The 72,089-nt window shown below is 45.3% G+C and overlaps 1 long non-coding RNA gene across 3 annotated transcripts; it reads left to right on the top strand.

Annotated features, from left to right (window-relative positions):
* Positions 1-27,935: 27,935 nt before the first annotated feature.
* Positions 27,936-44,206, top strand: LOC144149044 (uncharacterized). Of its 3 annotated transcripts, XR_013318147.1 has the most exons (4): positions 27,936-28,185; positions 34,771-34,890; positions 36,377-36,543; positions 43,997-44,206. It is a non-coding gene; the product is annotated as an uncharacterized LOC144149044 (long non-coding RNA). The 3 variants fall into 3 exon arrangements; XR_013318145.1 differs by lacking the exon at positions 43,997-44,206 and having other exon boundaries at positions 36,377-36,679; XR_013318146.1 differs by lacking the exon at positions 43,997-44,206 and having other exon boundaries at positions 34,771-34,930; positions 36,377-36,679.
* Positions 44,207-72,089: the final 27,883 nt, after the last annotated feature.

Here is a 72,089-nt window from a genome sequence, read left to right as displayed (position 1 = left end):
TGCCCCGTAGAGTCCACAGTGTTGATCCACCAGACAGAGTGGCGGGTTTTTACGCGCAACCTTCGCGCCAGGCCACTGACCTCATAAGTAGACCTTAAAACTGCCCCCTTTAAGGGGGTTACTGGACCTTTTGGTTAAGTCAATCCGAAAAGAATTTAAAAGGGCCACTCGTTTCATCTCTCCTTCAGCAATAACAGTGGAACAAAAACAATACGTTGAAGAAGCTAGGTATCACCACAAATGAGCCCCCTACCATTTCGGTCATTCAGCTGATCCGAACTCTCTTTCACCTAAACTACCAACACAAACTATTCACTAGCCGTTCAACAGGGACGGAATACTCTAGCAAACTGGAAACACCCCAACAAATGCTAAAAAGACTAAGTGCGAGTAAAAAGAAAGCGGGTCGTGTCTCCGGGCGCGTAACCGCCACGAACAACGAGACAACTCAACCCATAACACTAATGCGCAATATAACTGCAAACACGCACAATCATTCCGGCATTCGACAACAAGATCAAAAGGAATTGGGATTGGCAAAAAACACGGGCAATACTGCAGTGAAGAAAAAAACAACGCTCAGAAAGTTTGCATCGCCACTATGCGCACGCACGGAAATGTCCCACTTGACGGCGTAGCACGATAACGTTCCTTCACGAATATTCGGCTGTGGTTTCGCTCACTTGCGGTGCACAGAAAATTCAGTTCGGTGCGCGGATTGATCAATTCGGTGCACGGATCGAGCACCCAAGGCATGTCGTCATGCACAACCACGGCGCACACACAAACACACACACACACACACACACACTACTGACGAAAAAGGACGGGTGAACGGGAACGTCCACGTCCGTCGTGGCGGTGTTAAGGCTGGCTGGCAATGCAATGGTGCCCCCCCCCCCCAAGCAACATTGTGAACACAGGGTAGCGCATTCGAGTATTTCCAACACCTCTGCACATGATGCGGACCGTGTAGCGCTGCAGTGTTAACGCAAGTCTCGACAATTTAGCCCTATGAGGTGGACACTACTTCAGGGAAGACGGAGTGGTATCGCAAAATGCGACTTCGCTTTCTGTCCCATATGCCAAGTGGCCATGCCTCTCCAATGCCCCAACGTGAGGCAATGCTGCGTGCTGGCAGAGTGACGGAAGGGTTGTTGTTGGAGCGGAATGGCGCCCCACGAACGCGATGACCTTCTCGGCATCATTGTTTCCCTTACGCACCGACTGCCCCACATCAACAACCTCACAAACATCGGTTATTACCAAAAACCGCTCGTGCACGCTATGTTCATTCTGAGCGGCGGCCTGAACAAGACAGTTTTTCGGCTGTCCCATTACGCACTCATCCTGCCACAACTCATAACTCGGGCCTGTGACACACAGCCTGGTCACAGAACTTAGTGCGTCAACCCTTCCAGCACGGCTCCCGACTAAATCTCGGTAATAGCCGCGACCAACACTAAACCTACGAAGCTCTATCTCAGACACCGGTTTTGCGAGACCGCTGATTGCGTGTCGTTCTCCGGTCTCCTCGGCATTTGTCTCCTCACATGGTTTTTCTCTCTCTTTCCTAACCTCATCGGGAGCTCTCATGCTTTGTTTAGCAGTCGCCAGGCATGCGTTTTGGTGTTATTCACCAGCCTCCTCGGGTACACTCTCACCATCAAGACTACCTACACCCCTCGACATTTCCGTATCGTTCCTAACCTCGTCAAATGCTTTCTAGTATTCTATCTCCTTTGTCTTCTGGGCGAGCTCCTTAACGCACGATACGGAGTTCACTTTCTGGTGCAAATTTTGAGCGGAAATTGAAGCGCGGCAGGAGCTAAGACTTTCCTGCGCGACTCCAGTCCGGCCCAACTCCGGCCCACCGATTAGAATTTGGGTACTGCCAGTTCTAGCAAGTACAGCATGCATTAGCTCAGTCTCTGGTGTAAACGTAACTTGAGGCCCTACACTCGCAACAAAAAGGCTACCCATTGACTCTGCTCTTACACCGGACGCGCTCGCTGGAACACTCGTCATTATCGCTTCCCTTTCCGTGCAGGTTTTCCCGGGTGAGCCGCTCGCATTCTGTGCGCAGCCGAGACCGCTTATCTCGTTCTCGCGCTGCTTCAAATTGAAAAACGGGCTGCCGCCATTCAACATTGCTGTCAGTGGACAATTGGGCCTGCTCGAAGGTTTCTGCCTTATGCGCTGCAGCTCCATCCCAAAACTTTGCCTGCGAGGCTGCTCGTCATGTTCAAGCATCGCCTCATTACACCGCTCTACGGTATCACCGGACGCGCTTACCTCGTCACGCCTCATCCCAATTTCAATCACCTCACGTCCGACACCGGCGGAAATGCTAGCCTCGTATAGGGAGTCACGGCTGCTTACTTTGTCATCGCAATGTTCAACATCCAAACACTGGCCGGAACCATTCAACTTCGCTGTCGCAATACAACTAGCTGGTTCTATGCCCCATTGATGGAACCATGTGCTTTGGAACCATGTGCAGCGGGAATGCGTAAGGCTCGACGACGGTCGAATAATTCCGAGCTCAAGCATGTGTTCGAACTCGTCACGTGCGATCTTGTAGCGATCAGGCTGTAAGCGTCGAGCTCGAGCGTGCATGGGTGGGACCGTAGTGACAATGTGTGGGTGACGAAATGTAAGACGGGGAGGAGGAAGTTGACCGACATAGACCGACTTCGACGATGTGCTGGCGACCGCAGGAGCGGTTCCTTCGATGCCATACCAAGCACAGAGAGGTGCGTTGTATCATCAATGAGGCGCTCGCGGTGCATGTCAACTAACTAGTTGTAGTGACCCAAAAAGTCTGCGCCAAGAATGAGGTAGGTCACATCACCGATACGGAAAATCTATCGAAATGTTCTCCACAGGTTAATGTTGAGTGACAGCGATTGTTCTCCGTAGGTTGCAATGGGAGTCTTGTTGGCGGCTTGTAAGCTGCTTGTGGTTTGCCTCCTGCGCTTGCGAAACACGGATGAGGACGGTATTACGCTGACCTCAGCGCCTGTGTCGACAAGAAAACCCAGTCCGGTGGTTTTGTCAATCACAAAAAGTAAGCGGCTTACTCACCGCTTCTAGTGGTGCGCCGGGGAGTTTTCCTGAAACGTACAAGGGGTTGTGCACTTCCGTGCTGATTTTCCAAAGTTGCGATGGTACCAGCCTACGCCTTGCCTTGAAGGCGACGGCAAATGGCGGCTCGAGAAGGAGCGGCAGCGCGAGGGAGAGTGTTGGCGCTGAGCTGAGAGAGCGGCGATCTGATCTGATAGCTTGGTGATCTCCCCACGGAATTCCTCACGCAGGCTCTGCATCGCAGGTGCAGACGGCGTTGTGGGTGGTGTTAAGTGAGCCCGGAACGTTCCGGGAGTGATAAGTTGAACACGGGACGTTCGAAAGGAGTGCAAACGTTCATGACGGAGTCGGCAAGTTGGCCCAGCTGCAAAATAGATAAACATCTCGCGGTGGCCAGCACCATGCGGACGGAGGTGGGCAGGCGTTGAAGAAAGAGATATCCAAGCAAAGCCTGATCAAACGTGGCTTCTTTTTCTTCAAGGAGCTGTTGAAGGCGACGCAGTAGCTTCGAGGGTTTGCGATCACCGAGTTCTTCAGATTATAGAAGCTGCAACCGTCGCTGTTCCGACATTGTCGTCCGCTGGATGAGTTCACTCGTCAGGATGTCAAACGGGGCGGTCGCCGGCGGTGAAACAATCAGGTAGCGAAGCTCGGTTGCGATCTCAGGAGGCAGTGCAGACACGAGGTGATGCAGCCATGTCCCCCCGAGCAGCCATGTGCAGCCAAGTGCAGCCATGTCCCCCCGAGCGGCGGATGATGTTCGATGACTGTCATCTGCAGCAGTGGCACCGAGCTGGGCATCCAAAGCGGTTTGATTGTGGGCTGTCATGTCCGATGTCCGTGGTCACCAATTCTGTGGCAACACGAGGAAATAAAAACGCCAAACCACTGAACTTATATATTAGGAACACGTCAGCAGCTGATGGCACAGTAAAAACTATGCCTGGACGAACGCTCAGAGTTCCCGGGAGCACTGACTGGTCGCGCCACGAGGCGCGCGCAGTGAGCCCCAGAGTGGTGCTACGTCGTCTTCGCGGCGTTGATGCTGCTACAATATAATAAATTATTACAGAGTCAATACGTCTACGTTAGGGAGTACACCGCACACAATTGGCCGGTATAGACGACGATTTTTTATTACAGAGCAGGCTTAAGAGCTTCTCATGCATGGTCCCTATAGTACGCGTCTTTGCGCAAGGTTAGTTGGTGGAGAGTGGAGAGAGGCCACTCGTGGCGGCAAGTACACGCGATTCGTTACCGCCGCTGACGGTTGAGAAGTAGGAGTAGTGGGACTTAACTACACTTCTTAAGAATATGGCCATCGTTTATTGTTCACCATACAATGCGGGAAAGCCATCTACCTTCGACAAAGCTTACAACATTCTCCTGAAAGTACTGTGCACTTCTAAGCCGAATTGCAGTCTTGCAACGACATTTTTGGTGGTCAGTGTTAGCCGTCTTGGGTTAAAGTAGGAGGGCTTTGCACCTTTTGTCTTTATGTTGAATTTACGAATACCACAACACGGCGCAAGTAACTTTCTGCTGCCTGCTGGAGTCCTTTGGAGGATAGAAAATCCAGCTTCACCGTGATGGGCCCAGGTCAGCGCTTTATGGAACAAGAGCTGGTATCTTTAGGTACAAAAGAGTATTGCCTAATTTGGTCAAAGCTACAGCAATGCAGTTCCGTTTAAACTCTGCCCCGGCTCTCAGTCTTGGTGAACCTGAATATCAGTTTTGGTAATTTTTTCATAAGACTGGTAAACGCTAACTGTGACCGTCGAAAAGGATAATGTTCCCTGAACGGTACTCAATGAAGGGTGTTCTTTTAAAAAAGGAGAGCGCTCATCGCTACTCACCAATGCTCTCGTCGATGATAAACGTGTTGACTGACGGTTTTGTTTGAGAGTATGACTTACTGAAACAGCAGTTGCTAAAGTACTTCGACACAGTCTAAACAACCTGTATTGTGGAGGATAGACTGTCAACATGTTCCATATTCCTCTACGCAAAATTGAGAATTTTGCTAAAGTGAAGAGAAGGAATCTAACACTTATTGCCAGCATTGTGTATATGCTTGTAATGTTTAAGATATTTTAATTCTAGTTGTAAATTAGGCACAAATACAACACGAGTCTTTTTGTCGAATATTTTCAACAAAGGCTAGCGTGTGTGTTCCTTAGCATTAAAATAAAAGTTCCATAAAAGTTAACCTATGAAATTTAAATGCTCATTCTTTGTTTCAAATATATACCACATGACTTCTTGAAACGAGTAAACACAACAAATAAACATTTGTTGTGTTTTTTGTTGTGTCGTTATTTATGTGTGTCGTTATCTATGTTTCATCAATTAAAACTTTTTTGGGTGTTACTTAAAAGATCAATTTTTTACTCCTAAGCAAGCATCACACATATGGTACACATTCTGATACTTTGTTTAAATATCCTTTTTATTTTGCGCCTGGGGCAATATTTTGGTCTATAATTAAGAAAATATACCTTTTCACCCTCGAAGCTGGGAACACCACATTTCTACGAGCACGACTGAACAAAAATACTGCTGAAACTTATAAAAGCACTTGAAAAAATTATATTTAACCGACGGCTTAGAAAAAAATAAATGCGTAGTTCATGCCTTTAACGCAAAGTTTCTGAGAAAGCTGTATAACTTGCCTTAGTAGCCGTATGGCTGCATTAAGGTGGATGGCAAATTTTCCTTCACAGACACGCCACCTTGGGGCTTTCCCCTAAATGTGGTCGAATAGAGGTTATGTTTCTCATTTGGAATCTTCTGGGTAACAATATCGGTAAGGCAAGCTAAAACCAGCGCTAAGATTACGACAAGATCTGAATGCGATTTGGTCCTAAGCAGCCAAACACACCAATATTTCAGTTAGGCTTCTAAATCAGCTGCATAAGAATTCGCATATAAAATTTGCGATAAAGTGACTAGACCTCCAAATACTCAATGTATTCTGCTTATTATCTCCTGAAGCGGCTTACTACCGCGAAATTGTAAAGCCCCGTGTTGAACCCGTAGAAGGCGCAACATGAATTGCACAGTTTTTCCGGCTTTCAAACATTCGTGTACCGGGAACACTTTTGGATGCCATGCCCTATGCAGGTTATTTTTAGAGGATACGTTCTACTGAAATATGGGCGAAGCGAGACTGACATGTAGTGTCATGTGCAAGCTCAAATATACCAGACCTATTTGTGTTGTCTGAAAGGCGGAAAATATTCGGAAGAAGAACGAGAATGGCCGACTCGCACACAAGCCCTGCTACAATTGCTCATATTGTAAAAAAAATATGCTAATGCCGCGGTTGTTCAGTATCTCACCATTAGAATTTCAACACATCTAGGCAGCTTTGACCAGTCTCAAACAATCGTTATCTATGTTTTAAGCATTCAAAAAACTGAGACAATTCACAATTTTCCCACAATCACCCACTAAGTCCATTGTTATTTTGGGAACAACTAAAATAAACATTGCGATAAAACCACCTGCCTTTTTTGTTGCCGGCCTTAAACATCAAATTATGACAAGGAAATCGAGGCGAGGGTGCGGATTTGCACATGTTTCTTCGTGATCATTTTTAATGGCATCTTCGCATCTTGGAAAGCAGCTTTGGCAAATGCAGAATGGTTATTTAGTACGCCAGCGTACCAAAAGGTATCGCTGGCGTATTAACATTTCGTTTTCCACCTTCAAGTAGAACTGCTAGGTTTGGAAAAATATTTAGGCTGCACTTAAATTATTCCGGGTCCTTGATCAATTATCTGTGGCAGGTGACATGAATCATAACATACTGTTACGCCGAAAATTCGCTACAGTGTTATTATGGAGTTATGTAGACATTGAATCTGCAGTCTTTGTAGATTTTATTACTTTTGAAGAGCCACTTGTCGGGAAACTACGGGGGTTCTCCTGAGGTCTCATCTCATTTTCACAATATTGTCAGATCAGTCGCAGGCATGAAAGCGTGACGACGGCATGCCATGTTTCGACCACCGCAAAAGCATGCAGGCAATTTTATTAAAGTGAACAATTTGAGTGTACTGTTCATTATTTTTCCTGCTTCCCGAATGCGTGGGGTGTTTCCTACGTCGATAATCTTCCTAATTCGCTTGACTGGGCATACCGCAGGTGTTCGTGCTTTGTGAAGATTTCTTTTAAAGCAACGTTTTTCAGCTAGAACCCCAAGGATTCTGTCGTGACCGTTGGTATCAACAGAAACTTCCGCGAAGAAATAAAATGTACTGGAACCTAAAAGAAGGCGAATCGAACCTGGAACAAATACAGAATTGGAGCTAGAGCCTTACCGATTGAGCTAGGAGCCCAAGCAGAGACGAAGAGACGGCCGGTGCACTGACCCGGCCCATCTGCGGGATTAGCCCCTGCATTGTCGCTGAATGCTATGTGATAGCGTAACACCACCCTTCGAACACCGTTGCGCTGCGACCACTGCATGTGTAGCGACAGTGTGGCGCGTTGCAAATGCGTTATGAGTTAGTAAAAATTTACAGGAAGCTAACACCATTGCATTTATATCACTTCTGTTCCGTCTCTACTGCTCTGTCGGAGCCGGCAGTGACACACCAGAACTGAGATTGTCTAGCGCTGGGTTTGAGCTTCGTTTCATTTGATAAAAAAAAAGAGTTCTACTCAACTACCAATCAACTAACCACCATTCACTGATAAAGCGTTGATTTACCCATACAAAAGAATAATTATTGAAGTAATTTCACTGGTTTCTGGTTCCACTCTCTAGAGGCACGTGTGTGAACACAACAGACGTGGCATGCGTAATCGTTGTGGGTGTCGCTTACAACTTCGCTTTCCCACCACCCCACAGGGGTGATTGGATCACATTTTTTTTAATAATGCTAGTCATGGACGTGGCGGGAATTAGAGTCGCGAGGAAATTTACACGATCGTCATTTTATTTTAAGATTAATAATATTAACACTGGCTTTTGGTGGCCCCACGTATCGGGCGTTACGGCAGTTCCCGGAAGCGTTGATAACTGGAATCATTCTTGCTAACGGTGGCGCCTTCCTGAGAACAGTCCGCTTCTTTTGTTTGTGCCTGGCTCCTGTTAAACATTTGCTCTTCACAAAATTGATTCGTTTAGCTTTACCGACGTTACCATAAAATGCCACCTGTACTGAACAACGGACGTGGTTGCGAAACGATATCGCTTGGACAAGGCGCCACTGCGCAGAAGCCCTCTGGTATTGAATTCAAAGAATCGAAGACACCACATAATTTTTATCGTAAGCAACATTGCTTGTACAATAAGTATCCTGCTTCTTGATCTGCCGCGAAAACGCCTACTTTAGCTTGAGTACTTCTAATAGTGCATGCCATATATCTCTTTACGTTTACGTGATACTTTGTGGAGCCAGATGTTGAAGGTTTGGTTGTGAAACACTTTTACAGAGTAATAAAAGTATTTACTATACACCGTATGATAAAAACAAAAGAAGGATGGTTCCCGTTAGCTCTGTAAAGCTAATAAGTTTGGAAGGTATTTGCTGCACGTAAACTTCTACTTAACATTTATTAGGAAATATTAGAATAAAACGGTAGCTGAAGCTACAGAAAATAACAACTCAAGAAAAATTTGAAAATCACTATTTTTTTCGGCAATGAAACTGGCTACTCTGATTTATTTTTGTAGGCTCTAAAATACCATTATCATTTTGTAAGATTTGAAGTTTGCATCCACAAACCGAACCAAAGCTATTGCAGAGAACAAAACTTAATATTGAGACTTTGTTCTACTTCGACTGCGCCAACAGCAGCACAAAAAGCCAAGAGAAATTTGCTGCACTGTTACCCCGAATCTTTTTGAATAGTTAATGCACCGTAAGTCAGATTTCCCGTGCTGCTTGCAAACAAATGTAATTGAATTGACGACAGCCGAATACCAGGCTAGCTTTCTACCGTAACTCGCCGGATTTGTATGAAAGCGTGGCACGTTGGCTACCCAGGCCGAGTTTTTCGGTCAAAAACATTGTAGCGAAAGGTACGTCCCCCCTTTAAAATCCCTTGTGGCGCAGATATTTCTAATCATTTTACGTATTTTGGGTACATATTCGCCCCTAGAGTTTCAAAAACTGTTCTCTGTGGTCTAGGCATGTCTCTGAGGTCCCAAGCTGGACAAATACATCAATAACGCTGATACATCACTAGAGCTTACAATGCAGCCTTGGAATAAATTTTTGCAAAGGAGGCGTACGTGGCATTGAAACTTCAAAATTAATTCGCGGACAAAAGCTTCGGCAACTTGAATAGGAGAGGAATGCAATTTCTATAGGCTCTACATACATCCGAAATTTGACATACGAACTTGACATACGAGAAGTCTACTTTCTAGAACTAGACTGCTCCAGCCATGTTTGATGAAAGTATTACTGCACATCATCCGTGGGCTACCACAAGGCGTCTTCCTTGGAGAGCTGTCTTATGCGCGCGCGGATGCCAAAGAGACGCGTTTTGAGCAGCATTAACTCTCTACAGAGTGGGGGCGGGATAGGTATTCGCATAGGGGCTTGTCATATTTCCCTAGCCCAGAAATTGCTTTTTCCATAACTTAGGGTTATCGCGTATTGTAAAGGATTTTGCAGTGCGTGCACGCATCGTGTGGCACAGGTACTCTGGAGAGCAAGGCCCTACCCTTGGCTAGTTGGCACAGCTGGAATTGCAGCACGCCTTTGGGTTGTGTGCGATTAAATCTAAGATCTTCTCGCCAGCGCCATTAGGTACAGCGGCAATTGGCGCGTGTTTTAGTTCTTTTGTAAATGATGGAGGAAGGGGTAATTTCTGTTTGCTTAAATGCACTTTTGGTACTAGCGCTAAAAGGAAGACGAGCGGCCGGTTAGGCACAGCGATTGATTGTAAGAATCGGTGCGTCATAACTAAGCCTCACGTTTTTATTTCGACTCCATTTGTGAGTGGTTGGTCTTAAGTGAAAAGTGGTAAAAAACTAGCATTCGCCTGGTTAGTTGTTCATGGACTTTAAACTGCGCTTAAGCTAATAACCATCTGCAGAATGGGTGCTAGATAATAACGCGTGAGTCTCAATTACAGGTCTCCAATTAAGGACTCTCTGGTGATTTGGTGAGGAGTGAAATGTGGATGGCGGCTATGAAGTGTAAGGAATTGCCGGTTTTTTGGTCTGACATGCTTGTTATGTCTCCTGCCATTAGTTCCTTTACACTGACTGCTCAAACCGTGGCCAGTAGTCACTGGTAGCTGCATGACTCCTGTGTCCCATCTCAATTTTTTTATCCTCCCGAAATTCAGCAATGAGATCCCGCAAAAGACAGGCGAATGCGCTCCCGCTTAAAAAACAAAAGGGATCAGGAACATCATAGCACGAACGCCGCAGGAAGCGAAACTGCTGCGAAAAGCACAATGCGCCGGCCTCACAAAACCGAGTGCGTAGGCATCCCTTAACTAGCGACATGGAGGAACAAGTTGAGACGTGAACCTTCACTGCGTATGGTACTTTCGGGAGCAAGTGGTTTTGTAAAACCGTCAACTTCGAGAAAGTAATCCAACGTACGAGGAAGATCAGCAATAACAATAGCGGTTACAGATACACCTCCATTCGCCAGAGACAGAAAATACCATGTTAGTGTCGAGATTTTGCAATCACAAAATTGCGTATATCAATTGGAGGCGTCTGGTCTCTTCTTATAAGGAAGTTCAAATAAAGAGAGGATGACGTTGTGTTTTATACAAGTCTTCCAAGTTTTAGTCACTTCTGTTGGCTGAGGGACTTTCCCAACCAAAGAGACACTGGATAAAATAGCCGGCGAACGTAGAGTGCTACCAGCAGCATCTCAAACAGCAGACAGGCGCTGGAACGATCTAACAGCGTCAGTGAAAATGACACGTATTGTTTGTCTTTGTCAAGCTATGTCAGGGGCTGCTTCCTCGGCACCACGGTTCCTCTTCTGTTTTAGTTAGCTCTATCGCGAGATTTTTTTGTCATTCGGTCGAATTTTTGTACCTTCCTGCAGCTTGGAGGATTTTAATTTACGAAAAGCACTGGATGAGGGTATACCTGCTTCGTTTTATAAAGACGTATCACTTAACGCATGTGGACTTTGATGTAACTGAGTTCCGAAGCGATGTTCCTTGGTCATTTGAGACCGATTTGTAATTTGTACTAGCAAAACAAAGCTACTCATATATTTATTTTGCTTGTCACACCAAGTACTTCTACGAATTTTACACCGTTTCCCCCCATCCCAATAATAACGAAAAAGAAACTCGGAAAAAATACCCAGCAGACCAAGCTATGATATATTTAAAGCTAATTAAAAATAAACAAACCATGGTAATACCCCAATCATTCTTCTTACTGACAATACCAAGCACTAAAACGCAAAAATAAATACTGAAACTTGTCGTTTTGCTTTCTTGAAGCTCATAAAAATCCAGAAGATCATACACTTTCCCACATCAACCTACAACATACCACTATAGAATATAGCAGATTGCAAGAACACCATTGGCCAACGATGCGACCATGCCTCAGGTAAACACGTAAACAACACTTTTGAAGCAGGAACTAAAGGCACTGCTTCACTACGTGGCAGCACGAGCACACAACTGAGGAGCAGCACCTGAAAGAAACAAGCAGCGGCTCTCGGCAGAGACTCAACAATCTACAGACACCCACAAAAATCGCGAATGAACGTATGGTCTAGCACTGATCGACTCATTCAGTTCCTCTACACATCGCTCAAGGGTTGTAGTTGATGAAAGCTGTCATGCTCAGGACAAACGGACAAAGTCTACGTAGACCATATACACAGATGGGAAACGTCGTGCATACTATTACCAAACATTTCTACAGTGTATTAGAGGATTTCCCTTCTTTAGCTTTAAAGAGTGCCTGAAGCCAATGAGTATTTTCTATAGGGAGGCAAATGATGCGTCATACAGGACACGAGAGGAACTGTTTTTGTACAATTAAGGAGGTAGTGGCTGACAAAACGAGCGGTGTGACAGCAGAATCACCTCTAGTTGTGTAGCAGTTAGGCACCGTGGTTACAGGGGGGGGGGGGGGAGCAGACCGTTTTTTTAATTTGGGAAAGTCATTGGGGTGGAGGAAAGTATGGGGAAATAGAGACATTACTTGGGACTCATCGACGCAATTCGGCATCTGTGTTGCTGCATCCCCACATGCGCTACACACCCGGTGAAATAGCCTCGTTATCTGCGCTCACATGATTTACTTTAAAGCACGCGCCTCTACTCAGTCAAACCTGGTTACGGCACTTGTTGGGACGAGGTCGCTGTGTTCGTTGCCGCACACACCGGAATAGTCAGGAACTGAAAGAAGTCTGTATCGGAAGCAGCGATTTATCCATACCTGACCTGAATTTTATGGGTTGTTTCAGACCTGTCCTCAATCAAAACGTAGCGATAGGCCGTAGTGAATGATAATGGGAAAAGAGGACTAGCTGGCGTAAAGTAGAGAAAAATTCGGTGTGGCAATTTATGCGTCCCTTCAGGCGGTCGTCAGAGGCGAATTTGCAAATGTTTGCTTCGCTAATACCGCACCGGTTGATCTTACTCCAACGAAGGCGGCGCCGGCCCCCATCCTGGTGACACCGCCATCTCTGTAAACATATAAGAACTTGCCATTATCAGCGAACGGGTCGAGGACACTATCATAGGGTGTCGAATCACCGTACACTAATCGGGACGGCAGATGGCTCAAACAGAAGTCATTCCACCTTTGCCGGGAAAATGCAAAGGGAAACTGTATCAATCATAGCCGGTAAAATAAGTCGGAAAGGTATGTTTTCTTGGTCAAGATTGTCGACAGAGGACGGGTGTTTGCCGATACGATTCTCGTTGTGGTGTACTCTTCGGTGAGTACAAAATGTGAACAACAGGTCAAGGAGTGACTTGTGGACTTCAAAAAAGACATTAATGGTCCAACACCGCGCCGTTTCGGTAAGTTTCCGTCGGCTGAATAACTCGTTGTAAAGAAGGCCAAGAAGCCTACAACCAAGAAAGGAGTAAAACCGAAAAAAAACCGATGGGGGCCTCGAAGAGCTTTGAAATGTGGTTCCGTAAATGGTTCGAGTGGCAAACAAAGTGGAGATGGCCACCGGGCACGTATTCCAACAGCTTCACCTCAGTGACTCACCGCAGTCGTTCGGAACTACTTAATTATCAGTTTTTCTGTGAACCTCTCTGCCATTATACACGATCAGGCATGAAAATTTGTTCGGGTTCAAGATTAACGTCACCCGATGTGTCTATTTTGATATGCTCTCTACAGTCACATTTGCATATTTTGTATCTAACGGCCACTTGTTCATTGCCTTCAATTCGACAGAGTAGTGGCCAGCGTAGGCCTGAATATTCACATCATGTTGTACCAGAAGCACAGTAGGTAATGAAATGTAATGGTTCACATTAGTGGCCTCAGCGGTGAATCTTCCCGACAGCCTATTCTTGTCTGAAAATGCACAATCTCAGCCTAGCCTTGTAATGCACCTACGTTCCATGTGAGAATGATTCAAGCAACCATAAATGTTATTACGGCAGCGACGTGTGCACAGGCTAATGTTCTTGTTGCGCCCGAGACATGTACGGGTGCTCGATAGGGACAAACGCTCTCCTAAAACCCAATCGAACCATTAGAGTCAACGGTCTCTTTGTATGGCAGGCCTGGAGACGATAGGGCAAGGTGTGCACCGTCGAAGTAGCACCCTGCCACTGAATGAAATCATGGTTATGTTGGAACAGATGACTGAGGGCGTGCAGGAAAATTAAATTCATCAAAATTCAACATGGGTTGAGCCAACGTAGCGAGCAGCGATAAAATGCAAATGGTGCATTACGACGACGATCCTTGTGGTAGGCTGTTAGGTGATAGTGTAAAAATCATAAGTGCGTCTTTCCACACCGTTTTTTAGTGGCCACTAGATAGGCAGGCAATAAAAACTAGGAAGAGAAGTGAGAAAGCCTGGCCCTCCGTGAGGCTAACAAATTGGCCATAATTTTTAGCAGCCATACGGAATTAACGCGGAAAAGTTGCGATACCTATTAATTTGGTAGTATGTTTTCAGACAGATCAGCGTCGTCATAGCACGATGGACGAGAGCATCACCTTAGGGATTGTCGCTAGGCAGTGGAGTCTGGAGCAGTAACGCTGACAATTATAAAGTGGAGGAATTGGATGAAAAATCACTGTAATGAAGCTGGGCAGAACAGAAGAGAAGCAAGCTTTTGTAAAGCAATTTTAAAAGGAATGTCGAAACAACTCTTTCGAGAGGCTCTTATGCATCTGCTCCTGGCGTCTGGCTATTTTACTGCCTTATTGTGCTTTTTTTACACATCAAGTAACATGATAAAATAGGAGTATGGAAATGATCGGGAGTTCACAACTCCCCCGAAAGAATTCTCATAGAGTGTATTGGCAGCCGCTCCAGGCGTGTACGGACGCAGTCGACGTTTGCATAAAACAACACGGACGATCTCGTCGAGACTCTTTGGAGGTGGCCTAAATGAGAGGCCAATACCTTTCACCTTTGCTATTAAAAGCACTTCAAGCAATCAAAGCGAGTAACGATGGCTTGTGCGACTTCACTGGATATACCGCGACTCATGTAAAAGCCACTTCTTCCAGTTGGTTTCCAACTTGAGGGTGGCTGTTCGGGTGACAATTTTTCTGGTCGGCTATCTCACAGTTCTGGGCCACTTGACAAATTATTAACTGATCAATGTGTTGGTGACGCGCCTGTTAGGAAAAATTCTGAAAGCGTTAATAAATCCGCTGTCGATGGCGTTCCAAAGGGTTATGAAAGAAGTCAAAACAAGAATTAATTGTGCGACCTCTGCGCCCCCAAAAGTTTGGGGCGCAGCCAAAGCACTGTTAGAGATGTTTGTGATGTTATAACTTACTTGGCAACATTTGATATCTCTTTAGAGACTTTATTGTTGATCTTACGTCTGAAAAAGAGTCCTCATATTAAACGGTAAAATTCCCCCCCTTTGTTCCCACCACTTCGAGGGAACCAATGAGGGCATTACCAGTAATTTAAACGTACTCGCATGTCACTAGTAATGGCAAGTACAATTATAGGTCCGCATTCACTACACATCACTTATTCGGTGACAGATAAGTTTTTCGGAAATTTGTGTAAGCCCATGCATAATTTTTGCACCTAAATAAAAATGTCACTAAAACTTACTAATGAACAAGCAACTTTGTTCAATATATTGCAAAGTTTGTTTTCCGTGGCTAAATGACTGCAACAATGTATGACTGCAGTAATGACTAAAAGACTGCAGTGGCTAAATGACTTCAACACTGTATTATATTTCACATGTATTTAAAGAATAAATCAAATGTTTACGTTAACGCTTCTTGTTAAATTTAAGCCGTTTGACGATTTCCGAATTTCATTGTTTTTGCTACAGGGTATACAAAGAGCGTGTAAATGCATTTAGAATGAGTTATACCAATGGGTGGAAGACAGAGGGCCCAGAACTAGCCCGTTTTATTTCCAAAGGGTAAATACTAACTAAGGTGAGTGTATCGTATGCGGTGTACATTGCATGCGTGGAAAGTGATTGTATTGGTTATAGATACAGATGTGCATCTGGAGAGCGCTTGACCCCTCTCCCGCTATCTGTATAAATAACCCACGCGCAATAAACTTGTTATTTTCTCTCCTGCACCCGGCTTGTCATGAATCTGATACATAGTGTGAGAAGTGGCCTGCGTTACGTCTACATGTCGGAACGCTGAAAACGACGACAGAGACCTCGGAATGAATTCACTGCGGCCACCGGATCCACTACGCCTCAAGGGGGACCTCGGAAATAACTGACAGCTCTTCAAGCAGAATTTCCAGCTGTTCTTGGCGGCCACACGGACAGCCCCGATTCCACGGTCAGATGCTTCGAAGACAGCGCTACTGCTGACAGCCGCATAGAAGAAAGGGATTGAGGTACTTGACACTTTCTCTTTTGCTGAAGGGGAGTGTGATACCCACTACTGGATGGTGCTGAAAAAAATTTGACCAGTACAAAAAGACGCCAAGCAACAAAATTTGCGAACGGTACTTATTCAGGAAGCGGGTGGAGGAGCAGGGTGAAGAGTTCGAGCATTTTTGCGTCACCTGACACAAGCACGCCTATGTAAATTTGGCGGGCTACTTGAATCAAAGATTTGAGGCCAGATTTCGTTTGGTACGAATGATGAACAAGTCAGGGAAAAGTTATAAAGAGATAATTAGCTGACTCTTGCGAAAGCCGTAAAAATTTCCAAGGCAGCCGAAGGAATAGCGGCACACAAAGAAGAGTGGGAGTGAGACCACAAACAAGTTGACCGGATCCTTAAGATCAGCTGAGTCCCTCACTTGGAACAGCCAAACTACAGCTGCCAGTGATGCTACCGGCGGCACGCACCGCGAAGCTGTCCGCCATTTGGGTGCACCTGTCGCAGATGTCAGCGAAAAAAAATCAGTTTGCTGTCTGCTGTGGATCCGATAGGCGGGTCAATGAGCTCACTAGGGCAGAAGAATTTGACACATTGAATGTATCTGCCAAGAGCAACGTGGTCGAGCGCGACTGGGTTGAGCAAGCAAAAGTGGAAAACCCATCAGTACGACTCAAAATTGACACTAGATTGCAAGCTACCATCCTCCCCTTCGGTATCTTCAACAAAACGCAGCCGAAACCACCACGAAGGCAAACGCGTGCAACCTTGCAGTCCGTCAGCGGGAGCGAAATTGAACACTTTGATAACAAACAGCATAGGTAAAACTCAACATTCACAGCGCTATTATGTAATTGTTTATCGTTAGGAAAGAACAGGCTATACTCGGACTGCAAGCATGCGAGCACCTCAAGCGTTTCTCTCCGCACGTGAACACCGTTGCGGAGGCTCTTCAGAGTGTGGGGTAGAGGAATTTCTTCATCTTTTTACTGGTACGGGGTGCGTCCAGTGTCCGTATCATAGGTTCTCCGGGATTGTGCCGTTCCGGTCGTCACACACGCGAGACATGTTGCTCTAGTCCTGCATAGGCCATTACGACGAGAGGAGCTGCAACGTATGAAACAGGGAGGCATTATCGTCAAAGTCATGGAGCCCACCGATTGGGTAAACCCTGCTGTCACAGTGCATAAGGATGGGAAACTTAGGATATGCACGGGTCCAAGAAAAATCAATGGATGCATCAAAAGGGAGTACTATCAAATGCCTACGCGCAAAGACATCGATTCGGAGCTTGCTGAAGCAACCGTTTTTACACGCCTCGATGCAAATGCTGGCTTCCATGAAATGCCCCTGGATGACGTAACTTCTAAAAGTTGCACCTTTCCAACACCGTTCGGGTGATACCGCTTTTGGGGATTACCGTTCGGCAGTTCGTTGACATCAGAGGTGTTTCAAAAGATTCTAAACGAAATCTTCGAAGATGAGCCCGGTGTTAGAGCGTATGTTCACGACGTCCTTATCTGGAGCAGAGCGAAAGAAGAACACGAAGGACGGCTAAGGTCCGTCCTAGAAGCTGCAGAACGCGCCGAGCTAACTTTCAATGAAGCGAGTTGCGGGATTGGCGTAGATAACATTGAGTTCTTAGCGGATGTAATCAGCAGTGAAAGCGTAAGGCCAAGCCCCTCCCTCATACAATGTATAACGCAACTACCAGAGCCGAAAAACAAGCATGCAGTAAAGCGAATGCTTGGCGTGGCAAATCACAGCAACACTTTTTTGCCCGCTGTAGCGCTGAAAACGCAGTTACTGCGAACTCTGCTCAAGCAGGACACTGAATTTGAGTGGATGGCTAACCATACAAAGAATAGCGGCAGTTATACGATAGCATGACCAACCAACCGCTACTATAACGTTTCGATCCGAAAAAGGACACCAAAATATCGTGTGATGCTTCAAAAAAACGGATTGCGTGGTGCTAAATACTAAATTGGCTGGTGGTACTAAATAAATGGGTGAATTGGATTTACATATTCTTTCATGGTTATTGCTGCAAAAGTAATCACTATGAGAAAACTTAATTCCGAATAGCGCCGAGATATTTTAAGTCGCATAGGCCCTATCAAGAAGCTCATCAGGGTTTCTCTTCGAGGTGCTACATCGTCGAATAAAATTTTTACAGAGGTGGAGGCGGCCATGCTTTTTGACGTTTAGAGGACACATGTTTTTGGCCTGTCTTGTTCGTTCGTCGCACAAACAAATCTCGAAGCCACAATCAAAAAATGGGGTAAGGGAGGTCCTGGGAATCGAACCCCGCACTTTTGCGTGGTGTAATCGGCAACCTAACCAAAGGGCGACCATAAAAACCCGATGGGTACGGTGTTAGAACAGGGGGGTAACAATTACTTTGCAGCCGATTGGAAAATAAAGAGACGCTCCCGTGGTTGGCATCGAAGCGGGGTTCCTCGCATTGTAAAACCAACGTCTGTCTGGTTGAAGTGCTTTGGCACCCCGGGTGCAGATCATTATCTTTGCTTTCGTAGCGCGGGTGTTGGTTTCAGCTTGGCAGCACGTTCTAACACATAATAAACCGGCCCACCTTGGCGGAGATGTGAAACCATGCTCAAGACACGATCCGCGCCTGTCAGCCATTGGAAACTTTCAGATATTAATGTGAGGGTCATTAGCCCGGTTTCAGGTGCAGTGAGAGGGGCCGCAGCAATGGTGTTTCAACAGCTCTGTATCACTAATGCGAACACATCTTTTTGGAAAATACCCTTTCTTCGAAAATCACGCCCTGAGCAAGCTGACGTCCAGTGACGGCATGACTCGTGGGTATTTAGGGGTGTCCTTTTTTATATTTGTGTCATTTTAGAGGTTTACACGGGCCAAGAATAAGAAAAATACTTCGCCGCTTTAGTGATTATGCGACAATGAACAAAGCACCCAGAGTGGTTTACCGCTTCCGTGCGCCGTGTGCCCCTCGTCTTATAGTTGTGAAACTAGAAATATACCTCAAAGGGTTAGGCTGCAAAAAATGTCGGCAGTAAAAAGAACTTAGAACCCCACGCAGTCTCCGAGCACTGCGAGGTGGCAGAATAGAAATTGGTCTTCGCCGGCACGGCCATTGTACGGAAGGAAACCAACTTGAAAAAGAGGAGTAGTCGCATATCCAGGAAAATGCACAATGCCTTAATCGCTCGCGTTGAACATGTCCGTCGGTGTGCACGGGCTGCGTTGCGCAGTGAAGGGCTTTGTAATTGATTAACCGTGCTGAAAGTATAAATGACGCCGCTGCACTGCGGCCCCCGTCAGTCGTGTAGACGAAACCATACCGGTATCGAAACCTCAGGCTCTCCATTGTCTGTACGATTGGTTTTATATAATTAGTTTTTCATTTGAAAGTTGTCTAGATATAACTGAGCAGCCACGAAAAAATCGTTACAATAACAAAGTTTACAATGGAGTAGGCAAAATTTGCCTGGATTAACCTGGAGAAAATATTTGTCGCCCACAGAAGCTATGACCGTCAAATTATCCACTAAGTTGAGATCTACACAAGAGGATTTATGAATGAGCAAGTTGCGCCGGTTTTCCTTTAATCGAGTTGAATGGACGACATCAGGAATGAAATGGGACAATAAAGAAATCGTTTGCTGGCTGTGCTATGCTATCTCAACGGCATGCGAAAAAAACTACAGAGGACCAGCTGAACACACAGTAATCGGAAAAAAAGTTACACACAGTTTTCCGATCAGCTGAGGTCAACAATAGACTGTATGCGACCCGTAAGAGAGGAAAACTCAATAATATCAGCAAGACTTCTGTTTCAAACAATCCCAAAAATATGAAAAATGCTATCCAGTATAATTTTTGGGTGTTTCAATTTCGTTTAGGAACTTTCGTTGTAAAAACAACAAGGACAAATAATATGGTGAACGCAAGCGGTTTAATACTGGAAGACTTGCATTCATTGAACGCCAGCATTTGCAGGTTATAGGGTTATCTAATTTAACAGTGTTAGAATTGTGAATCCAAATACCACGATTCAGTTCCCTGCGCCTTTGACGGGTTACTGGAGTTTTGTTAAGAACAAATTATAGAAACAGACTGCACAGGCCAGCTTATCAGCAGTACCTACTTCCGAGGTATAAAGGTATTACATTATTCCACTCCTTTTGACTTGAGCACGTCACACCACGTAATAGACAATGTTTCGGACCTCTCGGCTGAGGCTTTTCACCTTGACTGTTTGTTGGAAAGATTTCAGAACAACCATTTCATCCTGGGGTTCATAAAAGCACTCCAGCGAATGCTTTAAAACTTCTATTTCGGCGTGTTTTTTCCGTTTTGTATGCTTTGGTGCGTTTTTCCCCAGCAGTAACCACCGAAAGATTTCTAGTACTGACAATAAAAGAAACTTTCACTTTACTCTGTAGTTGTGGATTTACTAGAAATAAACTCAACTCACCAAAGAAGTTCGAACAAATTGTCAACTACAAATAATCCCTCCGAGGTCGCTGGGCTGGGGTCGTTTTTTCTACGTGGTGGTATGGTACATCCTCTATTTGGAATATTAAGTAATCATAGAGTCAAAACATCTACATTAGGGAGAACAACACACACAATGTACGTTTAGATACAATGATGTTTTCGAATTTCGAACCTCGAATTTCAAAACAAACTGAGGAAGCATTGCTATGACAGGAATGTAAATATAACGGGCAGCGTTTGCTATGCACTTCCGAAAATTCATCTGATTGAGATTTTCTAGAGCAAAAATATAAAAACCTTATGTATTCTTTTTTGCTATTGCCCATTCCCACCGCGTGGTTGATTTTGCCAACATTGCCAGTTAATTATAATCCAAACCGATTGCTAAGCACATGGAGTCCATCCTAATAGTCAAGTTTTGCCGTGCGAGACGAGCCTATATGCGAATGGTCACTTCCTGTATGAAATTCAATTCGTGAGCGTTGGCTGTCGATAAACAAGGCTTCTTTTCTGCTTTTCTACCCTCAAATTTTTGTACCGCAGTTTTCGAACAATACATTAGCAAGCTCCACAACTTTGGCTACACATAACGGCCATTGCAAGAATCATTGGCCCATCTTTCATGGTAAACGGTCCGCTCCAAACAGTTCTGACTCGAAGCTCTCATCGAAAAAAGTGGTGCACATGATGCACAATACTGCTTTGGTTCAGATATGATAACGAATCTCAATAAGGTTGTTTTATGATAGAACATTTGAAAACACAACTTCTTTATTCTACTTAAAGACACGGCGATTTATTTAACCAAACAACGCTACTTTATGCTCATCCCGGAGTAGCCGAGGTGATGTTGTGGTGTTTGAACACATTCCAAAGCTTCATGAGTGGCCCAGCCATCCGCCGCCTTCGGCCTGTTTGGGCCCATGCCTTTTGCACACGTTAGCTACAAATAATATTGGATTACGATAAGAAAACAAAACTAGGTGACTGTGTGGGCGCGGACTACGTTATTAAATATTTTATCTGCGGGGTACAACAAGCCCCTAAATTGTCAGTGGCTATGCCATTGATTCCAAAAAAATATTTCTGCTGCTCTGCAATTGCTACGTTAGGGTAATGAAATTTTGTGGGTTGTTTAGTGTTAATAAAACCAATTTTTGCACCCTTATTGAAATTATATGTTCTGCCAAACAACAATTTTTGTTATTCCAAAGTGTTTTTTTGTAAATAAAAAAGGGGCTTTATGGTGCTTTTAATAAATAAATAAGATTGCGGTACTTTTATTGCGCAGTTTGAAGCCACAATTTTTTAACTTTCCGTTATGTGAAATGGTAGGCATTTGTGAGCAAGTTTAACATACGCAAGTTTTCTTATTTACCTGCTATAATTTGGATGTGGGGATTCTCTAAGGCGTTATTTTGTTATCATAGCATTACGAGTGATGCAATGTGAGAATCAATCAGGGTAAGTGAAGGAAAATTATTTTTCAAGTTTTCTGTATGAACCTACATTAGCCCGCTAGGTGGTTGATTTAGATAACGGAGTTTTTGTGCTTACACCGACATGTAATTCATGGTTACCGTATCGAACTCTGTAGCCAGGTTAATGTTATGCACCACCTGGAAGAGTGTTAGGATGCAACATCTTATACGAGTGCCAGGGAACTGGTTTTGAAGACTCCTTGGTATGGCGCGCTGCCTCAGTGTCAGGGATATTTACCTTCCTGCCTAAAGAAACCCGCGTTCACCGAGGTTACCCGCTGCTCATGCGTTCGGCTTCGTGCTCATTGCAGTAATTTAGTTATCATTATATATAGGCTCCGAAACCTTCCTATACACAAATTTGCCCCAAACACAGTCGAAATAGTGTCTACTGCTGAGAGAGTGTATCGCCATCAAGATGGTCTTGGTGCAACAGCACACGACCGTAACGTAGGTAATGTACCAAGGCAAAAGGTAATGTTAGCTGTGAAGCGATATTTACGCTCTTCAATTTAACCTTCCTGCTATATTTTCGCATTGTTGATACCATGGCCCAACGGTTGCAAGATTTATTTTTCATGTTCTACAAGATGGTTTTTCAAGTGAAAATTAATCTATCTCGCAATTAGGTATCCTATACCTCATGAAGAGTTCTAAAATCGTCCTACCGAAGCAAGATGCGCACTTGACTTGTGGTCCGATCCTACCTTGACTATGCGCTTGCCGCCGCAGTGGCTAATGTAACCCTTTGTACCAAGTGTTTTCTTTTCACAAAGATATTTCAAACGAAAGGGCGCATTTTGCCGCGTACAGAGAATTAAAACATGACGGGGCTCCTGAAGGAACGCTCATCAAGCTCCGCCGGACACTGAGTGTGGTTGTAAGCTCTCCGAAGAGCAGCGGCCGTTTGGAGAACGGTTGGCAATAGTAGCAACGGTTCCTAAGAAGAACTAGCCGCAGCGGCGGCGCCCATTGACCTAATACTGTTCCACATTTGGTGCTGGCTGTCAGACTCTTGGAACTAAAAAAGGCACCAACCTTACTAGCCCACCAACGTACCGACAACGAAATTCAAGGACAGCTAGTGGCTGGATCACGAATTCGATGGAAAGATGTGTGCGCACACAGACAGACAAACGAATTTATTTATTTATTTATTTCATATACCGTTATGGCCAAGTGGGCATTATTGAGGGGAGTGGTACAAAACAAATACATCCATAAAAATAGAAAAACGCACGGAAACATTGGCGAGGAATTGCAAAAGAAAGTTGGCACATTTAAAACGTTCAGGGCATATGATTCGCAAGTATAAGACGTAACACTTTGGTACAAACAAAAATTGACTTCATTAAACAATCTTAACAAAATGCACAATATTTCGAACAAAAGAGAAAGCAAAAAATTTGAAACTTAGCAAGGCATGTAGACGTTAGTCAGTTGTTTCTTAAACTGTTCAACCTTGGTCGCAAGCATGAAGGAAGACGGCGGTTGGTTCCACTTTGCTGATGTTTAAGAATGAATGAATTGAAGTAGGAAGCAGTACGACATTGATTAACGCCAAGTTTTCGCAAATGATCTATGCGGGATGAGATACAACTTGGTGGCATGAATAATGCGTTTTTAAGTGAAGTATTAATCTCATATGTTTTAACGAAAAGGCATATACGCCAAATCTTTCTGCGCAATGAACGGGGCGGAAGTGATAAGGACTTTTTTATGAGCGTTATGCTGCAAGACCGGTCGTAGGTTGAAAGAATGAAACGGGCTGACCGGTTTTGCACTGCTTCAAGGGTGTCGATCAGGGATTGAGAAAAAGGGTGCCAAACTGAAGCAGCGTATTGGAGTTTAGTACGTATTAGTGACGTATACAAAAAAAGTTTAATGAATGCAGAAGTTTTGGAACATTTTCTTTTGATATACCCAAGCAAGCGGTTAGGGTTAGCCGTGATAGAAGTGACGTGCATATTCTATGACAAGTTTGATGTGAGAATGACGCCAAGGTGTTATACGACGTTACCGATGGTAAAATTTTTAATACTATATGAAGAACGGCAGGATGATTCACGGCGAGAAAAGGGCATTACTTTACAGTTACTCAAATTTAGGGTCATTTGCCACTGCGAGCACTTGTTAGACATGGCGTTAAGTTCTTTCTGCAGCAACGGAACATCGTTAGGGCCTTTTATTTCAGGGTATAGTACACAATCATCCGCAAATAGTGTTATGGGAGATGCTAGATTTGTAGGCAGATTATTAATGAAGATAATATTGAAGATAATAAAGAGCAAAGGGCCACGCACAGAGCCTTGGGGAACACCGGAGGTAACACGAACTGTTGATCAGTTATGGCCGTTAACATGCACATATTGGAAACGATTAGTAAAAACACACTAAACCCATATTAATACATTAGACTCAATATTAAGAGAACTGAATTTATACACAAGCAATTGGTGAGACACTTTGTCGAATGCTTTGCAAAAATCTAAAAATATACAATCAATTTCAGAAGCCCAATCAAGCACACAATGAATGTCATTTGTAAATGTTACGAGTCGAGTTTCGCAGGAAAGGCCTTTTAGAAAACCATGTTGAACAGGAGTGAAAAAACAGACTGATTCAAGAAAGTTTGCTAAGTGTGAAAATATGACATCTTCCAATATCTTACAACAGATGCTCTGTAATAAAATTGGGCGGTAATTGCCTAATGAATGATGGTCACCGGATTTGTGGAGTGTAATCACCTTACCGATCCTCCAGTCGTCAGGAAGATTTCCGTGTTCCAATGATTGGTTAAATATTTTAGTTAATATAATAGCTGAATGGGCCTTCGTGTTTTTAAGAATTTTCGCATTATTATTGTCCGGACCACTCGAAGAGGATAATTTTAGGTCATCAATATTACGTACTATGCCATCAAAGTCAAAACTAATAGGATCCATTGGAGATCTTGCACCACTGCCGTACTTGGGGAATGATCGGTTAGAAACGCTGGAAAAGGCCTTCGTAATTACATCGTTCAGCGCTTCAGCACAAGGATTTTCAGCGATTGGGTTAGATCGAGTATCAAAAAGAGATACACTTGAGCGGTCCGTCTCGTTCACACTGTTCCAAAATGTTTTGGGATCGTTTGATAAAAGCCACGGTAACGCGACATTCATGAATTTTTTTCTGCGCATCTTTTAAGCCATTTTTGTACGACTCACTGGCCGTCCGTAGGGCTAACCAGTGCTCGGATCTTCCAGAAAACTTGGCTGTTTTAAATAGTCGTCTTTTCTTTTGGGCAAGCCGTTTTAAAGCGCGAGTATACCAAGGAAACTGGCGGTAGTCGTAATAAATTTGCGTGGAACATGGGATTCAATTAGTCTGTGAAGGACATTTCGATACATGCACCAATTATCATTAACCTACCGTTTATCGAAGTTAACAAGAAAAGTAACCAGAAACAGTTCTAAGCCGTCCTTAATGGCGCGAAAATTTGCTTTCGCATAATTATAGATAACCATAGTCTTATTAGGGAACTTACGGCATGGTAAGTTCAGTGAAATATTAAGTAGGCTGTGATCGCTGATACCCGGAAGATAAGTTACTTCTGAAACAAAATCTGGTGCGGTAGTTAGAAGCAAGTCTAAAATATTGGACGAAGAAGATGTTACACTTGTTGGCTTGTAATAACTTGCGTTAAAAAATCGAGCAAAGTTCTGGGAAATTAGTCCATTGACAGGATTTGTCGCTAGTGATGGAGGGGCCGGACCAAATATTATCAGGGAAGTTTAATTCTCCGAAAAGAAAGCTGGGGTTAAGGGGGAATTTGGCATGAATGGCGCTTAAAGTGTCCTGGAGGTCAGTACAAAATCCCACTTGTGTGGAACGTGCGCGATAGCAAACACAGAAGATAAGCTTCCTGAATTTAACTGTTATTTCAACGCAAATCAACTCTAGAGTACTCACAATATTAACTTGAAAACAAGGTAGCCCATCTGCTACAGCAATCAAAACGCCACCACCGCGCCTTGATGACCGGTCATGGTTGAATATGCGGTAGGTGTTTTGTGAAGAAAAGATTTCATGATTATGCACAGAGTCGTTGAGCCATGTTTCAGTTAGAACTATTATATAAGCTGCCGTAGTATCGGCGGCGCTACACATGGAATCACTTTTGCGGACGAGACTGCGTATATTAGTAAAAAGAATTGATATATTATCGCATGCCTGAGCGAAGCAGTGACCACGCCCGGATACCTATGGCGACGATGAAAGGCCAGCGTCATGTGGGCCAGTAACAGTTTTTGATTGGAATTGATGCGACGAAGAGTTAGTTACGGGTTTTGACTTTGTTTGTTCATAAGTAGCATCAGTCACCGGACAATACATGTAACATTTCTTTTGAGGATGAGTTTATTGTAACGAAGGCTGAACTGTTCGTCCGGCGCGGTTAGTTTTGCGAATACGACCAGTTTCCTACGTGCATGCCTGGTAGATAATAAAAAATCTTCACTGACGAATATGTCTGATTTCTTAAGTTCCGATACGGCATGCACAACCTTTTCTTTAGTTTTGAAATAGGAAAGCTTCACAAATATAGGCCTTGTTTTTCCCACGTTTGCTGCGCCTATCCTATGAGTACGTGCAATATCCACGCCCAAAATGGCTAACGCCATTTTCCCGAGAAAAACGTTCGAAACCTTTTCTTCTGATTGTTCCCATTTCTCGTTTGGTGAGTCAGCAAAGTTAAAAAAAGAAGAATATCACTGCGAGTTCTATCCTCAAGATCGCTCAAGTGGGCTCGGATGGTTCCGTTTTCTTTTATTATACTTCCAGTTTTGTCATTTTCTAAGGCCACGTAATCACGAAGTGATTCCAGAAATTCGACCTCAGTTTCAACACTGACAAGGCGTTCAGATATGCTAAAACCTTTTTCATTTAGTTTTTTTCCAGGGTAACGCTGAGGCTTTCAATCGAATTCAGGATGCGGAGTTGACCTTCTTCAATTTTCGGAGAGCGTTCGTTTAAGTCCCAAAGTATTGCCATTACAGCCTCGCTATCGTAATTTCCTGGTATCTCCTCCCTGTCTGCGGTTTGGGTCTGCGAGTTGTTGCATGTTGTAGGAGGCACTGGATTTAGTTCAACGTCTTCTGACAACAGCACTTTAAAAACGCTCATACACTCATGGACAGTTTTCAAGAGCAGTTGTGGGCATGGGAACACAACAAGAAAGAAGCCATCTGAGCTTTTTGAATGTGCGTAACTCAACTCAAATACGCAGAAGTCGAACAAGTTCGTCAGCTTCATTCTGGCGATGTTCCCGTGCCCACTAAGCCCCTGTGGACGATGTTCAGCCATTATAAAGCGCAGTTGCGTTGACGTCGATGACGATGCGGGGCGTCGTTGAATCAGAAACACCAGGACATGCGGCAGTGTGGCTTCCGAAGGGGCGATGGGGCGTGTGAGGTTCCTGGCTTGAACGACCTCGTGTTTGCACAAGATAGGATACCGCAGGAACGAAGATAAGGAACCCCGTTGGCGCATGCGCTGAACAAGGCGAAGAACTGAAATACGAAGAAGTCGAAGAAGTTTGTCAGCTTCATTCTGGCGATGTTCCCATGCCCACACACAAAACAACACTTCCACGCTAGGTAGCCCTAAAGATTGTCGTCGTTATGAAAATCCACGATACAGCCCGGCTGCGCTTTTATTACCTTTAGGATTGTAAAGAATGAATGTGAAAAATATAAAATAATAATTAAGTCAGTGGGAGCTGCTATAGACGGTATTCATTCAAAAGTTTAGCAGGCGATTTTCTTCGCTTGGCCACACTGAAAGCCGCCATGTCTGTGGCCACTGTGCCAGCGCATGCGCTGTGCGCCCACATCTCGAGAAAAAAAAACACCGGTGTCCCGTTTGTCGTCTGCCGCGTTTCAACCCAATTATCGGTAGTGGCGTCAAGAGATATATTATTAATCGCATTCACATTACGTGGTGGCGCTCTACCTGCCATCGATAACTTCGCATCACCGGAGGATGAAACCGCGGCAGCGAACGGCCGGAACGGCGCGCAAAAGTCCGACACTGCTGTTGGCTGCCGCCGTGGATGCCGACGCAAGTGCACCCGCACCGTATCCACGACTTTGTCTGGTAAGTTCCCTCTAATACATGGTTGATTACAAAAGCCGAATAATTTCTTTGGAGAGCTGTTTCACGCGTACGCCGAGTTAGCGATGGTAGCGAATGCGAGGCCGCTTCCCGAGCCGTGCTGTAACCCGAGCGCTGACGGATCGCAAGCGCCCTTTGAACATAGGACGATGCTATATGTACTACGTAGTGGAGCCCCACCGGAAATTGCTATACGCACTACCCATACAGCGCCATCTACGAGGCTTTGTCAGAAACACTCCCGAGCCCCCGAGCTTGCTTGGTGGCGGGCTGAGGGGCTGACGCGACCTTCGTACGAACGGCAAAGTACCTGCGTACCTGGTTTCGGCCACAGCAAAGTTTGCGCTGTAGTCATGGGCGTGAAATAGATTATGGCTGCCCACAGGGCCGTTTACGAAACGTTTGAGCATTTAATCGAGGCAGGAACAGAAATTACGCGGGCAGCCGGAGCATAACATACGGTGTTGATCAACATATCGTATGTTGTGTCGGGCCGCCCGCGTCGATCATTTTTTTATTTTACTTTTGAGTTTTGTGTAATCAAGTATATATCTATAGTAGCCTCAAGCTGTCTATTCCTGGGTATCGCCAACTCTCTAAATAATATCCCACGGCGGCTTTATTCGCCCTAATAAGATTCTGAGATCCCTGAGTGAGATGTCTAATACGCTGCCCCGTGCCTCTTAGCGCGATGTGGTTTCGGCGGCGCACAAAATACCAGTTTTAATTGACTACGCAGCCGTTAACTAAAGCACGTTCTACAGGAACTCCTGAGTACAAACGGGGAACGCGCACCTGTGCTTTTAGCTCGTATGTGTTCGTACACCTTGCCTCGAGCTGTTAAAGTTGGCTTTTACGCATGGCTGTTAAGCTGTGCAAGAAAGTCGTCGGGGCTAAACGTGATGGTAAGAAACGCTTCTGATGTAAAGCAGCTAATCCATAGTGTTTACGAAACTCTTAAGACACATTCTTTTGCAGTGTGACCTTTAAACGTTTCACATCTCTCCTCCCACTCAGCCTTATTTTGTCAAATAAAGGCGCTTTCAACATGCAGACACAGGAAAAGGAAACCGGAAGATGTATAGAACTTTTATACTGCATTCTTAATCCCTCGAGTTTGGCTTCCGTACGGCAACATTTTCTGCATATTCCTTCGGGCGATCGCTTTTCCGCGAGCATACGCGTGACTTATCGCGACGCAGTCGCACGCACACGTGGACTCTAACGTTTTTATTGCTCTACCTACTCGTGCACGCCCCCGTGTGCCAGCGTGTTTTCAAATAATTTGGAATGAAAACTTAGGCAGGCAGCAATGCGCCACCATCAGCTTCGCAGTCACCAGTCGCGGTCGCACGCTGGATGCCTTGTCGGTTGTTCGTACGAGTGATAAAAACAGGCGCGCTCAATCACTGACACTGACAATCACTGATATCACTGAGATTTTCTTCAGACTCCAATTCCAGAGAAAATCTGCTGTTGCAGTGACCAACCCGTTCCACTGGTGCCGTGTAGATTCAATGCGCAAGTCTTGACGCAGAAAAATTACTAGAACCCAGATTTCGGAAGTGTAGTGGACGCGCTTGTCACGGCGCGCTGAAGGTGCGTTTCTCACGCTCGCTCGGGCGGCGGTTCGCGTTACCGGACCCGCCGGATGTGTGACGCGTGAGCTATCGTGTTCCACGCTTGCGCCGCCGCGCCATCGGGGACCGGGGGGGTTAATATTTCTTCGCTTAATAAGGCACTTGAGTTCCAGCAACCGGTCGGTGTGGTCACTTTCATCGTCGCTCGTCAGCCGACGAGACATGGTGTCAGAAGTGGGATAAAGTTAGCCACACATCGATCAATTATTAATAGCAATCATTCTAAGGTGCGTAGCCTGCAAAACACGCTATGGCGGATGGAGATCCTTCTATCCAGTTCAGCGGCACCGGGCTTCAACCGCCACCGAAATTCGATTTTGGGAACCCAAGTTCTTGGAAAGAATGGGTCTACCAGTTCGACGACTATTGCTATGCATCTGGGCTCTACCGAGCGCAGGGAGAAGTACGGGTCAGAACGCTTCTTTACGACATGGGCTCCCAAGACGCCTGCCGCGTTCTCGACACTCTAGCACTGTCCAGCGAAGACTGGAGCTCGCTAGAAGTTCACCGATCACTTCATCCACCCGGTCAACGAGGTCTACGAAAGTGTCCGCTTCCACCGTCGAACCCAGGGCGAAGGCGAGACCGTAGACGAGTTCTACACTGCGCTGCGTACACTTGTCAAAAAGTGCAACTACGCCTCAGCGGAAGTGGAAGAACGACTCCTTCGAGACAGGTTCGTCGTGGGTCTCCGGGACTCTAACCTTGTGGACAAACTGTGCCGAACACAAAAGCTTACCCTTGAAGAAGCAAGACTACAGGCTCGCATCAACGAAGATGCCGTGAAAGCCCGTGCAGCAGTGTTCCAAAAAGAGCCGAACCCTGCTCACGTTGTGGCCGAGGCCAAAGTTCAAAAGCGCTTGCAAAAGCCGCGACATGGCTCGAATTCTCAAGGGAGCTCCGGCAAGCGTGTTACGAAGTCCAACACAAGCGACGCTACCACGAGCTGCAGATACTGCGGTCGACCAACGCATCCTCGAGCAGATTGCCCAGCTAGGCAGGCCAAGTGCAAAGGGTGTAATCGGATTGGACACTTCGAAGCAGTCTGCGAAAAGAAAAGCAAGAAGAACATGGGAGCTCTCTAACTGCACTCCGTAGCAGCCATCACCAGAGCCAAGTTCGTAAAAGTGGCCGTCAACGGACTACGCTAACTTCAAGGTCGACTCGGGTGCGGAGGTGACAGTGGTACCGGACTCGTTTCCAGGCATACCGAAACAGCTGCAAAAACCAGAAGGTGAGCTTACGGGCCCAGGAAATTACTCCCTCACCGTTCTCGGAACATTCCAAGCGAAACTGAGCTGGAAAGGCAGGTCTACAGTGCAAACAGTGTATGTTGTGCCTTCGCAAGACCCGCCGCTTCTTGGATTCCCTGCGATACAGGCTCTCGGAGTTATACGGTTCGTGGACAGTGTAACGGATTCTACCGCCACTTTGAAGGACAGTCTCTTCGATGGCTTGGGCGAGCTGCAAGACGAAGACGTGATACGTCTCCAACCAGGCGCCAAACCGTTCTCACTCAGCGTGCCGAGAAGAGTACCGATTCCGCTTCACAAACCAGTTCGAGAGGAGCTCACCAAGCTCGAATCCCAGGGAGTCATCCAAAGGGTGGACCGGCCCCCACCATGGTGTTCCGGTATGGTGGCTGTTTCAAAAGCAGGAGGAGGCTACCGAATATGCGTTGACCTCACCCGACTCAACAAAGTCGTGCTTCGAGAGCGTCACATACTACCCTCAGTCGAGAACATCCTGGGACGCCTCGGATCAGCAAAGGTATTCTCTAAGCTCGATGCTACCGCTAGCTTTCACCAGGTGAAGCTTTCAGAAGAAAGTCAAGAACTCACTACGTTCATAACACCAATGAGAAGATTCTGTTTCCAAAGGCTACCTTTTGGAATCTGCTCAGCGCCAGAATATTTTGAGCGACAGATGAGCAGAATTCTGGAAGGCCTCGAAGGAGTTGTGAGCATGATTGACGACATTCTTGTCTTCGGAGCACCGCAGCAAGAGCATGACCAACGTCTCAAGCAGGTGTTATAGCGCTTGGAAGAAGCGGGAATCAAGCTGAACCGCAAGAAATGCACGTTCTCTGCAAACCAAGTTTCTTGTAGTCGTGGTTAGCGCACAAGGAATCAGTCCCGATCCAGAAAAGGTCGAGGCCTTGGCCAAGCTACCAACCCCATCGGATGTCAGCGGTGTCCGAAGACTGCTGGGAATGGTGAACCATGTGGGCCGCTTCATTCCTCATCTTTCCGACATCACAGCACCGATCAGGGCATTGCTTCAAAAGAGAAACTCATGGCTTTGGGGACCGTGCCAGCAAGCTGCTTTCGACAAGCTCAAAAGCTTGCTCAGTTCAGAGGTCTGCATGGCTAAATATGACCCATCGTACCCCACGGTTGTGTCAGCTGACGCAAGCTCATACGATCTCGGAGCTGTATTGCTTCAAGATCAACCATTGGGAGAACGACGAGCGGTTGCTTACGCCTCACGATCCCTAACGGACACTGAAAGCCGCTACAGTCAAACAGAAAAAGCAGCTTTGGCTGTGACGTGGGCTGTCAAGAGGTTCGACCAGTTTCTGAGGGGCATCGCATTTCAAGTCGAAACGGATCATCGTCCTTTAGTCACGCTCCTGGGATCAGCAGAACTCGACATGATTCCGCCCGGAATCCAGCGCTTGCGAATCCGTCTTATGCGCTATCAGTTCACTGTTCTCTACGTCCCTGGCAAGCTGATTGCCACGGCCGACACGCTGTCAAGGGCTCCTATTCAGGGACACGATCCTGAGAGAAGTCAATGGCAGACAGACTCCATCGAGTTATTCATCGGGGAAGTCGTTACAGCAGCTGCCAACCTCATGTCCTCCCGCATGGATGCCTTACGCAAGCACCAAGCGGAAGACTGCATCTGTTCTGGGCTACACTGCTTCTGTGAGAAAGGATGGCCAGAAAACGTCTAAAAGGTTCCAGTTCATCTAAGGGAGTACTGGAAGAAAAGAGGCAACATCACAGTGTGCGATGGCTTCTTGCTCAAAGATCGCCGCATCAATATTCCAAGCCTGATGCGCCGTGAGGTACTTCAGCAAATCCACGAAGGCCACCAGGGCATTGGACGGTGCAAGGCAAGGGCAAGGGACGCAGTATGGTGGCCTACCCTTAACAGCGAAATTGAGCAGCTCGTAACATCCTGTGAGAAATGCGCTCAGACGAGAGTTCAGCGTTCGGAGCCACTAATCGCAACACCGACTCCAAATCGGCCATGGCAGCGTATAGGCGCCGACTTGTTTGAACTTCATGGAACTCACTACATAATCGTGGTGGACTACTACTCTCGTTTTCCGGAAGTAATCAGCTTGTCGTCGACCACCGCCACAGCTGTCATTGCGGCTGTCAAGAGCACGTTCGCGCGACATGGAATACCTGATGTGTTCGTGTCCGACAACTGCCCGCAATTTTCGTCACGGGTGTTCGCCGAGTTAGAGCAGACCTACGGATTTCATCACATCACGAGCAGCCCGGGCTACCCACAGTCAAACGGCGAGGCAGAACACATGGTGCGGACCATGAAGGATCTTTTCACAAAAACCAAGGACCCACACATGACGCTTCTGGTGTACCGCGACATGCCAGGAGCGAGCGGATACAGCCCGTCGCAGCTCCTAATGGGCCGACGTCTGCAAACGACAGTGCCGAAGATGCCAGACACCCTGCAACCGGAGTGGCCACCACACGACGAAGTTGCAGCTAAGGATAAAGCTAACCAAACAAAACAAAGTCAAGACTTCAACCGTCGTCACGCCGCCCACCAACTCCGCCCACTCGCTGACGGGGAGGATGTGTGGGTGCAGGATATGTCACGCGCAGCAAAGGTGCTCAGCCCAGCAAGAAGACCACGCTCATATGTGGTGGAAACACCGACATGCATCATTCAGCGCAACCGTCGGCATTTGGTGCTGTTCAACGGTGCAGGCATGCCTGATGGCCTTGCGTCTGACAGTTATTCAAGCACAGACGAAACACCAGCAGTGACGGTTGAAAGCTCCGCGGATCAAACCCGCGGGATGTGTGACGCGTGCGCTATCGTGTTCCACGCCTGTGCCGCCGCGCCATCGGGGACCGGGGGGGTTTATTTCTCTTCGCTTAATAAAGGCACTTGAGTTCCAGCAACCGGTCGGTGTGGTCGCTTTCATCGTCACTCGTCAGCCGACGAGACAGGAAGTACCGTAATTTGAGGAATGAAAAAAAATTGGCGTTTTAATTAGTGAACAAAGCGGAGTAACGCTAGTTCCATCTTTGGCTCGTTCCTTTTAACTGCGCTTATTTGTACTGTGCACCTTAAAACACCCGGTTATTCCTTCCTCCCCCTCTGTGGTTTTACTACATAGCTGCATTTATTACATGGAATGGCGAGTTGATTTTTAAGCATTGCCTTGGGCACACATGGTATCTAACAGGTTATTTATGCACCATTCTTTTTTTAAGCAACCAACCTTCCCAACCGGCAAGCAGACTATTCACATGCTTGCAGGCTCTGTTCTCACCATCCTTGCGTCTGCACATATGTATATTTGTTAAACGTTGCCTGCATACCTTCTAGTCCAGACTTCATATTTGAAAAGCGGCAACTGGCCACAGTTGCCGCTTTTCTAATGGAGGCGAAAAGCAGAAATGCCCATGTTCGAGATTTTGGCACACGTTAAAACATCCCCAAGTGGTCAAAATTAACCTTAGTCCCTCACTACGGTGTGCCCCATCGCCTGTGTAGTGTCAGCGTGTTAAACCTCATAGTCAATCAAAGTGTTCGTACAAACCTTCTACAAAGCAAGCACAAGACGTTTTCAACTTTATGTGGTCACTGGTGAACTGACTGTTGTAAAACTGTACATCGCAGCATGTTTAAGTTCACATGTTACTACTCCCTCTTGCAGGTCTGAAGCATGAGATCAACCACTGGCTCTCAACAGCCACTCCCCCAGTCCGGCGAAGTCAACAAAAAGCCATCCAGCCACCACTAGGCACACAAGGCTGCAGAAAAAACTTGGCATAGCGTATGCATGTTTCTGGCCTATTTTTGCTTCTCTTAAGAAGGTAAAGTTTATGCAGCCTGTGTTGCTTTTCAGTTTCAGTTGTACAACTTTTTTTTAATGTTGATTATGCATTTTCGTTTTGAAACGTATAAAAATGTGCAGTGCCAAAGAGACACTCCACCTCCAAGGCAAACTTCATTTTAGATTTTTTTATCCTTCACCTCCGTAAATGCTGGCATCATTACAGGAGTACTTGTCGAACGTTTTGATGTGTGGGTGTTTGCGTCTGTCCCGAATGCAAGATGGTGTGCCATGGTCCCTTAAAGGGGCTGGACCTACCCCACTTCTGATAGTGATGAAAAGCATGTCATAGTCTTCACATAAGCCATATTATGGCCAATTCTTTAAATACGTGTGAACATCCACTGCCTGACTACTCTTTATGTCCCAACTTTCAGCCTCTCATCAGTGCTAGTAAACATCCTACGCGAGGCTGACCCCTTTGCTAAGCTGCACAGAAAAAAGGTCAACCCAACAGCTCAGCCATTATCAGCAGCTGACAATCCTTGTGAATCCTCAGGTGCTGTCAAGTGCACAAAAAACTCCGCCATGTGCTCACCTTTGTGAGAGAGAAACGAGCCAAGAATGCCCCAGCAACACATCAGTGATGGCCTCCCAGATGGCCGATAGGATTCTCCAGGTACAGCGCGGAGGGGTTTTGAACCCCCTCCCCCCAACATTTTACTATGCCGCACATAAGCAAGTGCTAGCATTCATTTTGGCAAGGCTCCTTCCATTCTCCCATACCTCCATACACCCCCAACCCCTAAAAGTATTTCTGGCTGTACCAACAGTTTATGGACTGTGAAGAATGAGCACCCTGGAAAGAACTAAAGGAGGTGTTTCAGGTGTACATTTGGAGGTTGTCAGGTGACACACTGTTGAGTCGAGTTGATACGTGCAGCATACCACGGTAGCAATGCACCAAGCATGTGTGATCCTGCATTCAAGGCCAGTGCACTGCATGCGTATTAGTAACTGCACTTGCATTGGGTCAAATTAAACTACGCAGCTGTTGAGAAAAACAATGGGGTGTACTCACGGGAGCAAAACTCTAGATTGATGCAAGCAGCAGCTGAAAGGCATTACATGCTGCCACGTGAATAAGTGTCTCCTGCCAAGAAGACACTGGCTGTACGGCATAGTTTAACAGTACGATGTTCATTTCGTGCTTGTTGCTTTGGCTACATGTGGCTTCGGCCTTCTTGAAGCGTTTTAGCGATTAGCGGTCAGTAATGCATTGAACGTTTTTTTCTTGACCTCTGATTGGGAGCTTAAGCACGCGACAGGCTTCATTAAAATCAAGTCCTAGCACTTCGGGATTTACACTCTATGCGCAGATTGTGACTATTCGTGAAGGACGAGGACAATAGAAAGGAGCAGTAAAATATTCTTTAGGGCCTCAACTGGGGAGAGTGACCATTTGGGCTCCTTTCCTTGGTTGCAGCAAAGCCAAGGGAATGCGAGCTGTGGACCGGCGACCAAAGACAACTCCACCCGGAGCTGGGATTGTGTGCGCTGGACGTTGCGTCGTCGGCTGTCGAGCACTGAGGGCCAAAACCATCGAGAACTGGCGGCCATATCCATGCCAACAGAATCAACCTAAACAACAAGGTGAGCTGGGCAGCTACGGTCTCCCACGGCAAACACACTCAGAGACACATGGTCCCCCAGAGTCAATACACTCACGGCAGACATTCCGATTCATGCTCAGAAATTAACAAAATCCATCACATGCTTGAGTCCATTATCGTTGGAAAAAAAGTTCTAAAAGCAGTCGTAACTGAACTTAAGGGAGTCGACACCACTGTGAACCCCGCCTCTTCCAAAACGTCAGACCAACATCTCAGGCCATCGTTGACTCCAGCCACAGCAGGTTACCGACCTTGGGGTCCTCAGAAATTGGGTCCGCAGATGCAATGGACAATTCTCCATCTGGCTCTACTCAGTTAAAACACTGGGACAAGAAAGTTGGCCTTGGCAATCCCTCCTTGCTTCGGGGTCGGATGATTAGTACGTTACGGAAGGTGTGCTTCAAAATTTTGGAGAACAAATCATGGAAACTCTCGTGCGACATTCAAAGCCATGTTAGTGCAATTTGAGGATAAGATTGGTGCTGAAATCACCGGTCTCAAAATTTGCATCACCGGTTCTTTGAGGACGCTGCGTGAAGGGGAATAGGCCCCATAAAATCGACTGCACGTGCGTCTGGCCTCCGTCAGCGGACAGTTCGAAAGTGCTCACCAATCGTCTAAAGGCACATTCCCACTGGCGACTTGGCACATTGCGTGACGTCGCAAGTGATGAGCCAGGCATCGCTTTTTCTCGCTTTGCGAGGGAGGACAAGATCGCTCTAGGACTGAATCCCCTCGTTGCGCCTCGGCAATGCAAAACCGGATAGCCAATCATGGCAAAGGAGTCAGCTGACGTAGCTGCAAAGGAAAGATTTGTTTACATCCAGCAATGCAAACAATGGTGAGCCGCTGCTGCCGCACAGGGCTGACTGTGCCTGTCGGGTCAGGGGTCAGGCCGGCAAGGAATTTTTCATGCGCTTCAGTTCTTAGGTCAGTGACTTCAGGGTATGTGTGTACTAATCAACAAACAGTGTAGAACTCATCAGTGTGGAACTTCTTTTCAAATGGCAAACACGGTGTAGAACTTGGAGCGTTGGGAGGCATCAAAACTTCTGCGTCTGTGAAAAGAAGTGAAATTTGCCGGCCGGGATGCGAGTATTGTTGCATCGAATTAATTACTAAATGCAAAACATGGCTGACCGGCACGTTTCTCCTAAACGTATGGAGCCCTTCTCGCAACACCTCCAAATTGACCAAGCTTTTTTAGAAAACTCTTGAAATTTTTCATTTCGACACATTACTCATTGTCGGTGATTTTAATGCACATCACACTAAGTGGGGATTGCAAGCATGACACCATTAAAAAGCGAAAACCTTTGGCTTGATGCCCAACAAGAAGGCCTCACCCTTACCACTGACCATACGCATCCCACTTGCACCGGAAGTAGTGTGAGCAGTGATGAGCAGCAGTGTGAGCAGCCTTAACTCACTTTTACAGAACACACGTAAAGGAAGACCACTTTACGCAACACATAAGAGAATCTCGGCAGCGACCACCCGGCAACATCAAACGAAGGTCTGGTAGGCCCGCTTATCCTCATTTACTGAGATGCATTTCAAGGGCTCTGAGTGGTGCAGCGGGATTCCTCACACTCGGTGATTGGTCCACATATTTGAGAAATAACTAACATCAAGGCAAAGGCGGATCAACTGGGCCGAGATGCTGAGCAGGCAACTACTTATACATTTGAAGCAGGGAACCAATGCCAGGTTGACTTGCAGCTTCCCCACATGTGGGAGGCCAAGAGTGGTTTGCAACAGCAACTCCGCAAGAACAAAGTCAGTTGCAACGCGTTTTGTCGCCTGAATTGGCTTGACCAACACATTCAAGAATACTCAGTTATTGCGACAAAATTGGCATGGAGCTTGCGATTGCACCGTGAGAAGCAACTACCCAAGACAAGAAACGTCGTCTGATGCTTAATCGATCTCGGTAAGAGCCAAGCCATACATTGATGCAACCTAATGAGGAATTCCATTGAGAGAACAGGAGCAGTGGCATCGTGCAGTGAGGAGTAGGTGACAGAACACTTGGGGGCACGCGGGAGCAGGGCCACTGCACCTGCCATGAGTGCGGCACGCACCCGGAGAGCAGGTGGGAGAGGAAAAAACGACGACGGGAAAACACGGTCCCGACCGGCTGTATGGGCATACATGATAGCATTTATCAGGTTAAATAAGGGCGATCCGGCTACATTACTTGCAGTAGCAGCAATATGAGGCCTGTCTGCAAGATTGGCGAGTGAGGAACCGGTGGTATCACTACGAGGGCGTCTCAAATACGACAAAAAGCAGTAACAGAGGCTATTTTGCTCATATGCACCATCTCTCGGGGTGAAGTAGAGGTTAAACTGCCGGCTACTTGTTCTTGTAGTCGTTCATGCGAATCTCCCTGGTGCCGTTCGTTTCTCTCTCTCTCTCTCTCTCTCTCTCTCTCTCTCTCTCTCTCTCTCTCTCTCTCTCTCTCTCTCTCTCTCTTCAGCCTTTAGCGTTTTTGAGAACTGAGAACGAATATTTCAGTAGAAGAAACACCCCCGCCCCACGCAGAATCGTTAAATGATGTACAACCAAAGTGGGAAGCTCCTTCACTGGGTCTGTTTACTGAACAGCACCGTTGATTCTAGGCATAGAGTTCAGTGAGAGTAAAGCCCCTCCTATGGGCAGGGCCGCGGCGGAGGGGCTTTAATTTAGAGCAGCCCATCGGCAGCGCGGCGGCGCGCGCCATGTCGTCGCTCCATGTACCGTAATTACCCGATTCTAACACGCGCCCTTTTTCTGGAAAAATAGGCCGAAAAATCACATGCGCGTTAGCATCGGATTCGAAACCGAAACCGAAACAGCAGAAATTTCGTCCCACCCATCGCCATCACCATGTCAAGATGGCGCTAAAGCTTTTAGCAACGATTTTTCGGACGCAGGAACCATATGCGCCTAGACTTTTCTATCGGCGTTTACACAAATCGTCAAATTGTTTCACTTGCGCGCTTGATAACAGCAATGGCAGCAGCGGCTCTCACGCGTTCAAAACTAGCGGTCGGCTGAAGCGTGCGGCTCTGGAGAAGCTCGCGGGATGGGCGTGCGAGGCGTGAGCCACGATCCCATCGACCATGGTTGAATGTTCGTTCAGAAGTGTGGCATCACGAAGGCTCTTGGTGGCACCGAGAACGAGATGTTCTGGTCAGCGGAAAGCGACGAGGAGTGAGATGAGCGAAATTACTTTGGGGAATAAATCGCCCATTTCTCCCACATTCGCTTGTCTAGGTTATAAAGTTCCGTGCGCGTTACAAACGGTGGTGCAAGTTTTTTGGTCTTTTTTGTCAGAAAAATGGGGTGCGCGTTAGAATCGGGGGCGCGTTAGAATTGGATAAGTACGGTAGCTCAGAGATTTCCCGCCGCGCGAACTTTGTCGTGAAAGTTCGCTCCACGTATTCCAGCCTTTAGGCATCCCAGCAATCTCTGCGGAAAAGCATGTGTGAGCAAAGCCGGGCAAAGCATGTGTGGCGGTGTGAAGCATTCGCATGCTCGTAGGGCTCGCTGCCCATTTCACAAAGTTGCAAATGCACGATGGATACTGCCGCGCTCCCCGATACAAGGGAGCAAAACACACACACACACACACACACACACACACACACAAAGGGGAGGATATGACGTTAAAGGTCATGTGACTTCCTTCGTATCGTACTGTGCTCACTCCGACTTTTCAAGCGGGAGCAGATCGAACTGCTCCCAACTGCTCTCAGAGCACCGAAAGTGGTCTCGCACTACCACTGGATGACAGTGCTCCTACTTGTGTTCGACCACTGAAAAACGCCTGCTCAGGAGAGAGCACTTTCAGAGTGCTTTTGAGTGCTCCTGCTCTCCCAATGGAATTCGCCATAAGTGTCATTCCCTTTCAGTTTGGTAGCACGGACAAAGAACTACTGAAGGTTATTCAGGATCTTCTGATTGCAAGCTGTGCTGCCAAGGTACTGCCCCTACTCGAGCCGGAATAATGCCCTCCTCAACATTACTTCGGGCAAGGTACGCGGCTGCCATTACGGCCCTTTGCACAAAACAAAATGTGCTTTTAGGCAAAACGACATCAGGAACAAATGCTTGTAATCTAGGTTATGACTTTTTGGAAGCCCTCACTCATTACCTCAATATGTGTTGGGATAGAGGCCACATTCTGAAACAGTGGAAAAGAGCTAAAAATATTTTAATCCCTAAACGTGAAAAAAAGCTTACGATTGAAATTCTCCAGCCATTATCTCTCATTCCATGCATGGGAAAGGTTCTTGAACATGGAGGAAAACTCTTTTTCTGCATACCATGATCAGTTTCAGACGTACACTTTCTACCAAGGTTAAGGCAGCATGAGCTTTAGCTAACAGCCAAACAAGGAGTCGCATTTTAAGCACATTGGACATTAACCTTCCTTGCAGCACGACTTTACAAGTAGCTATTCCAACAACGCGGAGATTGCATCCTCACTCCCCCTCTTCTCGTGAAACGCACCCCAATTACAACGACGAGCGACGATAGGCCAGGGCGCAAGCTCTGCGCAAACGCTAAGCTAAATGTGAAGACGTGGTTTACAGGGACGCAGCCAACTATTTTCGTCTCGACGTAATATTAGTTGCTGTAGTCAATAACCAGGGAAACTCCATTGCCTCTGGCCCGCTTCATACCCCAGTGGTGTATGAAGCAGCAGCCATTGCACTGGCAATGGGGCCTTCACAAAAATCAGAACAGTAAAAAAAATCAGGGAAACTTGTGCTCACGTGCAAGACTTCATCATTGACGGACACAAAGTTGAGTTTTATTGTCGTGGTGCCGTGGTTGACGTCGGTGGGATGGCATTTCATTACCTTACGTTGAGCAACGCCAGAGTGACCTCGTCGTTTTGGTCGACGTTTTCTTGTGCCGCCCTGTAAGCATGACTTATCGTCTCTAGCAGATGCTTTGCACGCCGAGCCTGTCGAAGCACACCGGCCTCTTCCTTTCCTCGGCCATGCCAACTATCTGTGGCCTATCCACTATCCGCGACAAACTATGCAGACGTATCAACCACGCGAGCATGAATGGTGTGCATTTTCGTAGTATTTTAAAAGCTGCGGACACCATACAGAAATGATTTGCTCAACAGCATCGCTGTTAATTAAAACCTCCAAGTCTGCAATCCTAAATTTCTCCCGAGGGCAGATCTCCGAAGAGGTGTCCATACCTCTAACTTTTGGCTTCGACCCCGAAAAACGAACCGGCAAGTTCTGGACCGCTAATTCTGGATTTAATCTGGACCGCTACCCTCTTTGGCATGGCCAGGAGTGAATCCGCACACAACGCCGCTTGCGGCTTCACCGACCTAGCGCACGTCAATCTGGACGGTGGCTTCATCTCACTGTCAGGCAGGAACAGAGTAGTGTCCTACACGGATATCCCCAACCACTGTCAGCTGACCTGAGCCTGTATCCCTCCCAGGAATCTGTGGTTTGGAGACACCTCCAGACAAATTCGTGTCGGAGCTTAATTGTCTACAGCTACTGTTACCCAGGACAGGTAACAGTAGCTGTCCCCCCACCCCCCCTGCAGAGTGCCACAGGTGCCAGGAAGGAGCAGGCCTAGCACACATGCTATGTCAGCGTCCTCACACAGCCACACCAAGTTGCAGTGTTAATAGCAGTGGGAGACCGTACTGCACAGCTCCTACTTGGGGAGAGTAGAACAAGGGTAGGAGCAGTAAGCACCCTGGAACTATCATCACATCTGTCTCTGGCCCTCCAACACCTTTCACCATATGAATTGTTCCAATTTTTACTGCCCCATTTGCTCAATTCTTAGTTCCTACCCCATTTTAATAAAATGTGTATTGAATGTTAAATACTCGAAATCTTTGTGCATCAACCTTAAGTGCATCTATCGCAAGTGCAAGGGGCATGAATAAAAGGGGATGCTTAGAATAAAAAAAATTACAATGTAGCAGTGAGTATGAATTTTAGCATGTTTTAGCTATGATGGGCATGTAAATTGCTTTTCAGTGATGCTGTGTGCCAGATACTAAGTTCCCTTCTATGTACACAATGACGAGTTTTTCCCAGCAGAGTCGTGGGTATCGCGTTTACAATAGTGAAAATTCACTATCTGCTACCTATTTTTTTAGGTCTTTAAGCAAAGCCTGCAAAGCTGTTAGTAGGCAACAGAAAAAGTTTATTCAGCACACAGTATGTCATTTGTGATGTCACTGCTTAAAATGATATTTGCATTTTCCTTGTGTTAAAAAAATCACAGCAACTGGACAGTATCATACAAGGAAAAGTGTTGAAACAGTTCAAAGAAATGGGGATTTAAAGGCATTATACAGACAGGTAATAGTTTTCTGGTAAATACACAAAGTAATGCCACACTCTTAAACTAAAAAGATAATGGAGATTGATGTGATTTCTCTAACATAGCACGTTAATAACAACTGAACAAGACGACGAGCTGCAGGCTTACAAAATTGCTTCACCGATGCAGTTGTTGGAGTCAGAAAAGAAATCTGTAAATACAGGATGTGTTGAGTACAAATGACCATCAATACCAGACGTGCCCAGTAAGTGCAGTCTTCTGCTGAATGGCAAACACGCAAAAAAAATGACTTGATACACTTAATTTACAACTAAAACAAACTGCAAAAAATGTGAGTATAATCAGATTGCATGGTAAAACTGACCGGACTAAATTCCTTGGCAAGTTGCAGTATTTCAAAATGGTTTTACCAATGCTGCAAATATAACCCGCCGCGGTGTCTCAGTGGCTAAGGCGTTGCGCTGCAAAGCACGAGGTGCAGTCACTTTCATTTCCGAGGGTTGGGGTGGTCGGACCAGCGACAAGCGCCTTACCGAGTTTTGCGGCATCTTAAATAACCTTGTACCAGGTGACACAGTGTTAGCTGACAGAGGATTCACAATAGGTGATGCTGTTGGCATCCACTCAGCCAAGCTAGAAATGCCGGCTTTCACAAGGGGGAAATCGCAGTTATCGGCTTGGGACGTCCAAAAAACTCGAAAATTGGCTAATGTCCGCATTCATGTAGAACGGGTGATTGGGCTAGTTAGAGGATGATACTGAATCCTGTCAAGCACTATTCCAATTGATCTTCTGACTGTGAAGCACAACGAGAGGCTCACCCAGCTAGACAAAATTGTAGCTGTCTGCGCAGCTCTAGCAAATCTGAGCCAGTCAGTTGTGCCATTCGAATAGGCATTTTCCAGCAAGCCGTGTGCATCAGTTTGGCTGAGACAACAATGTATAGCAGTTTCCCTTATTGTGTGGGAAATAGGTGGGTGAGGCACGCCGTAGTGGAAGGCTCCGGATTAATTTTGTCCACCTGGGGCAAGAAGGGAGGGGGGATCTTTAACGTGCGCCGAAATCTCGCAGACACGGGCGTTTTTCCTTTTCGCCTCTGCCAGAAAAGTGGCTGGGAATCGAACCTGCAATGTCCTTGGGCCCAGCAGCACAACACCTTAGCCACACAGAAGAGGATGGAATGGGAATGGCCGCAATAAAATGCCAATACTGGGCAACAGTGAAAAGAGCAGCAGGCATCCAATGCCACTGGTTAGAAGGCGAACATGACCATTAAGACAGCCAGGATGCAACGCATGGTTAGTGTGGTGTGTAACGGGTATCCAAAAAATGTTGTGTGGTGGGCATCTAAAATCATCGCAAACCATGTGTATTTATTGGAAGTATGATTTAGGGACTACCCAGCGATGGCCATAACAGCACAATGCACAGGCTACTGTACAAGGTAGTGCAATTCCTGATGATTGACTTATTGATGCAATTTTTTGTTTCGCTGTAGTATCTAAATGCACAGATGTTTTGGTTTTCCTTGTGTGATTTGCAGTTATGTTCTGTCATAAAGATTTTAGCCCTGGTCATCTGTATGAATGCACTCCCCAGGCGGCACAGAAAGTGTGCCCCAAGACCGGCCCGTCTATGGCCGCTTTCTGGCATGTCCGGCCAGCATCCAGGTTCTGGCAGCCACTGATCATGCGTTGAACGGCCAACATTCGGCAACCAGCGCTTCGGCATTTTTCCGTCCGCCCGTGTCCGGACGCACAACGGCAGCTAACCGGCTGCCAGATATTCAGTTCTCTTACGGCTGCCGATGTTGAGAAAGAGAACGGCCGAAGTACGGCCTTAGGGCATCCGTTCTTTCTTCGGGAAGCGGTAATCGGCCGAAGCACGGCAAGCGACCGGCCACAGAATATGCGTATTCTTGCGGCAGTTGGTGTTCGAAAGGAGACCGGCCGGAGCGCGGCTGCCGTGCATTCGTTGTTTCAACGGTGAACCGCGTGTCCGGCGGACCTACGGCCCCAGAATATACGTTTTTCATTCGGTTAGCTGTCCTCGGCCGAATTACGGCAAGCGAATGGCCACAGAATATTTGGCAACCGGTGTTCAAGAGGAGACCGGCCTACGTAAGGTATCTGGTTATACGTCATTTTTTCGGCAAACGGCATACAGCCGAACAACGGCTCGCGCCTGGGCGCCGAGAATTCATGCACAGACGTGTTTGGAAGGACACCGACCGGTTTTTTCCTGGGGGGAGAACAAGCCGTTAGGGAGCCGAACGACGGGGACGCGTTTTTCATCTGCTCCGTGTTTCTACGTTTTAAATGAACAAACATCGTTTGTCAAATAGTAATGAGTGTTCTCGGTGAACGGGCAAGGTGCAAGGACTCACTGGACATTAGCAAAGAACCTTTTAGGCCATCGAAATGTCATTTATTGCCACAAGAAGACTGTGCCACACCAATGGGTGAGCTAAGCCTCGCCAGTCATCGCCGCTACCACGCCTCTGCCGCCGTCTTCGTCGACGCATCAGCTCGAGGCTATTCGCCCGCTCAAGAAATGGAGAGCATTGGAGACATCGACCCGCCAGAGATGTCTGATCCGAGGTGGAGATGGTTCACCAAAATAACTGGCCTTCAAGGGCGTCGAGCAAGCGGCCACCACACAGGAGCTAAACCGCCACCATGTCAAGGACTCCCCACCAAAGAAAGGCAAGTGCGAGCAAAAGCGCAAGTTATTCTGCTTACAATTAAACTGCGACAAGCAATGTTGCACTATGTTGTTGGTGATAAACGTAGAAGAGACTCGCTCGTGCATTGGTAGGATCAACTTCATGCCCTGCACTATGTTACTTAATTAAGGGGATTTTACGCCTGCCTATTTAGAAAAAAATTATTTTAAATTTGCGATAACAACACAGCCTTGTCAGTGACGAAGCCTAGCTGTTAATTTAGTTCCGATGTTTGAAAGTGAGCTTAGCTACTCTTGGGATATGACTCATTTGGGTAAACATAATCGCCAGCATCCTAGCAAACACGGATTTTGTCAGGATTTTCTTGCTCAACGCAGATTGTTAAGTTCACGCACGATTTGGCTCTTGCAATAGATAAGCTTAAAGTGGTTGACTGTATATTCTTGAACTGCAAAAAAGCAAATGATGGTGTTGCATATCACCTTCTGCGTAGTACATTTCATCCTATGAACTGAATGAATCAGTTATTGCATTGTTATTACTATTGGCCCTATAGCTTTGTTCAAAAGTACTGTGTAGTTAACCGGACTATAGCGAATGAACGTGATTCCGTATACCTGCAGCTTTATTCGAATTTAATAACATCCTGGTGTGCTGATTCATAAAAGTTTTTGGATGTTAAACAGTGTGTAACGGCACCTTTACAAGAAAACCTTCATTCCAATTGGACACGTAACCGTAAATTATGCTGATGTGACAACGGCCGAGGGATATAAATATGCCTAGGAGTTTATTTAGGGAGTGGTTAGAGGTTAAATAGGCAGGTTCACACCATAAAAGTTACGGCTGCGTATGTTTTTGGCTTTCTGAGACGAAATTTCAGTGAACCTCTATCTAACTGAAAAGAACCACCGTATTTCACTCATGTGCGCTCAATCTTGAAGAACGCATGTGTTTTCGTGGATCCCTACACCAAAGAGCTCGTTGATAAGCTCGAAAACATACAGAATATGTCAGTGCGATTCATATTAGGTAATTGGCACGCTCAACTTAGCATGAGAGAAAGTAAAAGTAAACTGAAATGGCAGGACCTGAAAGATCACCGACGAAACCACCGGTTGAACTTTTTTCGTAATATCTATCATTCGAAAACTGTTGTAGAAGGCGAGAAGTATGTCCAAGCGCCATTCTACATATCGCAAAGTGGGACCGCTAGCTTAAAGGGACACTAAAGTGAATTTGTCAAGCTCCCGTTTTTGCTTGCACTGTGTAGACTGGCTCAAATTAACACACTATTCATCGTTTATCCGGTTGATAAATCGGTAATTATTTTACAAAGCGCGAAAGAAGAAAAACTGCTATGCGCGGTTTGCGGCGGCCGCACCAACTAAAGGCTGTGACGTCAGGATGGGGGGGGGCACCGTGATTGGACGATGCCCAAGGTTAGCAATCATACAAGTTTCGGTTTCGGTTTTGGTTCTGTAAAACAACATGCTTGACATCTGATGGCGTTGTTGGATGGGCATTCTCGATATCTCAGTTATCGCCATACCGCACTTCTGCCATGTTGTCGGCTGTCAAATGTCTAAGATAAACTTCCCAGGGCGGCTTGGAATCGTAGAAATCACTAGACGAGGCCTACGCAGTGGATGAACGCCCTCCGCGTCACCGCAGACTCTCAAATGCCATGCGCTTTTCCCGCATATCCGGAGCTTGCCTCACTCATGTCTGTTCATAAAAAGCTAGTTCGCACCAGGCCAAGGGTGTGCTGATTCAGGCCTGGGCCCACTGCCCGCAAGCAGTCGGTGCTTGTGGCAACAGCACGCCAACGAGAACTGGCTGGCGCGTCATTGTCAGTATGCGAGCGTTCTGCGATCTCGCTCGTGGAGCAGTGAACGTTACGGCCCAAAAATGGTGAACTCAGTTCAGAAAACATCGGCCGCATACGAAAAAATCAACTTACAAAAAAAAAAAATACATGTACCCTCGGGGATTCGAACTTGCGACTTTCAAAACAGAGATTCAGCGCCTCAGACCACGAGCCGGCGCTGGTCTGTTTGGATATATAAGGTTTATAATGTATGACCAGTTTACACTTTTATTTATTTTAAGCATTTTAAGTACTTTATGTGACTATTTGTTGTATATCACTCCTGCAGTAAGTGTCCCCCAAACTTCCACAATATCTCACGTGTAGCAATTGCATTTCTTTGACGGAAAAGCGTTCGCAGATGTGCGGTCGTGCTGCTGACCGCTGTGCTTGTTTACCCAGCGCAAAAAGTGCTTCCTGTTCCCTAGTTTTGCGCTGTACGGTAAAAGTTTCAGTTGATTTTATTTTCTTAGTACCTATATTGACTTCGCTGACTCTTCTCCCGCCTTCAATTGGCCTTAGATTTTCCTACTAGCGTAAAGTCAGCGAAGCGTCGCATGTACACTTGTGCAGCTTTTGTGTGGAGCGACCCGGACTCTGAGTTTGACACAGTGTACAAACTAACAAAGTAAGGAAAGGCACATTCTTTCATTCACAAAGGTGTCGTGGCTTAGTTTCAATTGAGCGAGCGAATAGCGACGACCCGTCGGCGGCCGGCGGACGAAACGCTGGGCCGACTGACTCGATCGGTAGGTCGGCTGGTCGGCGAACCGTGCAGTAGCGCAGCCATTTTCCAGCTCATCTCCTGGTGACGTCACACGAAAACGCCACAGAAAATGAGCGAGGGTAAAGAGAGGAGGACAGCATTTTCGAATTGATTTTTCTACTAATTAAATTCGCGTAAACGCGGCCAGAGTGGTCGAAACAATGCCTACGGACTCCGAACTACAATTTGCGCTAGTAATCCCGCAATGTTTACAAATCACTTCAGTGTCCCTTTAAAGCAAATTATTAACTTTCCTTTAAAGGTGACGCCTTGCGCGATTCATTTTATTTTACATCAATACTGCAGTGTAATTATCTTCGACGTATGATTGCATTAACTGTTTATATTGACGATTTTCAGCGCGCTTTGTAGATATATTTTGTTATTTTGTCTCATATTTAATGCTTAGTGTTATGTATCTCCCTTCTGTAATGCATGCAAAGGCAAGCAGGCATCAAATAAATAAATAAATAAATAAATAAATAAATAAATAAATAAATAAAACAATGAATAAATGAATGAATAAAAATAAATAAATAAAAAACTAAATAAATGAACTTCCACAGGCGCAAGTTTGCCTCCTAAGGGTTGAGAACCCTACGCATTCAACCTTGACCAATAAAATATTTATTGCCCTATACGTTGCAGTATCAAGGTTTCCTGTATGCACGCTACCATTGCTATGTTATTGGTTTGAAACAAATTATGTAACTATAATTTTACGCCTTTCCCTGCGTGAACACAAAGGGATACAACTGCAGCCACCTGAAGCAGGGCGTCATTCGCGACGCGTCTAGAATTTTTCGAACGTAGTATGACATTAGAAGAAAATTAAGCTCTTTTGGACTATTAAGTGGTGTGGACGTATACTCATGAAAACAACATTAAAATAGATTGAAAATGAAAGTACCTGTTCGCTCCTTCTTAGGATCAGCCCTGCGCAAGATCATCAGGAAAGTTTATCGAGTAGAAAATGTCTTTGCAAGAAAAATGGGGAAAAACTGGATATACTTTTTTGTGAAGGAGTTATATTAAGTGCTCTTGAGTGTTTGGTGAGAACCAAAACGCTTCGTAAAGGCATTCACGCCGGTTTTATATACATCAAAATTGGTCAAGCAACTCTTATAAAAATAGTTTATGTAGTCATAGCATGAAAGTGTTCCGGAATATTGCCCTAAAAGAAATTGGCTAAAAGCGGCGAAATTTATCTCTCTGAAATTCAACCCACTAAAGTATGCGCCCTCCTCCACCCCCACCCCCCTCCTCTTTCCCCGTTTATTACAGGTAAGCCGCCCCACAGAGGAGGATATCAGGACCTGGACAATACATCTATTCAAGCTCTACAAAGAACTGAATATTTTCTGTGTTCGGCAGTAAATGAGGCACAGCAATTAAAGGAACGACAATTTGTGAGCACTGTTTAATAAATGAATTTTGCTGTCAACTGAGGCTGGTAATTAAGCAAGGCTGCGCTGAAAGCTTGACGGCTGGTGGTTGCGCGCGAGCTCACTTTGATGTGGCTGCATTGGACCCAAAATGCTGGGTTTGTGCTGCTTCTGCACTGCGCGAATGAGTCATCTGCTTGCGCGACATGCAGTGACCGGCCTCAGTACAGCTAACGTACTGTGGATGAACTCCAATGCCCGTAGAACGGCCGTATTTCCGGTAGCTGTAGTCCGGCTGGAGTCCGACAACCGCATCTCGGCTGTCCTCCGGCGGACGTACTTCGGCCGTACACGGGTGGCTTTGGAATGGCCGGAGCCCTACGGCTGGAATCTGGCCGTATGACCGTAAGCCGGTCGACTGGCCGACGGACACTGGCCGTTGGACAGCCATGGGAGTACGGCCGTATACGGCCAAAAGGCCCACATTTGGACATGGGCCGAACATGGCTGCCGGAAAACGGCCGGACAGAAAATCACCGGCCAAAGTACATCGGCCTGTTTTACGCCGAAGAGTCTTGTGCTGCCTGGGTCTTCTGTTCAAACAGAACATTATGAGGGTTTTGCTCCTGTAGACATGAAAAGCTGTTTCCTGGACTGTTGACCGACGATTTACCTAATTTCTTGGCGGTGAAAGTTTTGATGTGCCGTAATGTGTAAAATAAGCCCTCCGAATTTTCCATAATGTGAAATGCTATTCCACGCAGTGAATGGCAGCACCCATTGCGAGCCTAAAGCAATGGGAGTCTAGATGAAGACATCAAGCCCAATTTTGAACTGTTACGCTCGTGATTTTGATTCCAATGGTGTAGGTAGGTTATTTTTTGTCAGTTGTTACACCACTGTCCATTTTATGCTGCTGCTGCTGCTCTAGTAAACATTCTTCAGCTTAGTTCTGTGCCTTCACAAAAAATACAGGGTGTTTGTAATGCTGCCCAATGTCAGTATTTCTTTCCCTTTTTTGTCCAAGCTGACATTGATGATTGTCGTCGTAGTATGCAAGTTTTTAAGAGTTGTTAATGTTTTGTGCAAAAAAAATTGTGCATCTTAGTTAGTGACATGAGGGGTCTCAAATCACATCAGTGAGCAAGCAAGCCACAGTCAAGAAGTTCAGTCCCACGTGGGAAGGTTGCAATGCAAGAAAGGCAGGGGGGAGGGGGTGTAACAAATTGTCACCTAATGCTGCCGTTCAAACGAAACAAGTCCTTTCTCACACATTGTAAATATGCTTGGTCATTTCTGTATGGAATATGGTGTCACCATTCGAGAAACAAATCAGTACTGACCTCCAGGATGACTAAAATATAGGCACTGATATTTGTTTTACGGTGATCCTTTAATACATCAAAAGGTAAAAAAATCAAAAGGTCTGCAGGCCACATGTGGCCCGGGTGTTTCACACCCTTGCTTTAGAAAAACTGTGCACAATAGGGCATGGCTATGTGTATCAATCGTAACACAAAGAATGGAAGGTTACAAGTGGAAGCACCCACACACAAAAACCGAATGGAATGGGAAAAAATGGTGTTTCCGTGTTCTAGATGCGGAGTGTCTTATGCTCGGGGGTATGTCACTTGTTGACCGGTGGCGACCGTCCGCACACCATCTGTGCATGCGCTCCTCTCCTCCTTTTCAAACAGCTGCGTACTCTCCTCTCCTCTCCTACCGTCTGCGCGCGCTCCTCCTCCGTTCGCTTCTGCTCTCTCGCGCGCATGCGCGGCTCTTCATTCATAGTCCTTCATTCACTCTCACCCTATAAATCCAAGGAAAGCGTATATATTCCGAGAAAATGTATGTCTCCAGTTCACTGACGTTGATTTCTGTGTTGCAATTTTTTTTAATCCATCCCAGTGAAAGCATGTTGCCTGATTGATCCCCGTAATGCATTTATTGTGTAATATTATTTTACAATAATTCTGCTTTTATGCTCTGTTTTCTTTATGAAGGCTGAGCAAATCAGCCTAGACTGTTTTGCCACAATTAAACTGTTTTGTTCTATATTTCGACACTGTTGATGTCCAGTGAAGCGTCATTTTTTTTACCTCCGCTCTGATATTTTGGCCTAATCAGTAATGAACGATCATCGCAATTGTTCATTATACCGTTATACTGTGTCCATTTGGTTTGTGTATAAATCTACATTATATTTCTGCTTATCTCTTCTGACTGCTCTTGTTTTACCGTTTTTTATGTATTTTTTAACAAGAGGTCCCCCCACAGTGATAAACTGTGGGACCTCTTTCTGTATTCTTTACCAATGTATGTACTGTATTATATGCAATCTTCCTAATAAACTTCAAACTTCTCTCTCGTAGTCTCCTCTCCTACAGCTGTGAATATAAAGGGGAACTAGCAGAGCGCCCGTTCAGTGCTGCGCTTGCTTCGCTTGACTCCGAGCTTCTTCAGATGAAGTAGGATGGAAGCAACAGTCCCGTCAACGGGTGCGCTGACGCAATTAAACATAACGGAAACGCAAACGGAACCCCCATGACACTCCGCATCCTATTCATGGTTCCCTTCGGGGAGATGGGTGTAATTTTTTTTTTAACCCAGCAAGGCTCCTTGTCTCTGTTTAGCTCCAAGTAGTAGTGCAGAAGTGACAACAAAAGAGAATCGGCAGACTGCATCTGTGCTCCTGTGACCTACTGCAAACTATCACTAATATTTAATTGATGGGTAATTACATTGTGAACTGTTCGTTGGGTGGTGTTTTATTGATGTGTAATAAAATGTTTCTTGATAGACATGTTCTCATCATGCCATTTTTAATAGTGTCCCAAGCTGCTGTTAGCAGTTACCCTAGGTGTAAGTAAGACAAGTTAACTTAAGCCTTGCTGCTGATGCCCGGTAACACCAATGTTAAGCTTTGGTGGTGCACAAAGAACATGGGTTGGTAAGCTAGTTGGTATTGCATAATGAAAAGTGGGTCTTACAAAGCATTATGAACAAAGGCAGGACAAAGCACTGAACTGTGACTGATTGTTTATTCAAGGAATAAATATACCAATGCGATTACAACCAATGAAAAGGCTAAAGCACATCGAAACCAACACGTCATCTCGCCCCTTCCCTGCTACATAGCAAGGTTTTCATACACGATTTCTTTTTTTGGGAGTGCAACTGAAGGGTCTCTAATGCACACATTATTAAACATTCAATTTTAAGTACGCCTATCAATTCATGTGTGAACTTTTCCTTTTCTAAGCAATGAACGCACTTCCCAAAAAGTGGAACACAAGCGTAACTTTTCGCAGTGTGACAAAATGTGGCCCGATAATTCAATGAAGTCCTTGTGCTCACTGTACAGATCACCATTTCATAACAGTTGAATTAGCCAAAATGAAGGCGATAGCCATGAGGTATCATTTCCTGGCCAGAAACCACGTCTTGCAAAAAATGTTCTAGCACATAAAGAGCATGACCAAAATGTGTTTCTTTTTTTTCATTTTCCACAGTCATTGTAAATTCAAATAGCAGTAGCTGGAAAGGCACCTAAATGAACATAAAAGGGCACCAGTCGACCTCGCTATTTATTTGTGAATATTTCCGTAGATCAGTTTCGATGTGTGCTAAACACCATCCCTGTATTTAAACCTGCTGGTGCTCACGGATGCCGCAAAAAACGGCACTCTTGAGGCATGCCCCGCAGGACGCACACCAGCTCTGTGAGGGCGCCGTATTTATTTTCTAGCAGCTTCATACGCCTGCAATGAAAGAGAAAAAAAAACGGGCTAAAGTTCCGGGTGAAGCAGAAAGGCACAATTACTTCCATTATGTGCACAAATATATTTTCTAAACCAAGCAGGAGCTACAAGTTTTGTACGGAGACTGAAATGGCAGATCTGCTGCCCCTAAAAACACATAATAGTAAATTTCGCTAAGCGCTGCTGGCACAAAACAACAGCTTGAGACGTCGTTCGTTTCCGGACGGCGTGATCGAACAGCAATTTCTTTAAAAGATATATCGGCCTCAAAAGTGCGCAGGATAGAAGTACCCGAGGTTTTGACCTTTAACTGATGCTCGCCGGTTTCCTCACTCCACCCAAGGACAATTGAAACACAGGGCTTCATGTAATTGATCGCTGCATGCGATCCAATCACCGCACGAGAAAAAACAAGAAGAAAACACGTTGCTGCTTATGTTCGAGTTATTATCAAAAAAGCAGCCCTAAATACGGCTTCCCTCAAGATGGCACGGGCGACACATTGGCACTGGGTTTCTCGTGCGCTAAATGTTTCACACTCAGCAAAACAACTCACCTGTGACATTAGAGTGCGGCGGCTGGCCATCAGCTGATCTGCGGCGGCGACTTGATACGCGTCTGGCGATAGGTAGATCGCACTGTACTCTACAGTACTTAGCGTCGAGTTATTACTTTGCGTTCAGTGGGCATCAGTTTGGAAATGATGCAGTTCATGCTGACAAACGACCAATGCGCTAACGATGCAACCTTTGCGCCCCGACCGGCTCGCACTCGCTCGTAGGTGTGCGCAGAGGCTGGGGTTGAATTGCAGATAAGGTTGTCACACTCATGAGCGGAACCATGAATTTTCGCGTAACCAACGCTATCGCGGTGCAACAGACTATCAAACCACTCGCACACGCCTTGCACGAAAACACAAGCTCATATCGCGCATTCCTCGATGAAATCGCGGAGAGCGACCTGCCTGGCCGCCATGAAGGCACGGAGGAGAAGAGGAGGGCCTGATCTGCGGGCCGTGCGCACACGTCGCCTAGCAACAGACGCTTGGCCACAGATATGGCGGCGCACGCATGGTTGCCTGTATGTATGTGAATACGCTCTATACTTTTTTGACCAGAATTCTGACCCAGCTGTCCCTTTTTAAAACAACGCCAGGAGCCCAGTCTACGTTTCTTTCCCACATGAACATTTTTCACCCACACCTTGATGTTTTGACTGCCGTTTGGATTATTAGGAAACAACAATTGATTATGCAGAACTCAAAATCTTTGTGTGCTTCCCCAAGTCCACTTATAAGAAAAGTCAACACGTCATCCAGAAAACAGAAAAAATGACCATCAGGGTCGCGTGCTCACGCATGGTTTGAGGAACATAATACCCTATGGGATCTTTTGCTATGATATGCAAAATTATCAAAACAATATTTTTTTGTCAGCGTAAGAAACGACACCGAATGATAAAATGTTTGCAACGCGCTCATGTAGTGTCTAAAACAACACGTTTTGAATAGTTCCTTTTGCATCATTCGGAGTATATTCTTAGCAACGCAAATTTTTGTTCAGCTAACTACTACGATGACCCCTGAAATACACAAGCATTCCCAATAACTCATTTTTGTTATTGTTTGCGAGTACAGTTTATATAACTGTCGTTCGATATCCCTTCAGAGAGCGGTCACAACAAATCATCGAGTGAAACTACGAAATCGAGAGTACTTAAGAACTGCGAGAGGTCTTGTTTAGAGGCGTTATTTTTAACGTGCATAAAAAACTTGTCTGTGTGCATCTTCCGTACTGAAGTCGGGCTGAAGTAATGACCGATTCGCTGTTTGAATCACGCAGTAGCCCTGTAATCTTACAGGAGAGAAAATAATTTTTATTTTATTATACCTGGTGTCTGCCCTCAATAAGGTGTCATCTGTTAACACGCCTTTGGTTGTCATACTTCTAGTAATTTGCTTTCACACATAAATCAGCAAACACACTTTTAGCTCCTCCTGTTTCACCACAACGAATTAATCTACGAGTGGGGATGTGCCAAACGGGTAGCCCGGGTGGACCAAACTGTTGCAGATAGGGTGATTGGAATACACCCCTGAAAGTGCGAGGCAGGTGTTCCATGCCATGGCGCTTTCTCTTAACCCTACTTTCTTCCTCATGCACTCTGCTATCGATTTTGAATTTCAATAAAAATGTCTACAGTGAGAAAAAACAGAATGCAGTTTAATGTTATTGAGGAGTTTTGCCATGGAGAACGCCTAACATGGCGCTCTGATGAAAATTGACCTTGTTCAGGTATAGGGAGAGAATTCAGTGGTTCGTTGCATAAACGAAATGGAAAAATACACTCGAGAAATCGGCGTTTTTCAGTTCAGAAGATTTGTTAAACCGTGGAGTAACCACTCATCGAGCAGAACAAGATCAGCACTAGAACAGCAGAACTGCCGATCGCACACACCAAATGTTCACTAGGACACCCCAAAAATTTGAAACTTCGAAGATGCGGAACGCCTTTCTGTGTCAAACGTAGCATCGTGAGACGTAAGACCGACATACGTATGTGCGTGCTCATTGTGAGTTCCGATAACCATCGCTCCACCGAAATACGTAGAATATTGCATGCACTTGGCATTTATCTGCTTCGACTGAGGAAAATGTTAAAACACCAAACCCATTTGCCTGCTTCCAGGTAAGGCCTCAAGAAATGGGTGGTACAATTTTGTTTAATCCGAAAAAAAGCACAATTAGTAAGTGTTTATTAGAGGTCTATGTAGGGATTCTTTGGTTTGCTATAAATTGCTGGTCTGTATAAACTTTATATTTCTGGGTAAAAAACAGTCCCCCTCCAGTACGAAGAAACTGTGAAGAAAGTACAATTTTTCTTGCCTAGAGAACTCGGTTATTTCTTAAACATATTTAGGATAAATAATAAAACCGAATATATAAGCAAACAGAAAGGCCCAAAAGCTTAGATCGATAATATGTCGATGGGGCGAGTATAAAGCAATACTAAACGATCGATAAGAATAAATGTTTGACAGACGTGTGTCTGGTTAGCAAGTTACAAAAGAAAAACATAATTACACTCCAACGAATCATTCAGAAAATGCGGAAGCCCATGCTTCGGGCCGGCTTGGCTCCTTCTTTACTAGCGAGTGGGGCCACCAAGAAGCAGCGTCTTATACTTTTTCAGCACGGACCCGATGTGCACCCATAAACGGAAGCGCTAAGCAAGCAAATATAGTTTGGAGAAGTTCATTGGCTGTGCCACTACTTGTGTAAAACGTTTCTTCTTTTTTGTTTCCAACTTCAGGATGCCGTTCTGAAGAAGTAAATTTCGGAGTGAGGTACCTCAAAGGATACGGCGACCTAAGTGCGTTCCCTGATCTGTTGGCGGACGTCGTATTGTGATGCCAATTTTTTAAGGTAAATTTTTGTTTCACCCATTCATGATTAGGAGTTGGAGCTGCGCGGAATGCGGTAAACCATTCCAGTTGCTGTTTCGATTCTCGCCCGGCAATCTTATAGGGAAAGCAAGCAGGTAATGGGCATCGTGTGCCTGTGGATGAAGTACAACTTTTCTCTTTTGAAAACGCGGAAAAACGCTGTGCCAGCTTTTCGAAGGCCGCCAACAAAACGTGTTTCAAAGGTATTATTTCTGATGTGTTCGGCAAGTTTGTTGCGTGCTATTTCCCAGCGTGGCAGAGTATCGAACTAATGGACATTTTTGCTTCACTATTCTTTTCACTATTCGCAATTACCCCACTCTCCTTATTTTCCGTTTCGTACGCCGAAGAGCAATTGCAGTTTAATCTGTTTTGGAAAGTGGACACAAAAGAGTCCTCACCGTTCTCGGTAAGGGCCGAAATAAATTGAAAATTGTGAACAATGCGCGTTGGTTTTCTGTGAATATAACACATCCAGGCTGTTCCCGTTTCTCGTTTTTTGTGGTATAGATAAAGCATGAAGCCGTCGTTATCGGATGTAACCGCGCGCTGAATTAGAGAGAGAGAGAGAGAGAGAGAGAGAGAGAGAGAGAGAGAGAGAGAGAGCAAACGTAGCGCGGACGACTCTCGACTGAGAGACCGGCAGGAGCGGCACTCGTATGTGCATCGCGCCCGAAGGAGAAGAGACGGCGTAGAGAAAGGGCGCTGCACTTTCGGTAGTTCCTCTTGCATATCTCAGGTTATGTTCGTAGCGACGCAATTTTTCCTCATGTAACTAGTGCGATGACCACTGCAATACACTAACATATCCAGTCAATACTTTATCCTGTTTTTACCGAGTACAGCTTGTATTACTGTTCCTCCATATCCCTTAAGAGAACGGTTGCAACAAAGAACATTGAAACTTCGAAATCTAGAGTACGTAAGAAGTGCGAGTGGATTTTTATGCGGGTGTTAGTTGTAACGGGCATCAAAAACTTTCCGATTTGCTTCTTCCGTTCCGAGGGCCGGCCGAAATAATGACCGATTTTCTGTGTTTGAATCAAACAGTAGGTCCGTGTTACCTAATCGGTGTCAAAATATATTTGTTTTATTTAATAATTGCTGGTGTCGGCCCTTCAAGAAGGTGTTATCTGTAAACATGCATTTTGTTCTTATGTGTTTTAGTTGTTTACTTTTACTCATGGGTCAGCAAACTCACTTCAAGTTTCTCCTCTTCCACCACAACGATTTAATCTGCAAGCCCGGATGTTGCGAACCGGTAGGGTCGCCGACCAAACTGTTTCAGATAGGCCACTCGGAATTAACCCGCTCCCAGTGCGATGCAGGCGTTTCCAGCAAGTATGATTTCACTTACTCCTGCCTTGTTACTCCTGTAACATGCTTTCGATTAGTGAATTTCAATTAAAGTATCTACACTGACGCAGAAAATAGAATGCAGTTTCATTCTACTGGCTAGTTTTGTCCAGCAGAGAGCTTAACATCGTGCGCAGGGTGGAAAGTGAAACAAGAGAACCAATTAGAAAGAGGTAAAACAAGAAACAAACAACAAACAAAATGATTCACTCTTGTTTACGTATAGGAAGAGAGTTTAGTGGTTCGATATAAAAAAAGAAATGGTAGCATACACTCGAGAAATCGCGGATTAACAAGTTCAGGAGGTTTATGGAAACTACCTCTCGTTGAAGCTAATTATAAACTAAGGGAAGCATTAGGTCATTATTTTGTATAAGCTTTCAGTATTCTGGGCATATTTACCTCATTGCCTCTCCAGTAAACATGTTGTGTTTGTTTGCGAGTTAGCTAGAAATTTCGGTCATATTCGTTTTATTTATGTAGCATGTTTCTCCTCTCTGCCAGGCACTGCCGTTCAAGCCCTATAAGGCTTTGGTAGGCCTGACTTCTGTACAGTTTCTATTTCTGTTGAATATAGAGTGTTATTATTATTAAACCGCTGAGTAACCTTACGCGTGCCGGGCACGTTCAGCGCTAGAACCGCAGGCGCGCTGATCGAACACGCCAAACATTCACTAGGACGCTCCTAATATATGTAAGTTCAAAGAGGCGGGAGACGTCCCGGTGTGAATCTTACAATGGTGAGATGTAGCAACCACTTACGTATGTGCCTTTTTCTTGTGACGTCCGATAACAATCTATCCAACGACATACGTATCTGCAATGTCCGCTTGGCGTTGTGGAGCTGAAACTCTACGCTCGAGGCACCAGGCGCTTCTTCTAATCTTTCTCTTTTCGTGGTTTTCGGAAACTTTGGCGGTGCCGTTAGAGCCAAGCGAAACTAGAAATTTTTACCACCACGCTGCGTAAACTGGTGTTTCCGCCGGAAACGCTGTACAGGAAAGCCTCTCTGAGCGGGCAGTACTTCTGTCGCTACCATCCGGAGGCGTGATAAAGCTGTCATAATGACGATTGTAAATGTGTCATGGGGGGCCTCGCCTGAAAGCCTGTAGCGTGCGACAAGTGAGTCAGTTGTAATGGTGCAAAAACAATTCTTGCCAAAGTAAAAGAAAGTAGAAACGCCAAGAAGTGCACTGGGAGCATCACTACAAATTCGTTGTATAAACGTACATTGTACATATTTCATAGGCCTGGCGTTCATTTTTCCTACGGCCTAGCGTTCATTGTTGGAAGCACCTGGCAGAAGTTCGAAGCATAACCAGGTAGAAAACGTGTATGAAGCTCAATAATTCTTCTTCGTCGAACCAAGAACTAAGTGGACCGTTTGCTCTATCTTCGCGCCACAACAGCGAAGCTGCGTTAATTCTTCTTTGTGATGGGCCTTCGCAACCCTTGTTATTGCACATATTTGCACTGAATCTCGTTGCTCAGTAAAAATATGGTATGCCCACGGCATTTATCCGCCCCGACTGCAAAAAATGTCAAAGCAGCAACCACATTCGACCGCTTGCAGGTAAGGCCTCAGTGATTGGGTGTTTTAATTTTATTTTACACGCCAAAATAGCGCACTAATTCAGAGTTTATGGTGTATGTAGGCATATTTGCCTTCCTAGTAAATTGCTGATCTGTTTACACTTTATATCTGCGAATAAAATTGAAGTAATTATCTATTAGGTCAAACAGTGAGGTAAGTTCAATTTACCCTATGAATAGACCCCGGTTATTTCCTATACATATATACGATAAATATAAAACTGGGTATGCAACCAAACAGAAAGGCCCCAAAAGCTAAGATCATTAATATATCGATGGAGTGACTACAAAAAAATACTAAACGACCTTTAAGGTTGAACGTTTGACAGACGTGTGCATGGTTAGCAAGTTACACATAAAAATAATCATTACTCTCCAACGAATCATTCAGAGAATGCAGAAGCCTTGTTTCGTGCTGGTTTGGTTTCGTGTTTACGAGCGACTGGAGCCACCAAGAAGCGGTCTCTTATAGCCTTTCAGCACGGTGGGTTCTTCACAAAGCTCCCCGCTGCGGGACGGACCTCATGTGTGCACACAGAGGGAAGCGCTCCAAGTGGCAGGTATGGTTTGTGGGAATTCACTGGACATGCCACTAATGTTAAAACTCTTCTTCTATTTCGTTTCTAACTTCAGGACGGCCGGTCAGGTGACGCACTTTTTGGTAACAGGTACATCAGTGTGTAGGGCAACCTAATTGCATTCCCTGATATGTTTTCCGGCATCCTATTGTGATGCATAATCTTTTATGTAAAGTGTGAGCTTCAGCGATGTATGATGAAGAGGTGGTTTGGCGCGAATTGCGGCAAGAAACAAAAGGTGCCTTTTCTATGCTCGGTTGGTCCTTATAGCGGGGACGAGGTAGCCTATATACGTCAAATATTTGTGGATGAAGTAGACCTTTTCTCTTTTGAAAATGTGGAGCAACGGCTTTTTTTTATGGGCCGCCAATTTAAGGTGTTTCAAAGGTCTGATGGTCTATGTGTTCGTCCAGTTTGTGGCGCTCTATTTCTTTGCTCGGCGGATTACGGAACGAATGAACGTTCTTGCATAGCTATTTTAAACGTTCGCAATTTACCTGCTCTGCTTTTTGTTTCGTTCGTACGCCGAAGAGAAAACGGCCTTTACACAGTTGTGTAAAGTGGGCGCAAACGAGGCCTTGCCGTTGATGGGAAGAGCCGAAATAAACTGAAAATTTCCAACGGTGTGTGTCGGCTTTGTATGAACTGAGACATCCAGGCAATTTTGTTTCGTCGTTGTTTGGCCGTAAAGAAAAAGTATGAAGCCGTCGTGTTCGCAATTACCCGCGTGCTGACTGATTGGGTAATCAGATTTATATGAAATTTCATAGTGATTCCTGCCTTAGTCTGTACTAAGACAAAATATATGTCCACATAGCACAGAGAAACTTGAGGTCGCTAGGTCACAGCGAGAAGGTCCTCAGGGTTTCTCCTCTATGTGGTACATTGTCAACATCCATTGTTACGTAGATGGATGTGTTCATTGCGGTATCGCTTTTAAAGCACAGATATTTACGCCCAGCTTTGCCTGTTTGTCACACCAACAAACCTGTAAGCCTCAATGTAAGCATGGGGTTAGAGCGGATCTGAGACGCGAACCCTGCACCATAGCGCTGTGAAATCGGCCACCTAACCAATGGGCGACATAAAAGTCAGACAGTACAAAGTTAGCAGAGGCGGAAAACAATAAAATTCGCAGCCGATTCAAAAATAAAAAAAAGACGCATCACGTGGTTGGCACTGAGCCGGGGTCCATCGCACTATAAGACCAACGCTATCTGGGTGAACTTTTGTTGACCCCTTTCGCTGAATATTATCTTTGGGTTCGTAGCGCGGGCGTTGGCTTTCCGCTTGGTAACGCGGCCAACTTTGGAGAGATGTGACAGGCTGCACAAGACACGATCCGGGCCTCTCAGTCATGGAAAACGTTCAGCGGTATTTTTAGGAATACCGCTGAAATAAAGCGCTTCCTAAAGCGCTTTAGGAAGGCGCTTTAGGAATATAAAGCGCCTTCAATAGCCGGGTGTCAGGCGTAGGGAGAGGGGCCGCCAGCTGTGTTGTTACAACAGGCCTGTACCACTAGTGGAAGCTGCGCGAAAGTTTACTTTGTACACTATCCTTTCTGCGGAAAATACGTCCTGATCAAGCAGACGTCCAGTCTAACGGCCTTTAGGGGTGTCCGTTGATTTAGGGTAGCTTCATTTTCGAGTTCCGCGCGGGCACAGAAAAGGCAACCCAATTTCATGCTTCACAGGTCGTGCAGCAGTGATGAAACCACTTGTGGCTGCTTACCGCTTCCGTGTGCCGAGTGCCCCTCGTCATGTATTTCTGAAAGTGAAGTGTACCTGAAAGATTTATGCAACAAAAAACGATGGCCGCAAAAAAAAAGAGAAACCGTTATTCAGACAGCAAGCACTGTCATGTGGCTGAATAGAAATTCGCATTCACCGGCACGGCCATCCCCGGGAAGGAAGCCAACTCCAAAGAGAGGTTTGCAGTTAGCCCTGGCTTATAGAGCGAAATTCACAAAGCCTTACTCACTTGATTTGAACGCTGCCATCTGTTGCGTTGCCGGCGTTCCGCAGAGAGTGGCTTTCTAAGTGATCGACCGAGCTGAAAGTATAGTCCGTTCCAACAAGGGCGCCGCCATCTTGCGTGCGCAGCGCCGTCTGGTAGCTGGCCGATTTGCTGGTTTGGGTGCATGCTCCGCGGAGCAGAGGCGCGGACGGTGGCTCGGTGAATTTCGCGTCGTAGCGCGTTCTACGTTCATTTCCGTAAGATATTTTAAATGGAAAAGTTGTTGCATAGGGCCACTTTAAGCGATCTGGCTTAAATTGTCGGCTTTTTGGGCCGCGGGGGAGCTGGAATTCACCTCGAGGTAGCGTGGATCCCGGTGGGTAAACGAAGCCATGTCGAACGTATGTGTGCAATACTTCCTTACAATTTTTTTGTTTGCATGTGTGTGCCCGGGATCGCGTATAGTGGGTATTTTGATCTCTTTACTGCAAAAATTGATGTTTGTTAAAACGATCTAACCGTGATACGCTAGGCGCCCATGGACAACAAGCAGAAGCGCGTGTCAGTGTAACAAACTTCTGTCTTCATATCCCTGCCGGGGTTAATACAGGTAGTTTTGGTGTGAACTTCGTAAGTATTTGGCACATTACATAGTTGTATTAAATCTTATCGATATATAAACACCTCACCCTCAGCCAACACTGGCGCCAACTATAAACAAACCTTCCTCTCTCTAGAATTTCGAGCGGCTCTGCAGCACAATTTAACAGTGCCACTAATGCACAACATAAATGAAATAAATTACACAGCTAATGCAGAGTGTCATATAAGGATTTATTAAGCGTCCGGCGTTGGGCATCCAGACAAGCGTTCTATTTTGCTTTGCTTAGTTTGAAGTTGCCAACAAAGACACATCCCATTTGGGTAATAGACTGAACTGTTGCCTGGAGTGAGTAAGTGAACTTCTTTTTTTTGCCCGATTCAGGGATGGGGAAAGAAGGGAGGTGGAATCTTCAGTAGCTCCTCTTCCGTTCAGATTTGCTGGGGAAAGGGACAACCTAGTCAGGTGGTAGTCACTGTAACAATATTACTTGGAGCTGGGTTGGCCGCAATGTGACCGCAGCAGCGGTGGAGATGGAAATAACACCATCTGCGACAGAGGTAAGTTTCAGTCACCTAGTTTTGTTTATCAATAAACAACAATTTTCTGCAACTACTCCGAAGTAGCTGTACAGAAAGAGTTCAGCAGAACAAAATTGCCAGAAATCACGCGTGTTAAGGCACACAAGCAACTCAAAAGCTTCTAGCCTGGCTCATTATTAACATTTTATTGAAATGTTGCGTAAATTAGTGGTAAACCCGCACTCGTTATGCCTGCGGAGCGTAGTTAAGGCAAAGAAGGAGCCACGCCAGGCCCGCCGTGATCGGCGCGCACACTCCAGAGAGGTAGAAAGGCGGCTCGCGTGCCACGACCACTGCGTGCGAGTGTACGTTTCCCCACCGCCCGCTGGAACGGTCTATATTCGGACCGCTGCATTGCGACCCCCGTCACTCGTGTAACGGATGCAAACCGGCATCAATTTCCTCGGGCTCTCTATTCTCGGTACGATTGGTTTTATATAATTATGTATCTTATTTGAGTGTTGTGTAGACTTAGCTGAGAGCCGCAAAAGAACTTGTTTTAATAACGCAGTTAACATAGGAGTGAGCAAGATGTGCACGGATTTATTTGCAGAAACCCATTGTCACTTACAAAACCTATGTCCGTCGAATGATACACTAAGCTGTGGATATACACACTGGGAGCAATAAATTAGCAAGTACCGCAGGTTTTTATTTATTCCAGTTGAATAGAGGACATCACAACTGAAATACCCCATAAAAGGCAAATTTTGGTGACTGTGGTGTGTAAAAACTGGAGGGTCGTCATGCGAGGAGAATTATAGAAGACCAGCGGAACATTGCGCAATTTGAAAAAAGAAAAAAAAAGAAACTTCAAACACTTGGCCAATATATTGAGGCAGAAAATACCTTCTATACGGCCAGTAGGAGAGGAAAAATAGACATATGAGTGGGAATTCTGTAGGGCTCAAAAAATATTTGCGAGTATGAATTGTTGGCCTTGCGGTTTCATTTACCAAAAAAAATGAAAGTAACAAAATTATGGTAAAAGCATGTACTTAAAGATTGCCGGACCGCGTTCATTCAACGCCAGCACTTAAAGCTTATACGGCTAGGAAATATGTTTTAGAATTGTTAATCCAAATACACGCGTCAGCTCCCCGCGTCTTCGACAGGTTATTGGTGTTTTCTGGATTAGTAATTAGAGAAACAGTCTCCACAGGCCAGCTTATGAGCACGTACCAACTTCCGATGTATAAAATCATTATATTGTTCCACTCATTTTAACTTAAGCATTTCAAACTGTCTAATAGCAGCACTTTAGCCCTCTCGGCTGAGGCGTTTCACATTTCCTGTTTGCTTTAAACAAGTCAAAACAAACATTAGGTCCTGCTACTCATGGAAAGCCAGAAAACTTCTATGTCTGCGTCTGTTTTGAGTTTTGTTGAATTTTGTGATTTTTCTCCAGCAATAATGCAACGAAAGATTTTGTGTACTGACATAAAACAAACTTTCACTTTACTCTAACGTTATCCCGGGAGTTACGAGAAATAAACTCGACTGAACGCAAGTTCGAAAAAAAATTTCAACTAGAAATACCCCCTTAGACGTCTCTCTGCTGTCGTCGCTTTTGCTATGTTGTGGTACTGTAGATCCTGTATTAGACATAATAAATGATGACAGATTCAAAACGCCGACGTTAGGGAGTACACAGCACATAATTGCCGGATATAGTCAACGATGTTTTATTACAAGGCAGGCTTACGAGCTCCTCATGCGTGTACCCCATTGGGGACGGCATTGCGTAATGACAGGGGGCGGAGAGACACGCTACTCGTGGCAAAAAGTACACGCGATTTAGGACGCAGCTGGTAGGTGGTTAAAAGTATGAATAGTGGGCCGTAACCTCACTTAATAATAATCTGCCTATCATTTATTGTTCACCATACAATGCGGGAAAGCCATCCAACTTTGACCAAACAATAAACAGTTCCCTGAAAGTGCCCTGCACTCAAAACCAAAATGCATTCGTGCAGCGACATTATTTATGGTCAATATTTGCCGCCTTGTGTCAAACTAGGAGGCCCTCGGGACTTTTGTATTGGTGTTGAATTTACGAATACCACAACAATTCGCTTTTAAGTAAGTAAAGGGCAGGAGTTCTTTGGATGATAGCAAAATCCAGATTCACCGTAAAATGCCCAAGTCTGTGCTTGACGTGAAGAGCACTGCTATGTTAAAGTACAAAAAAGTATCGCCTGACGGGGTCGAACCTACAACAACGTAGTTGCGTCTAAATTGCGCCCCCGCTCTCAGGCTTAGTAATTCTGCATGCCATTTTGGTTATTGTTGCATGAGACTGGTGAGCACCAACTGAGACCGACGAATAGATCAAATTTCACTGGCCCTGCTCAATGAAGGGTGTTCTTCTAAAAAAGAAGAGCGTTCATCGCTAGTCACCAATCCTCCTGTCGGTAATAAACGTGCTGACTGACAGTTTTGTTCAGGAGTATGATTCACTGTAGTTGCAGAAGAGACACTGCCTGTTATGCCAAGTTGCTAAAGAACTTCCACACCGTCTAAACAACCTACATTGTGGAGGACAGACTGCTAACATGATCCGTCATTCTTTACACAAAATTAGGAACTCTGTTAAATTGAAGAGAAAGAATCTAACGTTTCTAGCTTACATGGTCGATATCCTTTTATTATTTAGGATATTTTATTTTATCTTGCAACTCAGACACATGTACAACACCAGCCTTATCGTCGAATATTTTCAACAAAGTTAAGTGTGTCGTTATTTCTGAACGCTATACTTGAGGTACCACCAAAGCGAACTTTTTGAAATTCATAGGGTCATTTCTTCTTTAAAATATATACCGCATAATTTATTGAAACTAGTTAACGCAATAAATGTAGCATCAATTTATTTAATCTTTTGTGGGTGTCATTTAAAAGATACATTGTTCACTCCGAGGACAAACTTCATAATTGGGACACATATTCTGCAACCTTGTTTACTTATCGTTTTTATTTTGCGCCTTAGGTAATATTTTTGTCTTTCATCAAGAAAATATGCTTTGTCTCTCTCGAAGCTGGGAACACGACCTTGTTACGAGCGTTAATGATCACAACATACTGCTGAAACGTTTAAAACCACTTGAAAAAATATTAGTTTAACCGACGGTTTGGAATAAAATAGAGGCATACGTCATGCCGTTAACACACAAATTATAACATTTACAAATGGTATACCACGAACCTTCAGCAAAATCTCAGGTCGTACCAATAGTACTGCTTCCTTTACTTAGAGTGCAGGACTGATTACACATTGACTGAGCACCCACATACCAACAAGCGTGAACTAGTATACTGTCTTCAGATCGTACATGCATGAATAGTGGACTTGAGACTAAATAACTGCTTACAAATTGGGTCTTCAGTAATTAAAAAAAAGGGTATGTTTCTTTTTGGAATCTTCAGGGTCACAGTGTTATTAAGGCAAGCTAAAACCAGCCCTAAGATTGCGCCAAATTTGCGATATTGTCCTAGGCGGTCAAACATACTAACATTTCTGTTAGGCTTTTACATCAGCTGTATATGAATTCGCATGCAAAATTTGCGATCGAGTAACTGGACCTCCAAGTGAACAACATAATTTGCATATTATTCACTGAAGTGGACTAGTACCGCGAAAATTGTGAGGCCCCGTTTTAAACCAGTATGAGGCCGAACAGAAATTGCACTGTTTTTGTGCGGTTTTTAAACATTCGCGTACTGGGGACATGTTTGGCTGCCCGGAGAAGCGAGACTGACAAGTAGTTCCATGTCTAAAATCAATTACACCACACTTATTTCTGTTGTCCGACAGGCGGAAAATATTCGCAGAAAGAACGACAACGCCCTACTCGCGCACAAGCCCTGCTACAATAGCTCATATTGTAAAAAATGTGTTAAGGCCGTGGGTGTTCACTATTTGACTTGTCGAATTCCAATGCATATTGGCAGCTTTACATATGGCCAGAGTCAAAGAATCGTTAGCTGTATTTTGAAGCCTTAGAAACACTGAGCATTATTTACAATTTTCGAACAATAATTCAATACGTCCATTTTTATATAGGGAACGGATAAAAAAAACATTGCGATCAAAACAGCTGCTTTTTTTGTTTCCGGCCTAAAGCATGAAATTATGACCCAGAGCTGAAGGCGATGAGGCGGAATATTCTTATTTCTCCGTGAATATTTCTAATGGCATCTTGGAAAGCAGTTACGGGAAAGCAAAATGGTGATTTACAATGGGAGCGTACTAAAAGATATCGATGGCGTATAAGCATTTTATTTTCCATGTTGAAGTAGTACTGCTAGGTATGGACAAATATTGAAAGTGCACTTAAAATATTCGGAGTTCTTGGTCACCTATCGCAGGCAGGTGACTTGAATCTGAACATAGTCACGCCGCCAAACATGCTTTACGGCATTATTATGGAGTTCTCTGCCACTGAATCTGCAGTACTTGTACATTTTATTACTTTTTAATAGCAAATCGTAGAGAACTAGGCCGGTTACTCGTATATCTTATCTTATTTTCACTATATTGTTAGATCAGTCGTGGGAATGAAAGTTTTAAGATGGCATGCTGTACCTCGACCACCCCAAAAGCCTCTAGGCCATTTCATTTAGGTAAACTATTTGAAAGTCCTGTTCGTTTCTATTCCCGCTTCCAAACTGCGTGGGGTGATACGCACGACGATTCTCATGACTACAAGCTTGACTGGGCATACGGCAGGGCTCGTGCTTAGTGGGGAATTCTTTCAAAGCATAGCTTTTCAGCTTGATCCCCCTAGTATTCTGTTGCGACCGTTTTGTCAACAGAAAACTCGCGCGAACAAATGAAAGATACTGGAATGTTAAGAAGTTGAATCGAACCTGGAACATGTACACCAACGGAGGGAGAGACACTTGCCTTACCGATTGAGCTAGGGCCCAAAGCAGACACGGGAAGACAGCCGGCGCACTGACGGGTGACATCTTTGGGATTAGCCCTTGCGTTGTCACTGAATACTACGTGATAGCGTAAAACATCCTGTCCCAACACTTTTCGATCCACCCGCGGCAGGTGTAGCGGTAGTGTGGCGCGTTGCGCGTGCGAAGTAATGCGAAGGCAAGAAAACCGTTAGCCATTAAGGATAAAAGTGTGGATCCCTGGAGAAGGCAAGCGTTGCAGGGGCGGCGGAAAATTAGATGGAGAGATGTGATCATATCGACGGGGATAAGTTATCGCAGTTCACACAGGACCGGGATAATTGGAGATTACTTGGAGATGCCTTTGTCCTCCGCAGGCGTAGATAGCCTGTGATGAGGATGGTGCTGGTAATGATGGTGACAGGAAGATAACACTATTGTAAGACATCTCACTTCTGCTCCGTCTGTACCGCATATATAGTCGCCTCCGTCCGCGCCTGCAGAGACACACCAGAATTGAGACCGTCTAGTTCTGGGTTGGAGATTCCTTTCATTAGAAAAAAAGAGTTCCACTGAAGTGTTTCACCAATACCACTCAACTAACAACCATTCACTAATAACGCGTCGATTTAACCACACCGAAGAGTATTGTTTTAAATTATTTTCACTGATTTCTGGTTTCACTCTCTAGGGCTACGTGTAGGAACACAACTGACGTCGCATGGGTAGTGTTTGTGGGTGTCGCTTACAGCTTCGCTATCCAACCACCATGATAGGGTGGCTTTTCTCGCATTTTCTCAATAATGCCAGTTATGGAAGTGGTAACCATTTGTGTTATGAAGAAACTTACGCGATCCTCAATATTTTTCAGACGTTACGGCAGTTCCCGGGCAGCGTTGAAAACTCGAATCATCGAAACAGACCGCTTCTTTTCAAAGTGGGCGGCCCCACGCCTCCCCTGTACACGTTGGTCTTCTCTATATTGAATTGTGTGCCTTTCCTGACATTAACGTATTACGCCCCCTGTACTGAACAACATACGTCCAAGCGACACGCTATCACTTGCCCTGCTAACTCCTCATTGTCATTTCTCTGGGGCATGCACCCGTTAAAATCAGGCTGAAACTGAAGAACTCTGGTATTGAACCTAAAGAATTGCGAACACGAGGTAATTTTTGATCTCAAGCAACGCTGACTGTGAACTAAGCATCCAGTGTTTTGACTTACCTCGACAGCTCAGAACAAAGTTCAAATACTTTCACAAAGGCCTTCTGAATGGCTAATATTCTAGATAACTTTTACGACACTTGGTAACAAGGACAGGATCAAAGTTTGCCAATAAGCCTTCTTAGAATAATATGAATATTTACGGTTTGTACTAGAATTTAACAAACATGGAAATAATTTTGTTTGCTTGTTTTATTCTTGTAAGTTGCAACAGTTGTCTTTTTGCAAAAAATTTACTGTTTACGTGTCTTTGAGCTGTTAGCTTAAACCGTTTGTTAAAATTTAAACAAAAAAAGAGGTAACGAAAATTTGTAAAGTTATTATTTTCATACAAAACCTAGGCTAAACTGATATTTTTTATTGGCTGTAAAATACTACTTGAATATTTGGGAGATTCGAAGAACGTATCGAGAAAACCAGCTCAAGTCGTTGCAGCTAACAACACATATATACTCTTTGTTGCAAGTCGACTGCACCAACGATGACACAAAAGTCCAAGAGGAATTATTATGCTGCGATATTACTCTGAAACTTCCCGAATACTAAATCCACCGTATCTCAGATTTCCCGTGCTGTTTGCAAACTAATGTAAAAGAATTCACAACAGCCAGATACCATGCTAGCTTCTTAACGTCACCCGTCGGATTTATATGAAACCTTGGCATGTCAGCTACACAGGCCGATTAATTCGGGCAAACGCAACAAAGCAATATGTACGTCACACACTCCCCTATAACAATCCCGTTTTTTGTCAATATTTCTACAGCTTTAGCCCATTTTGGCCGCATATTCGCCGCTATTTTTTGATAATCCGTTGTCTGTGTTCCAAATATCTATCTGCAGTGCCACACAGCACAAATACATCAATAATACGATTACACCACTTGAACTTACAATGCTGGCTTGCAGTATTTTTCCAAAGGAGGTGTATATGGCTTTGAAATTTAAGAAAATAATAGGGGGACAAAAATCTCGCCAACTTGTATCGTAAAGGGAGGAAAAAATACGCTGTAGGCCATTGGCAAAGGACCGACATGCGTTCGACATATGAGCAGTATGCGGACGAGCAACATACGTTCGACATACGGGCTTGACATAGGAGCAGTCTATTTCATAAAACACGCAATATATGATGAAAATATTATTGCACATCATCCGTAGGCTACCACAATGCGTCTTCCTTGGAGAGCCGTCTATGATAAATTGGTAGAATTCTTCGTTTGAAATTTTTATGCAGCTGCTTGATCAGAATTATGCTGTGTTCCTCTGTGTTCCTCTGTGTTCCTCTGACCACGAAGTACAGTCGGTACGACAAATTAGGGAAAAAAGGTAAGTGCTCGTAAACGATTTCCGCACGGACACGTTTTTAAACGCGCGCGGATGCCAAAGAGAAACGTTTTTCGCACCATTCCCACCTCCATACAGAGTGGGTGGTGGGATAGGTACACGCAAGGCGCCTTGTCATATCTCAATAGCCCATAAATCGATTCTTTCATAAAAAGGGTTATCGCTTATTGTAAGGGTTTTTGCAGTGCATTCGCGCATCGGGTGCCACAGGTACGCTGAAGCCCAAGGCCCTATTTTTGGCGAGTTGGCACAGCTAGAATTGCAGCACGCCTTTCAGATTTAGCACGATTAGATGTCAATGCCTGCGCGATCAGGTACAGCAGCAAGTTCAGCTCGTTTGAGATCTTTTTCAAATGACGGAAGAAGGGCTAATTTGTGTTTGCCTAAATGCGCTTTTGGTACTGTGGCTAAAAAGAAGACGAGCGGTTGGTTAGGAATAGCCATAGATTGTACGAAGCTGTTGACATGAGTAAGATGCACGTTTTTATTTCGACTAGGTTTGTGAGTCGATTGTCGTAAGTGGAAAGTTATAAAAACTAGCCTTTTTCTGGTGAGCTGTTTGTTGTAATTAAACTGCGCTTACGCTACTAACGATATGCCTAACGGGTGCTTGGTAATAACACGTGTGTCACAATTATACGTCTCCTATCATGAGATCTCTGGTGATTTGGCGAAGAGCAAGGAGTGGATGGCGGCTATGAAGGGGAAGAATGGCCGCTTTTTCCATCTGACATGCTTCTGAAGTCTCCTGTCGTCACTTCCTTTACACTTACTGCTCCAAGAGCGGCTAGTAGTCACCGGTACCTGTATGACACCGGTGTCAATTCATGGTAATCGTCCAATAAATACCGGAACGAGGTCTCTTCGCGAAAGGCATCTGAACGCTCTGCCGATTATAAAACAACAGGGATACAGCAAATCAGAGCACGAAGGCCAAAGCGTGCGAAACTAGTTCGAACGACAGAATGCATAGTCTTTTCTTTAAATCCTGTGTGCAGGCATCTCTTAACTGACATTGAGGAGCAACTGGAGACTGGCACCTTCACGGCCTGTCGTACGTTTGGGAACAAGTGGTTTTGAATGAAACTCCACTTCTAGAAATTAAACGAACGTCCGATAAAGATTAGCATGAGAAATTT

Source organism: Haemaphysalis longicornis, unplaced genomic scaffold, assembly GCF_048455015.1.
Source record: "Haemaphysalis longicornis isolate Haplotype H1 unplaced genomic scaffold, Haemaphysalis longicornis Haplotype H1 scaffold_8, whole genome shotgun sequence".
NCBI classification, from domain to species: domain Eukaryota; kingdom Metazoa; phylum Arthropoda; class Arachnida; order Ixodida; family Ixodidae; genus Haemaphysalis; species Haemaphysalis longicornis.
This window is presented reverse-complemented; position numbering and strand designations above follow the sequence as displayed.